Source organism: Chiloscyllium punctatum, chromosome 39, assembly GCF_047496795.1.
Source record: "Chiloscyllium punctatum isolate Juve2018m chromosome 39, sChiPun1.3, whole genome shotgun sequence".
Lineage (NCBI taxonomy): Eukaryota > Metazoa > Chordata > Chondrichthyes > Orectolobiformes > Hemiscylliidae > Chiloscyllium > Chiloscyllium punctatum.
The window spans coordinates 47,740,034-47,812,122 of record NC_092777.1 but is presented as its reverse complement, the minus strand read 5'-3'; the positions used below and the strand labels follow the sequence as shown (position 1 = coordinate 47,812,122).

The 72,089-nt window shown below is 41.3% G+C and overlaps 2 protein-coding genes across 3 annotated transcripts; both read right to left on the bottom strand.

The window, feature by feature from the left end:
- Window positions 1–4,050: 4,050 nt before the first annotated feature.
- On the bottom strand, window positions 4,051–14,743 carry LOC140464031 (uncharacterized). 2 transcript variants are annotated; one of them, XM_072558656.1, is made up of 5 exons: window positions 14,650–14,743; window positions 9,862–9,984; window positions 7,990–8,066; window positions 6,432–6,811; window positions 4,051–4,756 (listed from the first exon to the last, which is right to left on the bottom strand). In XM_072558656.1, the coding sequence occupies exons 2-5, from the start codon at window positions 9,918–9,920 to the stop codon at window positions 4,631–4,633; spliced, it is 642 nt and encodes a 213-aa protein (XP_072414757.1). In that variant the 5' UTR covers window positions 9,921–9,984; window positions 14,650–14,743; the 3' UTR covers window positions 4,051–4,630. The 2 variants fall into 2 exon arrangements, with proteins under 2 accessions (XP_072414757.1, XP_072414756.1); XM_072558655.1 differs by lacking the exon at window positions 14,650–14,743 and adding an exon at window positions 13,362–13,489.
- Window positions 14,744–50,898: 36,155 nt separating this feature from the next.
- LOC140464030 (fatty acid-binding protein 1, liver-like) lies at window positions 50,899–68,212 on the bottom strand. Its single transcript, XM_072558654.1, has 4 exons — window positions 68,010–68,212; window positions 62,818–62,990; window positions 54,975–55,067; window positions 50,899–51,377 (listed from the first exon to the last, which is right to left on the bottom strand). The coding sequence occupies exons 1-4, from the start codon at window positions 68,074–68,076 to the stop codon at window positions 51,327–51,329; spliced, it is 384 nt and encodes a 127-aa protein (XP_072414755.1). The 5' UTR covers window positions 68,077–68,212; the 3' UTR covers window positions 50,899–51,326.
- Between the last annotated feature and the right edge of the window lie 3,877 nt (window positions 68,213–72,089).

Here is a 72,089-nt window from a genome sequence, read left to right as displayed (position 1 = left end):
TGGCCTCCCCTCTTGTCGGCCCTTCGACACACTGTGTCAGGAAACCCTCCTGTACACATTGGACAAAAACTGATCCATCCGACATACTGGAGCTATAACATTTCCAGTCAATATTGGGGAAGTTAAAGTCCCCCATAATGACCACCCTGTTCCTTTCACTCCTACTCTGAATAATTTTACTAATCCTTTCTTCCACTTTCCTGGAACTCTGCGGAGGCCTATAAAAAACTCTAAGCAGTGTGATCTCTCCTGACCTGTTTCTAACCTCAGCCCATACGATCTCAGTAGACGAGTCCTCATCAAAAGTTCTCTCAGCCACTGTTATACTATCTTTGACTAACAAGGCCACGCCTCCCCCTCTTTTACTGCCTTGCCTGTTTTTAAAGAAAGATCGAAACCCTGGAACCTGCAACATCCATTCCTCACTCTGCTCTATCCATGTCTCCAAAATAGCCACAACATCGAACTCCCAGGTACCTATTCATACTGCAAGTTCACCTACCTTATTTTGGATACTTCTGGCGTTGATGTAGACACACTTCAAACCAGTTTGCTGTCTGCCAGCACATTCCTGTGACCCTGAAATCCTGTCCCTGTCCTTCCTCCTCTCATCCTCCTGTACACTGCAGCTACACCTCCGGTTCCCATCTCCCTGCTGAGCTAGTTTAAACCCACCCGAATAGCACCAGCAAATTTGCCACGCAGGATATTAGTACCCCTTTGGTTCAAGTGAAGACCATCCCTGTTTGTACCAGTCCCACCTTCCCCAGAATGAGCCCCAATTATCCAAAATTGAAACCCTCCCTCCTGCATCATCCTTGCAGCCATGTGGTCAGGTGATATCTCTCCCTATTCCTTGCCTCGCTATCACATGGCACGGGTAACAATCTAGAGATAACAACTCTGTTTGTTCTAGCTCTCAGCGTCCACTCTAGTTCCCTGAAATCCTGCCTTACATCCCTATCCCTCTTTCTATCTATGTCGTTGGTATCGACATGGACAACAACTTGAGGCTGGTCACCCTCTCCCTTCAGGACCCCAAAGATACGGTCTGAGACATCACGGACCCTGGCACCTGGGAGGAAATACACCAACCACTCTCTGCATGAAAAGGTTGCCCCTTAGGTCTCTTTTATATTTTCCCCTCTCACCCTAAACCTACGCACTCTTATGCATGCCCCTTATGATTTTATAAACCTCTATAAAGTCACCCCTCAGCCTCTATGCTCCAGGGAAAACAGCCCTAGCCTATTCAGCCTCTCCCTGTAGCTCAAATCCTCCGACCCTGGCAACATCCTTATAAATCATTTCTAATCTCTTTCATGTTTCACAGCATCTTTCCGATAGGAAGGAGACCAGAACTGCACGCAATATTCCAACAGTGGCATAACTAATGTCCTGTACAGCTGCAACATGACCTCCCAACTCCTGTACTCACTATGTTAGAAATGTGAGCTACGATACATTGAGTATGACTTCAAACTGTTTCTTAAGAGGTCTATGTGTCACTGCCAGATGTCTGCAAGGTCTTAGACTGTGAACGGTAAGTTGCGCTGTCATTTCCAGGAGCTAGGTCAAGAGTAAATAGTTAATACTGTTTTTATTTAATATTTTTACTATCAAAGTGACCTGGAAAAGTTATTTGTCAGTATCGACAGGAAAAATCAAATGCATAGCAGAAAGGGCAGATTTTGTTTTCCACTTCAGTACATTATTCAGCCAAATTAAAAAGAAGATGCTGGAAATGTTTAGGTGAGGACATAGTGGAGGAAAGAAGTGGTTAACAACTAAGCAAATACAGAGGGGACTGGAGTTTAATTATAACAAAATGAAAGGCCTGAAAGGGGTGAAAGGGATAAAAGATTAAATTGCAAATGCTTTCACAATAAAAATCCAAAGAGTGGGAAATAAAGGAGCAAAAGCCATGCCTAGAGGCATGAATGATAACATTCCGACAACTGGATACAGAGGAATAAAACGATAATGAAATCATCAAGTTGAAAAGGGGAATTATTTATGGATTGGCAGGTTGAACTCACATGATGTCCAGAGGCAGTAAAATGGAGCTAAAGGATGAGATGCCATCTCTTAGCTTGCTTTGAATTCAGTCTTTCAACTCGTTCAGATCATGACCACTATTCTCAATTTCCCTTTCCTGGTTCGGCTGCAACTCACTTTTTTCCTTCATATTGTACCTATCCTTGGTTTTTAGATCATGAAATGTTGGCTGTTCAGATTCATCATGCTAATCAAATTGTTTCCCTATTATAAACCTTCCTCACTCTCACCACGATTCACTGGCTGAAAGGCTATTTGTTATTTCTCATTATGAAAGGTCAATGGCCAGAAACATTATCATAGAATCTCTACAGTGTGGATGTAGGCCAGTTGGTCCATCAAGTCTACACTGACCCTCCAAAGAGCATCGCATCGAGACTGACCCTTTACTCTATCCCTGTAACCCTGCACTCTCCATGGTTAATCCATCTCATTCACACATCCTTGGACAGTATGGGCAATTTATCATGGCCAAACCACCTGACCTGCACATCTTTGGAGTGTTGGAGGAACCCAGCACATTTTTTAGGTATCAGTAATCTGAGCAAGCTAGCTGGGGTCAAGCTTTATTACAAAAGGAATCGATTAAATAATGGCGAAAAACAGGTACTTGATGTTTGACATAACCGAACTGACTAGACAGTGTCAAATATTTGATTACAGAAAGGTGTAAGAAAGTTCAATTCAAAGCAATAGCTAGCTCTGGGTGGGTGGGGGTTGTTTGATCAATGGCCAGAAGTTGAGATGGAGCAGGCTGATCTTTGGACAAGTTCACGTAAGCCAGTTCGATTATGACTCAGCACTGAATGTTAAGGAGCTTTTTGCACTACTTGTGTGCATTTTGGGACATTGATATCCAGAGTAAACCAAGTGGACAAGGGAAAGAATGAATAAAACCTATACCACTAGAGAACTCTTCACTTCAAAGTGTCAGAAGTATTCATTTTTACCCTGCCAATAACCTTTGAGGCAAGCCAGAAGCATAAACTCAAGACAACCCCTTACCCATCATTATCTCCCCACGTAGTTTGTAAGTCACTGAGGTTTTCTGTGAAGTTGGAATTGTTACTAAATTAAATATGCAGGGTCTTGGAATGGGTATTAAAAGCAGTTATGCATTACCAGTTCAAACCTGCTCCCCACCTGTGACACTATGGAATCTATGGATTTAATGGTAGGAGGAAGAGTACTTTTACTAAATTCATTTGAAGGAATGATTGGCTGCCCAGCATTTATGGCTCAGCCCTAGCTGCCATTGAGAAGGTGGTGGTGATGAATCACTGCAGTTCTTCTGCTATAGGTTGACCCACAATGCCATTTGAGGGAATGCCAGGATTTTGACCCACTGACAGTGAAGGAATGATATCATACACCCAAATTAGGCGGGAGAGAAACTTGCAGGTCCCCATGTATCAGCGACCCTTGTCCTTCTATAGGAAAGTGGACATGAGTTTGGCAGGTGCTGTCTGAGGACCTGCTACCGAGCACCCACTGGAGGAATAAGTGAATGAATGTTCATGGATGTGATGCTGATGAAGCAGGCTGCTTTGCCCTGGAAAGTGTCAAGCTTCTTCAGTAGTTGCAAGTAGCACATATCCAGGCAAATGGGGAGCCTTCTATAACCTTCCTGACATCTGCCTTGTGGATGATGGACAGGCTTTAGGGAATGATGAAGTGAACTATCACAATATGTTTAGCTTCTGAACTGCTCTTATAATCATTACATTTATGTGTCTAGTCCACTTGACATTCAATGATATTGCCATTGACCAGAAACTCAAAGGGCAGTAGTTATATTCACGATTTGTTAGCCATCCTGAATGTGGGGGCATTTCACAGGGCATATGTTTGTTCCTTACCTGTTTATGTATTTCTATTCCCATGTTAGGACCACCTTGTATTATGATGCCTGAACAACAGGGTACCAAATGGTCTGTGAGTAATAGAAGTTGTGTTTTTCTTTAAATATAAAAAAATTGTAGAACTCCGTGCTAGGTGATTCTGTTTATTCTATCATTTTCACTTCAAAAGAGAATTATCCAAATTGGAAGAAGTCATTTGCTCCACTTAAACAGAAATGACAGGTCCTCACTGTCATCACAACCATGCCGTACACTTTGTGCATACACCATAGTTCTTATAGATTCACATTTTAATTTTATTTCCTATTCCTAATAGAAGCGTTTAGGAATAGTATTTAACATAGAGCTATAGTTTTCTCCTATTAGAAAAAACACTTTATTATGTAGAGATACATCAGGGCTTGAAGGAAAGTGCCAGTACCGAAACACTGAACAAAGTTTCAGGCTGGCTTAGAAAAGAAAAATCAGAAGCTCACATCAAATTGCAGTACAACACAGCTGAAGGATAATCAAACTAGGATCTACCTTATTTAAAAATGTGCAATTAGCTGCAAAGTAATATTTGTTTAGTTACAGTGTAACTTAGACAGCATTGCCTTTCAATTCATAAAAAAACAAACAGAATGTTGCTCGAATTCAGACACACTTTGAAATGAGATGTTGCATCACACAGTCTCAGTCATTTCAGAGCCGTGAGGAAATCATCTTTCTTAAACTTCCAAGCCATCAATCAGCTTCTTCATTTCAGCTGCATTTTTACTGATGAAATCCTTCGTACCTTGGGAGATCTTTTCCAACTTTGCTTCTTTGAGGGCTTTCATATATTCTTCATGACTCTGAAACAGAACAGCACTTTTAGAACAAACAAGAGAGATATAGCACATGAACAGGCCCTTTGGTTCTCCAAGCCTGTGCATCATGCCCTAACTAAACTAACAAACAAACCTTCTGCCTTATTTGGTCCATAATCCCTCTCTTTCCTCCCTATTCATGCAGCCATCCAGATGCTTCTTAAATATCACCAACATGTCTGCTTCCACCAACTCTTCTGGCAGTGTGTACCAGGCTCCTACCACACTTGTGCGAGGGAGATTTTCACGCAATCTCCCTTAAACTATCCACCTCTTATCTTGAACCTGTGGCCCCGTGTAATTGAAACTCCAAGCCTGGGAAAAAAAAAACCTCTGACTATCCCCCATATCTATGCCTCCCCATTTTGTAGATCTCTATCAAGCTTCTTCTCAGCCACAGTCTTTCCAGTCAAAGCAATCCTCGTCTTTTTAACCTTTCTCATAGCCAATGTCCTCAACATCCTGGTGAACCGCCTCTACACATTCTGCAAAGCTTCCGTGTCTTTCTGGTAGTGTGGTGACCAAAACTGCACACAATACTCCAAATGAGGACTAACAGGGGTTTTAATATAGCTGCAACACTGTTGCCAGCTCTTGTACTCTATGTGCTAAACAATGAAGGCAAGCATTAATCACCTTGGCCACCTGTGTTGCCACTTTTATACAACTGTGGACCTGCACACCCAGATCTGTCTGTATGCTAATGTTCTTAAGGGTTTGGTCACTTACAATATAATTCACACCTAAATTTGATCCTCTAAAATGCATCACCTTACATTTGTTTGGATGATACTCTCTAGCTGACATTTTGAAGCCCTAAGTCACGTTTCGTATCCTTTCACAATCAAGAGCACTATCAGCAACTTCACCAATCTTGGTGTCATCTGCAAACTTACGAATCAAACCACTCTCATTTTCCTCCAGGTCATTCATACATACTACAAACAGAGGACCCAAAACTGATCCCTGTGGAATACCACTAGTTACTGGTCTCCATTTTGAAAAACACCCTTCCACCAACCTTATGACCAAGCCAGTTTTGTATCCTTCTAGCCACGAAAAAGTGAGGACTGCAGGTGCTGGAGACCAGAGTTGAAAAATGTGGTGCTGGAAAAACACAACAGGCCAGGCAGCATCTGAGGAGCAGGGGAATCGACGTTTCGGGCATAAGCCCTTCTTCAGGAATGAGTCATCCTTCTAGCCAGCCTACCCCAAATCCCATGTGATTTTAGTTTTTGTACCAATCTGCCATGTGAGACTTTATCAAATGCCTCACTCAAGTCCAGAAAAATTACATCCACAGCCCTTCCCCCCCCATTATCTTTGTCACCACTTCAAAAACCAAAAAAAAAATGCACTAATCAAGTTGGTGAGACATTAACTTCCCTATACAAAAACATGCTACTTGTTACTAACTAGCCCATTTTCCTTCAAATGTCCATACATCTTGTCCCTCAGTATCTTCGCCAAGAGCCTTATCCCCCAGTCATCAAGCAACTAAAACTTTGCATTGTGCTCAAGTAACAAGTCCAGTTGCTGACCAATTAGCACACTCTCGTGCAGTAGAAATTGCTCCTCTAGAAATTTGGTATTCATGTGATTGTGCCCTTGATGCAAGGGGAAAAGAAAAGTCCACATGGAATTTTAGCGAAGCTCTTACCTTTGGTCTGAAATCTTTTCCATATTCATACGTATCAGTTCCAGGAAACACTGGACCTTCGCAAAACAGCTTTTCCAAATTGATGGCAACTTTGTGCAACATTTCATCTTCATAGGCAAATACTGGACCATCATTTCCAGCGAGAATGACAAGCTGAAGCCCTGGTGCCAGGCATGGGTAACTTTCAATCACACCCAGGACCACCATATCCATTCTTTGGGGCAAGTAGAACTCTTGCCAGCCTTTAAGCAGGTCATGCCTTCCCCAATAAATTGTATAATCCAGGTCCCCAATTGTCATTAGGACATTCTTTTGCAATTTCACAATTTTTCCACTGTGAAGTTGCACTTTCTCTGTTACCAGTTTTAAATAGTTTTCACCTAAAATGAGAAGTTTAATATTTGTGAAATCTAATACCTTCCTAGTGCAACTATTCAGACTATGATAAAGGCATGCAACTTAGAAATATTTCACACTATGCATTGAGCTCTCCAAAATTAGATAGAGCAGCCATTGAATAACTACAGCTGGTTGGAGGTGAGGAAAGGACCACAGACAGCAGGCCTCACCTGACACTACGTAAAATGAAGGATGTAAAAGTCCTTGTAAAAGTCTACAAAGCCATCATTTTACAAAAAAAAGCTGTTGAGACCCCCCCAGTAGATTTAAACAGGCAGCACAACATTAAAGAATCAAGAAAGGACATGAAAGAGCTGCACTATGAATAATGAAGTACATTCACTGGTTCTAAGAGAGAAACATGACTGAGAAAACCAGCCAGGTATGTTAACTTAAACTAAAGCCCCATTAAAAACAGGGACGTAATCTGACTCATTACTGATGACTCAGATTGCACTGAAACATGAACAAGGAAAAAAAACATGGTATGAAAGGATTATTAAAATCTTTAAATTATGTACTTTCACAATTTTCTACTATTTCAGGGTTAAAATTGCATTAACAATAGCTTCCTCAAAATACAGTGCCTAAAGACTGAGCTCAGCTTTAAAAATACACCAAGGTATCTTCATGACTGGCTCATCTTGTAGTGCTTGAATTTATAACCTACCAAAGATAATAGAGTAAATCTTTTTCTACACTATTTCCCACCGTTATCAGCATCGTGAATGAGTTTCTGCAAGCTGTTGAACATAAAAATCTACGCGAGTCTTGCAAACTTTCAGTGGGTGGCACGGTGGCTCAGTGGTTAGCACTGCTATCTCATAGCACCAAAGACCTGGGTTCAATTCCTGCCTCAAGCAGCCATCTGTGTGGAGTTTGCACATTCTCCCTGCATCTGCGTGGGTTTCCTCCGGATGTTCCGGTTTCCTCCCACTGTCCAAAAACATGCAGGTGAGGTGAACTGGCCATGCTAAATTGCCCATAGAGTTAGGTGAAGGGGTAAATGTAGAGGAATGGGTCTGGGTGGGTTGCTCTTCGGAGGGTCGGTGTGGACTTGTTGGGCTGAAGGGCCTGTTTCCACACTAAGTAACCTAATCTAAAAACTTTTAAGACAACCCTACTTTACGTGCACAATCATATAATGGAAGTATTTTACCTGGTTTCAGTCTGCAGAAATCACTACAACATTCGTTATCCACTTCCAGCTCTGTGTCACATTCAATGTCGTCCACCCTAATAAAGAAATTGCAACTTGATTGAGTTTTGTGAAGAGGTGACAAAAATGACTGAAGAACAGAGCACCAGACATTGTCTATATGGAGCTTAAAAATGTGTTGCTGGAAAAACGCAGCAGGTCAGGCAGCATCGAAGGAGAAGGAGAATCGACGTTTCGGGCATAAGCCCTTCTTCAGGACTGTCTACAAGGACTTCAGCAAACCATTCAATAGGCTTCTGCATGGTGGGCTGGCTATGAAAGTTAGATCACTTGGGATCCAGGTAAAGCTAGCCAATTGGATACTAAATTGGCTTCAAAGGTAGGAGACAGAGTCTGGTTGTGGAGGGTTGTAACTCACACTAGACACCTCTGACCAGCAATGTGCTACAAGGATTAGTGCTGGGTGCACTGTTTTTGTCATTTATACAAATATTTGTATGTGAATAGATGTGGTATGATTAGTAAGTTTGCAAAGGACAAAGTAGTTGGTTATCTCCAAGTAAAAATGGATCTTGATCAAACAGGTCAGTGAGCCAAGGAGTGCAGATGGAGTTTAATCTGGATAAATGCATGGTGTTGCATTTTGGTAAGGCAAACCAGGGTAGGTCTTGTACACTTAGTGGCAGGGCTCTGAGGAGTGTTTCTGAACAAACGGACATGGGGGTCCAGGTGCAGAGTCTCTTGAAAGTGAAGTTGCAGGTAGACAAGGTGGTAGTTGGCACATGCTCCTTCATTGGTCAGTGCACTGAATATGAGGTTGAGATGTCACCTTACAGCTCTACAGGATATAGATGAGGCCTCGCCTGGAATACTGTGTTCAATTCTGATCTCCCTCCTTGAGGGAAGATGTTAAGCTGGAAAGGGTGCAGAAATTATTTACAAGGACTGTTGCCAGGATCGGAAAGTTTGAGCTATAGGGAGAGGCCTGAATAGACTGGGCATTCAACCCTGGAGGAGAGGCTGATGTGCGACCTTATAGAGATCAAGATCTGAGGGTCTTGGATCAGGTGAACAGCCAAGGTCTTTTTCCCTAAGGTAGAGGCCAAAACTATAGGGAATGGGTTTAAAGGTGAGAGGGGCAAGATTTGAAAATGGAATCTGAGGGGCAACTTTTTCCACAAAGGGTAGTGTATGGAATGAGTTCCAGAGGTGGAGGAGACAGGTACAATTACAGCATTTAAAAGAAATATGAATGGATACATGAATTGGAAGGGTTTGGAGGGGGGGCGGGGGGGGGAGCGGTGGGGCTACAGGCCAAATGCTGACAAAAGGGACTAAATCAGTTTTGTACATCTGGTCAACAAGGACAAGTTAGACCAAGGGATGTATTGTCATGCTGTATGACTGACCTACTGCTATATACCCTGGGATTGAGTGTGATCAGAAAGTTAGACAACTAAAGAAAAACAACCACAACCAAACATAGAATGAGCTGCCAGAGAAAGTGGTGGAGATTGGTACAACTGCAATATTTAAAAGGTATCTGGATGGGTACATGAATAGGAAGGGTGGTGGGGGATATGGGCCAAGTGCTGGCAAATGGGACTAGATTAGGTTGGGATATCCAGTCGGCATGGATAACTTGGACTGAAGGGTCTATTTTTGTGCTTTACATCTCTATGACTTGATGATGCTCTGTCACCTTGCCAGATACATGCCAGGGTTCAGCTGCAAGAACATAAATCATCCACTCACTGAAAGATTGCAACACAAGTGTTTTTAACAGATAGCCCAGTGGACAAAACGTTCCTTTGAGTATTGTTGTGCTACATGCCACTTCATTTGAAATTGAAAAAAAAACAGAACATTTACCATTGTGTTGTTTCACACAACTTTACATCAACTGGCCTCACCGCAGCAGCAACACTCATTTTCAAAGTCACACGAACTAAAGAAAGTTGCAAGAAAATTCAGAGTAGAGATGTTTACTCAATCCTGCATAGAAAAGAACAAATGAGAATTCACAAGTTTAGTATGGTTCCACATGCAAGGGCATCAAGTACAATTAAGCGAAAAATTAATTTTCCTGATTTTAAGGCAATTAATTGAAACACCAAAAAAAAATCCAAAGCAAAGAATGATTACAATGATTAAAGATGAAGATAAAAGTTCTAAACAAATTGATAATTGGGGCAATTATAATTTAACAAATTGTTTGGTGCATGAACTAATTAAACTATTTCAGTCATTCTGGGGAAAAAAAAATCTTGTCAAACTATTTCTGCAAATTTTAACCTGGATTTATCAAACTTCACTTGGAATGCTCCATAACAGGCTAATAGGGTCAAATAACTTGACCTTTCGGTTTGACCCCAATTATGGTACTTGCATGCACTTAGTGCAATAGTTATGCTGGACAATATTCAAGTTACTTCAAGACCACATCAGCACAGGTGGTGGTTATTTGGCTCCTCTCAACCCTGTTCCACCAATCAATGGGATCATTGCTGCTCCGACATGCTGTATATGCATTCACTTTCCAATTCCACCACTGACCAAGAATCTCAGCCTTAAACATAGACAAGGACTTAGTCCCCACAACCTTTTGTGGCAAAGAACTCCAACCCCAAAGAAATTCCTCTGCATCTCAGTCTTAACTTGGCATGCATTGACTCAGACTACGCTCTCATGGTTTTGAACTTCTAAGTAGCTGATATTTTGGATTTAGAAAAAAGGTAATCTGAAACAGCAAACTGTTTTTCCGTTTCCCTGTTCTGGCAACTCACTTGCAAAAAAAATTAAGTACAAAACAGGAATCTGTGATATCAAAAGATTGGTCAAATTCATCTTACCAAAGGTCTGCATCACTGCTTACATTAAGGAAATTTTGAAAGCAAACTAACTTTCAAAACTTTGTGGGCGGAACGGTGGCACAGTGGTTAGCACTGCTGCCTCGCAGCGCCGGAGACCCGGGTTCAATTCCCGCCTCAGGCGACCGACTGTGTGGAGTTTGTACGTTCTCCCCGTGTCTGTGTGGGTTTCCTCCGGGTGCTCCGGTTTCCTCCCACAGTCCAAAGATGTGCAGGTCAGGTGAATTGGCCATGAAAAATTGCCCGTAGTGTTAGGTAAGGGGTATATGTAGATGTAGATGTAGGGGTATGGGTGGGTTACGCTTCGGCGGGGCGGTGTGGACTTGTTGGGCCGGAGGGCCTGTTTCCACACTGTAAGTAATCTAATCTAACTTTCATAAAAACCGATATGTTTTCTAGGCAATTGCTTGTTTCAAGGTCACACCTAAAAGACCACTTATCCTCTTCCCTAGAGAAGGATAAATTGCTCAGAGGAGAGGCTGGAAGTGAAAAGACAAAAAGAAAGTGTTCCAGCAAAAAAATTCACCTGCCTCATGACCATCCTTAGCCCTGGCCAATGACAGAGTTCCAAAAGCAAACCTGAGAGCAATCCTCAAAAAGAGTCCTTTTGATAGTGATTTCTTTAAAAATCACAAAAACACTTGAATTTATAATTTTATTCATTCTCCTGTTCTTCTTAACTTCTCACTAGTAGTTATTCACAGGCGTCGCTATCGCGATATTGTTAAAATGGATTTCAGAATTCTTAAAGTTTCAACAACACTTGAAATGAAAGACACTTTTATGTAGTCTGAGTCATACATTGCTACAAATGGGGACAATACAGCACCTGGTATTCCTAAACCGTCAAATGGTGGTCAACATGAAAAGAAAACTAGACAAATTGGAACAATTTAGGTTCACTGAGGTATCATTAGTATCAAAACAAAACGCTACAAGTCAAAGAAAATCCCATATCTGCTCATATGAATATGACAGTTGGAAAAATGTCCTATTTGTCATTCCCACACTTTGCAATCAGATGCTTTCAGCTTCGTACTTATTCAAGTAGTCTTCTTCATGACTAGATTGTAACCCCTCAGCATTTAAGAACTCCAGCAATTTCTGATTTAAATTCATCTCATTTGCTACGCCTCTGATTTGAACCCTAAAACTGCAATCACAAGCATCTTAACACATGAAAGAGGTTCACAGAATGATAATAAAATCCTTGAGGTACCTGAGTAAAAAGCCCAGGTTCAATGCCTATATACTCAGGGTGCGTTTAAAAAAGAAACATCTGAACAGATCCGTTCAAAAATGTAAATCCTTTTACAGAGCATCAAGCTCAGCAAATACATTCCAGAATGAGCACAGTTAAATTTGAAAAAATGTAGAAAACAGACATTGGAATATACAGTTAAGACTGCAACTTAAGTGACAACATAATCCCTTCCATTTCTAATGCCCAAGAATCAATGACAAGTGGTTAATGCTATTTGCCCAAGAAGACAATTCAGTAGGATAAGGAAAGCTAGTGCAAAATGCTGGGCAAATTAAAATGTAAAATATTGCAACCATCACCTCAACTAGCTATTAAAAGGGAACAAACATTACCACATCAGCTGACAGTGATCAAGAACATTTTGTGTCACAAATTCCTCTCTTGTAGGGGCTGGAAGGGGAAATCATACCCAGTCATGTGTTGTTCAACAGTGCTTCCTCATTTTACTAGTTACTACAGCCCAAATGAAGTGAAAATTACTCAAATCAATTCATAATTTGTGGTACCAATCCTGAAACAAATGGAGCTTGCACAAAATTTGATTTAACCAACTAACTGTACATTCCATTTTGCAAAAAATAGAAAGTAAATAAAGGTGAAGACCAACTGAATAAAGTCAGCTTCCAGGATCCAATAATCAGGCAAGTCTTCCTTTAGTTTGTGATTAAAGTGGTGCTGGAAAAGCACGGCAGTTCAGGCAGCATCCGAGGAGTAGTAAAATCGACGTTTCAACAGGCTTTAGCCCGAAACGTCGATTTTCCTGCTCCTCGGATGCTGCCTGACCTGCTGTGTTTTTCCAGCACCACTCTAATCTAGACTCTGGTTTCCAACATCTGCAGTTATTGTTTTTACCTTCCTTTAGATTGTGTCACCTATCAAACTGGATCAGTTACACTCTGTAAACTCAGTAAGCTATCGCCCAAGGGCAGTATCTCGACCCACAGCCTGCACTCAGAGTGGATCACTCCCCAGGGAGTGGGGAGCAGCGCCCTCCCGACCCACACTGTGTGACTCTGAGCAGCTTGTTGGCTGCTGCTTGTCTCCTCGGTTTGAGACCTCACGCTCACGTCTCCCCACTCCGCACACAAAACGAACAAGTGTTTTAAAACAAAATCATTTAAGTGAGAAGTGAAAACGAAATACACTCAAGAAGTACTACGCAAGCACACGGGGGTCACCGATTGTCCCAGAAATTAAGAGATAATGTTTAAAAGATTTTTTTAAATGAATCATACTACCTGAAAGGTATAGTAAACAAATACCACGAGATTCAGGAGGAGTTCCCTTGTTTCTCTCAGACACACTCACACTCTCTGTGTGCTTCGCGAATCAACAGCGACTTCCCTCAAATACCAGAACTACCGGAAACAGCCCCACATCATGGGACTGCCCTAACTCTCACACTGTAACAACATCTTATATACACCATCTCACACTCCAAATCCTCACATTGTAACACCACCTCATACTCAACACTGCAAATCTACACATTGTATAGCCTTACACATTAACTTATTGCAAATCCTCACAGTGTAACAATCCATATATATATATAGAAACTCGCACACTGCAAATCCGCAGTGTAACACCAATTCACACTGCAATTCCTCACATTATACCATCCTATATACACCGACTGACTCCAAATCATCACATTGTAACACCCCATATTCACACTGCGAATCCTCACAAGGTAATGCATCTTATACATGAACACTGCCAGTCTTCGTTCTACCAGCTCACATTCAACCCCCTCACATTACAATCCAACTTACAACCTCGACATTTTCAACTTGTTTGTTATGACGCTGATGCGTGTATTATTTTCACTTTAAGTTCTGAACTCTGTCAACGAACCGTGGAACTAATTTGCTTAAAATAAAGCAAAGAAGTGCGGATGCTGGAGATGTGTAGCAAACATTTACAGAAACAACGAAAAGCAGAGTTCTGAAGGAGGGTCACTGAACTCGAAATGGTATCTGCTTTCGCCCCACAGGTGCTGCCAAACCAGCTGAGTTTCTCCATCAATTTCTGTTTGAGTTTGTTGAAGGAATGCACGGATTGTAATGATCGATTCTCAGAGGCGCCGACTCCGCATTCACATCGAGAGTGATCTTGTTCACACACATGGGACACATGGAAAGGAGTAACATTAATGTGAACTGAGAATGTTGATAACTTTCAGGCAGGCCCAGAGGGAAACGGGGAGAAAACTTTAACCTTTTCCATAAAGTTTCAGTCCAGAGCTGCTGAACTTTCTGAAGGGGTCCCGCAGTTTCGGTTTTGTAACTCCAAGACGATTGAAAGTGGAGCCAACAATGGTACGTGTATTTAATCATTAAATAATAGTGAAGAACAATAATTATGAATATACATAGATATGAAATGAATAAAGTGAATGACTGATCTGACAGCGAATCATTATGTGAATATGTCACTGAATATGCGCCCGGTTCAATTTAACAAGTTGATGTGCTGAAAGGTCTCACTACGAATCTGTCACAGTCACAATTCTGAATTGCAAACCTTTTTTTTTCGGACGATGAACTGTTCAGATCGAGTGAATGTTCCGAGTCGGTGTTTATTGCTGTCTCAGCAGTTAACAAGAACGCGGGCGAGGTGAAGCCAGTCCCCGTTATTAAATAAAGCCGCTGACTTGGCCTTGACTGACTCGCTCAGGCCAGTGCAGAGCTGATGCACACACTTAACGCGGGCTCTAGGCAAATCTCAACCCGTTCAGGGTTCCAGAGTCGAGTTACCCTTTGGAAGCGCTAACACCAATTTTCAAATAAAATATCTCAAATTTAACGCTTGTCTCCAAACACCCGAAAGGGGAACCGTATTGTCATATGGTGCCGTCACTCATTTGGGAAGTTACAAACTTCCCAGTAATGTCCTGGTGTCTCCAGAAATTAACTTTTAATCTTCCAGCAGGACTAGAAACAAGGTAAAATGGTTTCTTCATTTCGTTGCTCTGTTCCTTTTTAACTTTCTGACGTTATTGGGAACGGGGACAGTCGAGAATCAAGTACTTAACAATTAGGTGTTGATTTTCACTTTGGGTGGGGGAGTAAAGTTGTGCCTGGATAGCTACTGTGGATCCCCAAAGGTTCAAGTGTGGAATGGCATAGATGTGAGGCAATGTGACAAAAGCGAAAACGTATCTAGCCAGAAAATCTTGCTGGTAAAGTGTGGTTCAAAGTCTACTCCAACATTTGAGCAAATGTTTATATTTACTTATTCATTTTGTGGGATATGGGCGTTGCTGGCTGGCCAGCACTTATTGCCCATCCCTAGTTGCCCGAGGGAAGGTGGTAGTGAGCTGCCTTCTTGAACTCTGCAATTGTGCACACAGTTTTGTTCTCCTTGCCCTGGTCAGTGCAGGAACAATGCAGACTCACTTGATAGATTCCTGGGATGCATTGTCATAGTGGGATTGACCAGGCCTATATTCTTGAAGAAGAGCCACATTGGACTGAAAACATTAATGCTGTTTCTCTGTCCACAGAAGCTGCCAGAGCTGCTGAGCTTTTCCAACATTTTCTATTTTATACTTCAGATTTCCAATATTTGCAGTATTTTGCTTTCACAGTCTCCCTGAGTTTAGCAGAAGGGGAGGTGCTGGATTAGTGGTGCTGGAAGAGCAGAGCAGTTCAGGCAGCATCCAAGGAGCAGTGAAATCGACGTTTCGGGCAAAAGCCCTCGAATGGGAGGTGGTCTAATTAAACATGTAAAAGGAGATTGGCAGGAAAGTTAGAACTAAACATAGCCTGAGAACAGAATGTCCAGCCTCTTAGGACTAAGATGACAAGAAGATCTCTCCTGAGAGGCAAGAAAATCTTTTGGAATCTCTATTCCTGGAGAACTACAGATGTTCAGTTTTTAGGTATACCCAAAAAGAGTTTGATATATATTTGTATTCTAAAGGTTTCATGGGATTGTAAAGGGTAGTGCAGGAACATGAAGATGAGATAGGGCAGCTATGACTTTATTCAGTTGTTGCACAGACTCACATAGCCAAATGGCCAACCGCAGTTCCTGTTTGTTGGTAATTATGACTACGTTTAGAGTACTCTGCACAGTTCTGGTTTCCATTTTCTTGTCATGGCCAGAGGGCATGAGGACAAATCCCAAAGAAAACTGTAATCTTATCTATAATTTCCTGTTTAACTTATGCTCTTTTCAAACATGAGCAAACTTGCTGGACTCAATAATCACATGATTGTATTTCCAGAAGCTTCTGTATCACTTACCTCCTATCTGTCCTCCATAATTTCCTGAGGACTTGTTTGTGTGGAAGCAGCAAAGTAATTTCTCCATGTTTTGACCCTAACTTTGTTTCCATCTTAAAGTTCATCTTAAAAGGAAAATTGGAATCCCAAAACCAAGGTATGAGGAACACGCTTCACCCAGTAATGGGCAGGACTAAAGCAGAAAGGGATAAATCAAACAATACCTTGCTGTTTTGGACTTAAGAGGGAAAATCTCTGAAATAAATCCCTTATTCTCTCATTTCCTCTTTTGTCCATAACAATATAAAGACACTCAAAATGATATAAAAACGATTTAGTGAAAAATTAACAGAACTAAAATACTTTCCTTATCAGGAAAGATGGACAGAATGTAGAGAGGCGATCACTAAGGAATAACTTGATGACAAATCTTCAAACTTATGAAAGAATTTGACAGATGTAGAGAAGTTAGTTCTACTTGTGTGAGAAACCAATGTAAGATAGTTGGTAGTCTAATCAATCATTCAGGCAATTCAGGAGAAATGCATTTCACTAGAGAGTGATAAGGAAGGGCATTTACTATCAGAAGTAGATGAGACAAATGACATAAATGTATTCAAGGAGAAACTAAATAGACAACAGGAAGAAAAGAATGGGATGGGGTTAAATTAGGAAATTCAAGTCAAGTATCAACATTTTCATTGGATAGTTGGGCTGAATGGCCTGTTTCAGTCCTCTGCATTCTATGTAGCTCTCTGTAATGATTCAAGTCCACAAGCTGCTTGCAGGCTCAGGCCAGTACTGGTGTGGTCGACCTGCAAAATCCTGACGAACAGGAACAAGCTGTTACATATCTGATCTGTCACATGTCAATTCATTGTGGTTCAAAAATATATCGGCCTGCAATGAAAAGATTACTGAGAAAACAACCCATGTGGCACAATCTCATCCTAATCAACACCATCAGAAAATTTCCCCAACTTCTCATGAAAAGTTTTTGTCATTTAACTTTCTTCCCCATTCTCTGCTTTTGCTCCTTTCCTCAGAATATACAAGATGTAGGAAGTTAGGTGATTCTGTTGCTTGGCCTCTGCTGATATTATATAAATACACTAATTTGGAACATGGGCAGGCCACACAGCCCTTCATTTCAAAAGATCACGACTGATCTGATTACTCCACATTCCTGCCTTTCTCCAATAATTCTTCACCTTACTTATCAGGAGTCTATCTACCTCTCCTGAAATATATTCAAAGACTTTGCTTCCACCATCTTGAGGGTGAGAATTCCAAAAACTCTTGACTTTTGGAAAAAAAACACATTCCTCCTCATCTCCATCTTAAAGGGGCAATGCCTTGTTTTGAAAGAGTTCTGCATTCTTCCAAAAAAGGAAGCATGCAGTCTGTCACGATTCCTCAGGACAGTCTATGTCTCAATCACTGCTCTTATAAACTCCAGCTGCTCAGGTTTACCTTATCCAATCTTTCCTTATAAGACAAAATGTTGAATAATTAGTTTCTACACAGTATTGTGTGTAAATATTTCTTTTGTTTTACCTGTCTACTTAAATATGATCAACTGATTCAAAAATGCAACTCCAGTCAGCTGGAATTCTGCACTGAGTCCATTTTAATTCTTCTGTGCAACAGTCCACAACTTTTGTACACAGAGTTTTGCAATTTGAAACTCTTTGAATGTGAGAATATGCTGCATTCTTCCACAGAAAAGCATTAATCATACCTAATGGTATCTCAGTAGCTACTGGAAGGTCTTTGGATTAAAGTTAAGCTTTTCCAGGAACTGAGTTTCTGAAGAAGAGTCATACCAGACTGGACCAGGGTTCGGGGAACACACTTCAGCTTACCCCAGTAAGGGACAGGAATAAAAAGAGAGAAAGGAGTCAATCAAGCAATCTGGGATCATGAGAGGAAAAACTCTGAATTTAAATCCCCTTGTTATCGCAGTTTCTCTTCCCACAGGTGCTGCCAGACCTGTTGAGTTTCCCCAGCATTCTCTGTGTTTGTTTGGGTCAGTCGGCTGCTTGACATGTACAGAAACCTATCAGCCTGCCTTCTTCTCAATCACTCACAAAACATCAGCTCCTTCCCAAACCTGTCTTTTTCCATCTTTTCACCACACTATCCAAGACATCAAACACTTCTTTAAAGTGAAGCATTTCCATGTATTTCTTCCCATTTGAATCATGTAGGCACTGCTCACAATTGGTTCTTGACGAGGGGGCGATCAAATACATTTTAGATGACTGCTTTCTGCAACATGAGACTGGTCCACAATATGACCTGTGTTTCAGGTGTCCTGGCATTTGAATTCTCCACCTTGTTCTCATGCTAGACCATTCTCTAATTGAAATACTCACAAACTTCATTGAATTTTTTGAAGAAGTAACAAAGAGGGCTGATGAGGGAAGAGCAGTAGATGTGAATCTGTATGGACTTCAGTAAAGCATTCGAAAAGGTTCCTATGAGAAACTGATTAGCAAGGTTAGATCTCATGGAATACAGGGAGAACTAGCCATTTGGATACAGAACTGGCTCAAAGGTACAAGACAGAGGGTGGTAGTGGATGGTTGTTTTTCAGACTGGAGGCTTGTGACCAGTCGAGTGCCACAAGGATCGGTGTTGGGCCCTCTACGTTTTGGCATTTATATAAATGATTTGGATGTGTGCATAAGAGGTATGGTTAGTAAGTTTACAGATGACATCAAAATTGGAGGTGTGGTGGACAGTGAAGAAGGTTACCTCAGATTACAACAGGATCTTGATCAGATGGGCCAATGGACTGGGAACTGGCAGATGGAGTTTAATTCAGTTAAATGCAAGGTGCTGCATTTTGGGAAAACAAATCTTAGCAGGACTTATACACTTAATGGTAAGGTCCTAGGGAGTGTTGCTGAACAGAGACCTTGAAGTGCAGGTTCATAGCTTCTTGAAAGTGGAGTCGCAGGTAGATGGGATAGTGAAGAAGGTGTTTGGTATGCTTTCCTTTATTGGTCAGAGTATTGAGTACAGGAGTTGGGAGGTCATGTTGCGGCTGTACAGGACATTGGTTAGACCACAGTTGGAATATTGCATGCAATTCTGGTCTCCTTCCAATCGGAAAGGTGTTGTGAAACTTGAAAGGGTTCAGAAAAGATTTACAAGGATGTTGCCAGGGTTGGAGGATTTGAGCTATAGGGAGAGTCTGAACAGGTTGGTGCTGTTTTCCCGGGAGCGCGGAGGCTGAGGGGTGACCTTATAGAGGTTTATAAAATTATGAGGGGCATGGATAGGATAAATAGACAAAGTCTTTTCCCTAAGATCGGGGAGTCCAGAACTAGAGGACATAGATTTAGGGTAAGAGGGGAAAGATGTAAAAGAGACCTAAGGGGCAACTTTTTCATGCAAAAGGTGGTACATGTATGGAATGAGCTACCAGAGGATGTGGTGGAGGCTGGTACAATTGCAACATTTAAGAGGCATCTGGATGGGTATATGACTAGGAAGGGTTTGGAGGGATATGGACCGGGTGCTGGCAGGTGGGACTAGATTGGGTTGGGATATCTGGTCGGCATGGACGGGTTGGACTGAAGGGTCTGTTTCCATGCTGTACATCTCTATGACTCTATGACTGAATGCTCTATAACATTTACATATTTTTATTGTGTGAAAGTCCATGACATGGAGTTACAATCACAGCTGTGGATTTGGAGAGGGAATAGACTTAATATTGCACTTCAAACTTTACTTCTTCACCATTTGTAGCATAATATTAAAAACGTTTTTTTATTTTTGAACCTTTTTCAGGACAATCCAATAACAAGTGATCATTGGTCAGCATGTTTTCATGTGCTTGTAATTGGAGGAAACAGGAATAGTCCAAATATATTTTCTGTGACAAATGAACAATGATTTCTGAATCATTTCACTTGATCATAGGCTAAAGAGTTCCTTGGAATTTAATACAGGAACTTACTGTCTGTCTTCAGAGGGGGCAGAAGCCACTCCAGGGTCTCTGGGATATGAGACTGAAAGCACACATCAAACTCTTTATTTATTATAGCAATAACTCAAATTGGAAAGAATGAGATTCCTCACATATAAATCTTAGCCTTCAGTGATACTGCAATATGTGTGATCTACCATAATAATAAAATTTTCTTCGACTGGTTTGAACAAGATCTAAGTATTTCTGACCATTTGACTGGGTATGTATCACATGAGTAAAGCAAACCTTATCGTATTCCATATATTTCAATGCCCATCTCACTGGGAAGTAACTTCACAGCAAATTTCTGGAGGGACAGGGAAATGTCCTAATTTCCATATTTAATTCGACTTGCGCAGATTATGGAAGTTGCTACATAATTTATACACTTGAATAATCATGAGCACCAACAACCTCACTATGATTCTGCACCAAAACTAACTCAACAGAATAATTAAACGTGTCCTTTGTTTAACAAAGTCATGAAAATTGTTCTTGACTGTTCTCTCAAAAGATAGTGAGCCAGTTTGGATTCCACCAGAGCCACTCATCTATAATCTTCATGAAAGCCTTAGTCCAAACATGTAAGGAAATGATCAATTCCAGAGGCAAGGGGAGAGTGACAATCCCTGTCATCAAGGCAGCAGTTGACTGAATGCAGCTTCAAGGTGCCCCATCAAAATTGAATTCAATGGAATCAAAGGGAAACTCCACTTAGAGACGTAATAGGGGAAGTCTGACCATTTCAGCTTCAGAACCACACTGCAGGGGTTCCCCAGGGTAATACCCCAGGCCCCAGTCATCTTCAGCTGCTTTACCAATGACCTATCCCTGAAAACAAGTTCAGAAGTGGGATATTGGCTGACATATGAACAATGTTGAGTCTCACTCACAGCTTCTCAGATATTACAGAAAGCCTGTGACCACATGCAACAAGACCCGATCAATGGTCAGGGTTGGACTGATAAACAGCACTCCACGGAGTGCAGTGGAAGCCGGGACACTAAATGTCTTCAAGGTCGAGATTGATAGGTTCTTGTTGTCTAGAGGAATTAAGGGCTACGTGGAGCTGAAATGCGCATCAGCCATGATTGAATGGCGGAGTGGACTCGATGGGCCGAATGGCCTTACTTCCACTCCTATGTCTTATGGTCTTATGGTCTTAAAAGGAATTCCAAAAGTGCCAGACATTGACCTTCTCTGAAAAAAAAACTCATTATCAAACCATTATATTCTGTTACATTATAACCTTGTTACATTCCCCTCAGAAAGTGGTACGAGTCACTGCTGGGGCCTCCTGGGTCCCTGAATTCGGCTCCATCTTTAAAGGCCAGCCGTGCTCCTGTGAAACACTGGCAGCTCACAGCTCCCTTGCGCGGATGCAGACACAGAGATTGACACCATGCCATAGCCGACAGGGACCTGGGGGTCCTTGTGGAGGGGGTATATGGATCTTAACCTTCTTATTGCTGATGTCATGTGAATCTCCCAACATTTCCAGCATTGCCCACATTATTCAGTGACTGGGCAGATACTGGGCCTTACCCTAATTGGTATGCAGAACAGTATTGAGGGACTGAGTGGCCTACAGCATTTATAACATGTTTTTATGCTGTGGAAATCCATGACACAGAGTGACAATAGCAGCTGTCAATTTGGAGAGGGAATAGATGAGCATGGCGAGGGAAACACTGGAGGTAATGTAGAGAACTGGCACTGGCTGATCCCGAGCGTGAAAAGGTGATTTATGTGGAAACATGATCGGCCGATTTTGTTATAATATCACAGTGAAGAGAGCAGTTTGAATTTAGTATGAGACCCTTCAGTGAGGTTGTAATAAACGTGACCGGGTGGTGCAGGGAGACTGAGGAGTGGGTTCGATGTCAGACTGTACTGAAAGGGAGGGTCTGTCCGGCTGGAGTGAGGGTTTCTCTTGCCTCATGGTACAATTATGTTAGCAGAACTCAGTGTCCCAATATCAACCCTGACCCCAATCAGAGGGAAACAGCCTGTGCTGAGCTTGGACAGATAAACCAGATGGTTATCATCATAAACAAAAAGAGGAAACAAACTCATCGGTGATGTGAATAATAAGATGCCGCAATTTGTATAATTCTGCGGAAAAATACAAATGTTCGGAATAGAGGTGTTGGTGTAATTTGTGGAGAGGCATAAGCACCGGCCACACACAGCCCACTTCCACCAACATTGGCATCGACATGTGCTCCCCCCCCCCCCCATGAACCCTCACAGCTCATCATGGACCCACTTACAGGACCTTCTGTCCTTCAATGCTGAACTTTGGGCTGCACCAGCAACTATCATTGTAATACTGCAGCAAGGACACTGTGTGCTCAGGGACTTCACACTGCTCAGAAACGGGGACAGGCTCTAACTCTGGGCTCTTCGGTTACTGTCATAACACACTCTCTCCCTGAACCTACCTGTACACACTCACAGCATCCCTGCTTTACATTGTCTTGTCTTTGGTGCTTTACCCCCTCAACAATGGCCACTAAGGGCCATGCTGCTGCTGCCAGGCCATTTAGCACAATCACAAATCCAGGGGTGGCCAATCAAGTCAAGAGCCATAGCCTTCACTTAGGGGTTCCCAGCACATTCAGTGAAGGGCAGCCTCCAATACCAGTCCGTGCCCTGACTGAGCAGTTTCAGAATTCAGTCCTCATAAGAAGGGAGGAGCCAAATGACTGGCAGGACATCGTCCATCTTGACTCTTTCTGCCCGATTGTGGGCTGTTTCCCTCAGCGAATGAGAGGGGGATAGGTAGTATGGGATATTGAATTGGGTGGGACAGCTGGTACTGTTGGTACAGATGGTGAGGTGCCCTGAGAGAATGAGTAGGCAGAGCAGAGGAATGCAGGGTTGGTGAGATTGGGAGTTAGCGTGGCTGAGAGGGAGTGAGGAAGATGTTGCAGGTAATAGTGAGACTGATAGAGCAGGAGCTTTGGTGGGAGGTAATGTAATAGTGATAGAGTGGGTGCACAGTATCGGAGAGAAGACAATGGGCCTTACCCTGGAAGACGAGAAAAGGTTATTGACCTTCTTCCTTCACCTCTGGGCATTCTCACCAACTGGCAGAGACTGCGACAATACACATGGGAACCCTGGGTCAGGCTGGCACAGTCTGGTGTTGTGGTTTGCACTGTTGCTTCTGGAAGAGGAGGTCTCTGCATCATTCCGATATGGTAACTGCAGATCCCTGCCAGCTGAGTGCCGCATCAATTTCCTGCTTTCTACAATGTCTGGGACAAACCCTGTCAGGATCTGGGAAGGGCAGCTCCAGACTGACAGTGCTTGTCTGAGTACACAACGGGTTTTAAAAGGTGGTGCGGTTACAAAGGATTCTGGTGAATTCCGGAATATCCGCTGAATGGTAAGTTATTCTAGGAACAGTGTGTGGTCATTGTCATACTGGACAAATCCCATATGGCATGCTGGGTAATTATTGTGGCAGTTTAGTAAGATACACCAAGAGAATTCACTGGGCCTTGTGGAAGCTAACCCTGCAACAAACAGGCAGATTCAACGAAATGTATCAAAGCGATCTCCTGACTTCAGAATGTCGATTTTCTTCCTGCTCAAATGGTGTTTCAATTGCTCACATCAGTTTGCTATATTTGATAACCAGGACAAAAAAATGAGATGAAATTATTAGACCCAGTTTTACTGGCTTTGGAACACTGCTATTCCACAAGCTGTATTGATGAGCTCACTCAGAAACAGTAACAATTTCTGCTCATTTACAGCTAGTTTGTGTTCTTGCTTCACCCCCTATAAGAACTGGGGAGAGAGTGTCCAAATACAATTCAGTGAAAGAAGATTTAATGGCCCACTCAAACCCAATCTCTCAAGGTAAAACTGTGTTAGCGCCACTCAAACTTTACCTCGTCATCATTTGTATTATTGCATTAATAACTTAGACATGTATGAATCTTTTGCAGGACAATTCAATGAATAAAAAATCTCTATGTAGTGTGTTTTCATGTGTCTGTAGTTAGAAGAGACAATAATTGTCCAAATTTGGATTGACTGGCGATTGAACAATAATTGTTGAATCATTACCCTTGACCATTGACTAAAGAGTTTCTTAGAACTTAACACAGGAACTTACTGCTAATTCAGCAACCTCGATAGGGTACCTGTGATATGAGACAGAAAGCACACATCAAATTGTTATTCGCAATAATTCATATTGGAAGGAATGAGAATCTGCCCATTTAAAACTTTGATGCCACTACAGAATGTGAGATCATGTAATAATAAAACTTTTTTTTTGACTAGAATGAACACGATCTACATTTTTCTCAGCAGTTGATGAAGTCTGTAAGACATGAGTAAAGTTACCTTACTGTATGGCATATATTTCAATGCTCGGCTCACCAGAAGATAACACACAGGCTGCTCCTTTATTGAGGTATTTTAGGTGTTGGAGGTGATTTCCTCAAATTCCAGGAGCAACAATTACTGTTTTATATGCTGTTCCATTGTTTTGGAATTTTGGGTGGAAAAAAAGTCAAAACAAAGGCACTTTTAAAAGGGAGAGGGACAGACAAAGGCAACACATGGTCAGTGCAGGAGAGAGAGAGAAAGAAACCCACACTGCTAACTGACACAACAGTGAACCTGCGCAGTTACTGCCTTTGCTGTTGAATTCCTGCATCGCTGGACATTGGAGTGCGGCCGGGAAAATTAACAAACAGTGACATTCAAAACTAACTTTGGAGGAAACTATTTGGGAAAGGTCACAGCACAGAAACAGATAAGTGGATAGTTTTAAGTATAGCCTTGCTGTAAATCTACAATAGTGAGTAGAGTGGGTTCTTTATTGATTATATGTTTTATTGAGATATGTCTCTTGATTAAACTTAAAAATATAAGCCAGAAATACTAAGTTAGCCTGGACCAGTGTTTTGTAGAGGAATAAGATGGGTCTATAGATTGGAAGAAGCAAAGATGGCCTTTAGTAGAGTGATATGCTCTTCTTATCATTTGTGGTAGTTTAGGGAGAGTTTAAGTGTTACTGAGGATCATATTTGCAATAAATGATGTTGGTTACGAATCCTATCAGATCAAATGGATCAGTTGGAGCACCAGTTAGAGGCAATGAGAAATTTACAAGACAAAAGGGGTGTGATGGAAGGCAGTTATAGGAAGGGAGAAAAGTCACAGATACAGTCACATAGTTGGGTTAACTCCAGGAAAAGTAAGAGAGGTAGGCAGGTCGTGTAGGAGTCTTCTGTGGCTATCCCCATTTCAAACAAGTATGCTGTTTTAGAAAATGTAGGGGGTGATGGATTCTTAGGGGAATGTAGCAAGAACAGCCAAGTTTCTGGTATTGCAAGTGGATCTAATGCAATGAGGGGTACATTGGGTTCCAAGAGATCAATTGTGTTAGGGGACACTTTAGACTGAGGTGCAGGTAGACGTTTCTGTGGCCAGCAGCGAAAAATCAGAATGGCGTGTTACCTCCCTGATGCCAGGATAAAGGATGTCTTAGGGAAGATGCAGAATGATCTCAAGGGGGAGAGGGCCGAGTAGGAGGTCATTGTACACATTGGAACTAATGACACAGGAAGGGAAACGGATGAGATTCTGAAGGGAGAATATAGGCAGGAATTTAAAAAGGAGGTCCGAGGGTAGTAATATCTGGATTATTCCTGGGGCTACGAGCTAGTGAGGGTAGGAATAGGAGGCTAGAGCAGATGAATGCATGGCTGAGGAGCTGGTGTACAGGAGAAGGATTCACATTTTTGGATCATTGGAATCTCTTCTGGGGTAGAAGTGACCTGTACAAGAAGGATGCATTGCACCTGAATTGGAAGGGGACTAATATACTGGCAGGGAAATTTGCTTTGAGCTGCTCGGGAGGAGTTAAACTAGAAAGATGGTGTGTGGGACCCAGGGAGATAGTAAGGAAAGAGATCAATCTGAGACTGGGACAGTTGAGTACAGAAGCAAATCATACAGTAAGGGCAAGCAGGGACAAAGCAGAGAATAAAGTAGGATTGATAAATTAAACTGCATTTATTTCAATGCAAGAAGCCTAATAGGGAAGGCAGATAAAAACAATGACTGCAGATGCTGGAAACCAGATTCGGGATTAGAGGTGCTGGAAAAGCACAGCAGTTCAGGCAGCATCCAAGGAGCAGTAAAATCGACATTTCGGGCAAAAGTCCTTCATCAGGAATACAGGAAGAGTGCCTGAAGGGTGGAGAAATATATCCCTGGTGGTGGGGTCTATTCGGAGGTGGCGGAAATGCTGGCGGATGAGTTGGTTTCTGCAAAGGTTGGTAGGGTGGAAGGTGAGCACCAGGGGCATTCTGTCCTTGTTACGGTTGGAGGGGTGGGGTCTGAGGGCAAGGGATAGCCATGGGCACCCGTATGGGCCCCAGCTATGCCTGTCTCTTTGTTGGCTATGTAGAACAGTCCATCTTCCGTAATTACACCGGCACCACTCCCCACCTCTTTCTCCGCTACATTGATGACTGTATTGGCGCCACCTCGTGCTCCCGCGAGGAGGTTGAGCAATTCATCAACTTCACCAACACATTCCACCCTGACCTTAAGTTTACCTGGACCATCTCTGACACCTCCCTCCCCTTCCTGGAACTCTCCATCTCCATTAATGACGACCGACTTGACACCGACATTTTTTACAAACCCACCGACTCCCACAGCTACCTGGATTACACCTCTTCCCACCCTACCTCCTGCAAAAATGTCATCCCGTATTCCCAATTCCTCCACCTCCGCCATATCTGCTCCCAGGAAGACCAGTTCCACCACAGAACACATCAAATGGCCTCCTTCTTTAGAGACCGCAATTTCCCTTCCCACATGGTTAAAAATGCCCTCCAACACATCTCGTCCACATCCCGCACCTCCGCCCTCAGACCCCACCCCTCCGACCGTAACAAGGACAGAACGCCCGTGGTACTCACCTTCCACCCTACCAACCTTCACACAAAACCAAATCATCCTCCGACATTTCCGCCACCTCCAAACGGACCCCACCACCAGGGATATATTTCCCTCCCCACCCCTTTCTGCCTTCCGCAAAGACTGTTCCCTCTGTGACTACCTGGTCAGGTCCACGCCCCTCTACAACCCACCCTCCCATCCTGGCACCTTCCCCTACTACCACAGGAATTGCAAAACCTGTGCTCACACCTCCTCCCTCACCTCCATCAAAGGCCCTAAAGGAGGCTTCCACATCCATCAAAGTTTTACCTGCACATCCACCAATATCATTTATTGTATCTGTTGCTCCCGATGTGGTCTCCTCTACATTGGGGAGACTGGACGCATCCTAGCAGAGCTCTTTAGGGAACACCTCCGGGACACCCGCACCAATCAACCACACCGCCCTGTGGCCCAACATTTCAACTCCCCCTCCCACTCTGCTGAGGACATGGAGGTCCTGGGCCTCTTTCACCGCCGCTCCCTCACCACCAGACGCTTGGAGGAAGAACGCTTCATCTTCCGCCTCGGAATACTTCAACCCCAGGGCATCAATGTGGACTTCAACAGTTTCCTCAGTTCCCCTTTCCCCCCACCTCACCCTAGTTCCAAACTTCCAGCTCAGCATTGTCCCCATGACTTGTCCTACCTGCCTATCTTATTTTCCACCTATCCACTCCACCCCCCCCGACCTATCACCTTCATCCCCTCCCCCACTCACCTATTGTACTCTATGCTACTTTCTCCCCACCCCCACTCTCCTCTCATTTATCTCTCCACCCTTCAGGCACTCTGCCTGTATTCCTGATGAAGGGCTTTTATTGCTCCTCGGATGCTGCCTGAACTGCTGTGCTTTTCCAGCACCTCTAATCCAAAAGATGAACCCAGGGCATGGCTAGGAACATGGGACTGGGATATCATAGCAATTATAGAGACATGGCTCAAGGATGGACAGGACTGGCAGCTTAACGTTCCAGGATGCAAATGCTACGGGAGGGACAGAAAGAGAGGCAAGAGAGGAGGGGGAGTGGTTTTTTGATAAGGGATAGCATTTCAGTTGTACTGAGGGAGGATATTCCTGGAAATACATCCAGGGAAGTTATTTGAGTGGAACTGAGAAATAAGAAAGGAATGATCACCTTACTGGGATTGTATTATGGACCCCTAATACTCAGCGGGAAATTTAAAAACAAATTTGTCAGGAGAACTCAGTTATCTGTAAGAACAATAGGGTGGTTATGGTAGGGGATTTTAACTTTCCAAACATTGACTGGGACTGCCATAGTGTCAAGAGTTTAGATGGAGAGGGATTTGTTAAGTGTGTACAGGAAAATGTTCTGATTCAGTATGTGAAAGTACCCACTAGAGGTGGTGCAAAACTTGACCTACTCTTGGGAAATAAGGCTAGGCAGGTGACTGAGGTGTCAGTGGGGGAGAACTTTGAGGCCAGCAACCATAATTCTATTTGTTTTAAAATAGTGATGGAAAAGGATAGACCAGATCTAAAAGTTGAAGTTCTAAATTGGAGGAAGGTCAATTTTGACAGTATTAGGCAAGAACTTTCGAAAGCTGATTGGGGGCACATGTTCATAGGTAAAGGGATGGCTGGAAAATGGGAAGCCTTCAGAAATGAGATAACATGGGTCCAGAGACAGTGTATTCTGAGTAGGGTGAAGGAAAAGGCTGGTAGCTGTAGGGAATGCTGAATGACTAAAGAAATTGAGGGTTTGGTTAAGAAAAAGAAGGAAGCATATATCAGGTATAGACAGGATAGATTGAGTGAATTCTTAGAAGAGTATAAAGGTAGTTGGAGTATAATTAGTTTAGATTAGATTCCCTACAGTGTGGAAACAGGCCCTTCAGGCCACACCAACCCTCTGAAGAATAACGCACCACCCAGATCCACTCACTAATGCACCAATCGCTATGTGCAATTTAGTATGGACAATTCACCTGACCTGCACATTTTGGATTGTGGGAGGAAACCGGAGGAAACCCAAGCAGACACAGGGAGAATGTGCAAACTCCACACAGACGGTTGCCCGAGGCTAGAATCGAACCTGGGACTCTGGTGCTGTGAGGCAGCAGTGTTAACTACTGTGCCACCATGCTGCCCAGGGACTTAAGAGGGAAATCAGGAGGGCAGAAAGGGGACATGAGATAGCTTTGGCAAATAGAGTTAAGGAGAATCCAAAGCATTTTTACAAATATATTAAACAATATATTAGGACAAAAGGATAACTAGGGAGAGAATAGGGACCCTCAGAGATCAGCAAGGCAACCTTTCTGTCGAGCCACAGGAGATGGGGAAGATACTAAATGAGTAATTTGCATCAGTGTTTACTGTGGAAAAGGATATGGAAGATATAGAATGTAAAGAAATAGATGGTGACATCTTGAAAAATGTCCATATTATAGGAGGAGGTGCTGGATGTCTTGAAATGCATATAAGTGGATAGTCCCCAGGACCTGATCAGGTGTACCCTAGAACTCTGTGGAATGCTAGAGAAGTGATTGCTGGGCCTCTTATTGAGATATTTGTATCTCGATAGTCACATGTAAGGTACCAGAAGACTGGAGGTTGGCTAATGTGGTGCCATTATTTAAGAAAGGTGGTAAGGACAAGCCAGGGAACCATAGACCAGTGAGCCTGACATTGGTGGTGGGCAAGTTGTTGGAGGGAATACTGAGGGACAGGATGTACATGTATTTGGAAAGGCAAGGACTGATTAGGGATAGTCAACATGGCTTTGTGCGTGGGAAATCATATCTCACAAACTTGATTGAGATTTTTGAAGAAGTAACAAAGAGGATTCTTGAGGGCAGACTGGTAGGCGTGATCTATATGGACTTCAGTAAGGCATTTGACAACGTTTCCTATGAGATACTGGTAAGCAAGGTTAGTTCCAATGAAATACAGGGAGAACTAGCCATTTTGATACAGAACTGGCTCAAAGGTAGAAGACAGAGAGTGGTAGTGGAGGGTTGTTTTTCAGACTGGACGCCTGTGACCAGTGGAGTGCCACAAGGATTGGTGCTGGGTCCTCTACTTTTCATTGTTCATATTAATGATTTGGATGTGAACATAGGAGGTATAGTTGACAAGTTTGCAGATGACACCAAAATTGGAGGTGTAATGGACAGTGAAGAAGGTTACTTCAGCTTATAATGGGATCTTGATCAGATGGGCCAATGGGTTGAGGAGTGGCAGATGGTGTTTAATTTAGATAAATGCAAAGTGCTGCATTTTGGGAAAGCAAATCCTTGCAGGACTTACACAGTTAATGGTAAGGTGTAGGGAGTGTTGCTGAACAAAGAGACCTTGGAGTGCAGGCTCACAGCTCTTTGAAAGTGGAGTTGCAGGTAGATAAGATAAGAAGGCGTTTGGTAAGATTTCCTTTATTGGTCAGAGTACTGAGTTCAGGAGTTGGGAGGTCGTGTTGCGGCTGTACAGGACAACAGTTCGGCTACTTTTGTAATATTGTGTGCAATTTTAGTCTCCTTCCTATCGGAAGAATGTTGTGAAACTTGAAAGGATTCAAAAAAGATTTACAAGGATGTTGCCAGGGTTGGAGGATTTGAGCTATAAGGAGAGGCTGAACAGGCTGGGGCTGTTTTCCCTGGAGCATCGGAGGCTGAGGGGTGACCTTAGAGAGGTTTATAAAATTATGAGGGGCATGGATAGGATAAATAGACAAAATCTTTTCTCTGGGGTAGGGAGTCCAGAAATGGCGGGCATAGGTTTAGGGTGAGAAGGGATAGATATGCTGAGGGAAAAACTGGAGGTAATGTAGAGAACAGGCACTCGGCTGATCCCGAGTGTGAAAAGGTGATTTATGTGAAAACAAGAGAAGGCAATTTTGTGCTTGGCGGCTTCACATCACAGTGCAGAAAACAATTCAATTTTAGTATGAGAGCCTTCAGTGAGGTTGTAATAAATGTGACCGGGTGATGCAGGGAGACTGAGGAGTGGGTACAATGTCAGACTGTACTGAAGGAAGGGTCTGTCTGGCTGGAGTGAGGGTTTCTCTTGCCTCATGGTGCAATAATGTTAGCAGAACTCAGAGTGTCCTAATATCAACCCCGACCCCAATCAGAGGGAAACAGCCTGTGCTGAACTTGGGCAGATAAACCAGATGGTTATCATCATAAACAAAAAGAGGAAACAAACTCATCGTTGATGACAAAAACAAAATGCTGCAATCTGTACAATTCTGCGGAAAAAATAAAAATGCTTGGAATACAGGTGTTGGTGTCTTTGGGGAGAGACATAAGTACCAGCCGCACACAGTCCACTTCCACCAACATTGGCATCGACATGTGCTCCCCCCCAATGAACCCTCACAGCTCATCATGGACCCACTTACAGGACCTTCTGTCCTTCAATGCTACACTTTGGGCTACACCAGCAACTATCATTGTAATACTGCAGCAAGGACACTGTGTGCTCAGGGACTTCACACTGCTCAGAAACGGGGACAGGCTCTAACTCTGGGCTCTTCGGTTACTGTCATAACACATCCTCACCCTGAACCTACCTCTACACTCACAGAATCCCTGCTTTACATTGTCTTGTCTTTTGGTGCTTTACCCCCTCAGCAATGGGCACCAGGGCCATGCTGCTGCTGCCAGGCCATTTAGCACAATCACAAATCCAGGGGTGGCCAATCAAGTCAAGAGCCATGGCCTTCACCCAGGGGTTCCCAGCACAGAGACCGAAGGGCAGCTTTCACCAGTCCATGCCCTGATTGGGCAGATTCAGAATCCCATCCTCATAAGAAGGAGGAGCCAAATGACTGACTGGACATTGTCCATCCTGACTCTTTCTGCCCGATTGTGGGCTGCTTCCTCAGTGAATGAGAGGGGGAGGGGTGGTATGGGACATGAAATTGTGTGGCACTGCTGGTACTGTTGGTGCAGATGGTGAGGTGTCCTGAGAGAATGAATAGGCAGAGCAGAGGGCATGCAGGGTCGGTGAGGTTGGAGTTTAGCTTGGCTGAGAGGGAGTGAGGAAGATGTTGCAGGCGATAGTGAGAGTGATAGAGCAGGAGCCTTGGTGAGAGGTGGGTACAGTAACAGGGATAGAGTGGGTGCATAGTATCTAAGAGAAGATAATGGGCCTTACCCTGGCAGACTGGCAAAGGTATTGACCTTCTTCCTTCACCTCTGGGCATTCTCACCAGAACGGCAGAAACGGCTACAATACATATGGGAATCCTGGAGCAGGCTGGTACAGCCCAATGTTGTGGTTTCCATGTTGATCCTGGGAGAGGAGGCATCTGCATCATCCCAATACAGTAACTGCAGATCCCTGCCAGCAGCACACAGCATCAATTCCCTGCTGTCTACCATATCTGGGACAAACCCTGTCAGGATCTTCTTCTTCTTCATATACCAATCCTGATGCCTTTTAAATGTTGCAATTGTACCAGCCTCCAACATTTTCTCATTACTTCCGCACACCACCCCCTTCATGACAAATTTGCCCCATAGGTCACTTTGAAATTTTATCCCTCTGATTTTACACCTTTGCTCTATGGAGTTCGACACCGACACCCTGGGAGAAAGACCTTGTTTAATCACCCTATCCATGCCCCTTATGATTTTACAAACTCCTGGTTAGGTCACCCCTCAGCCTTCAATGCTCCTGGAGAAATAACCCCAGCCTATTAATCCTCTCCCCATAGCTCAAACACTCCAACCCTGGCAACATCCTTGTAATTTTTTTCTGAACTCCTTCAATGTTCACAACATCTTTCCTATAGCAGTGTGACCAGAATTGTACATAATACTCAAGGAGTGACCTAACTGATGTTCTGTGCAGTGGCAACATGATCTCCCAACTCCTGTACTCAATGCGCTGTCCAATAAAGGTAAGCATACTAAACCACTTCTTCATAATCCTGACTAACTGAGACTCAACTTTCAAGGAACAATGAATTTGCACTCCATGATCTTTGTTCAGCAACACTGCCCTAGACCTTACTGTTAAGTGTATATGTCCTGCCCTAGTTTGTCTTTCCAAAATGCAACACCTCACATTTATCAAAACTAAACTCCCTCTGCCACTTGTTGGCCGATTGCCCCATCTGATCAAGATCCCATTACACTCTGAGTAAATGTCTTTGCTGCCCATAACACCTCCAATTTTGGTGTCATCTGCAAACTTACTAACCATACCTCTTATGTTCACATTCAAATAAATGATAAAAGACAGTGCACCCAAACACCTCTCCTTGTAGCACTCCAATCGTCACAGGCCTCCAGTCTGAAAAGCAACATTCCACTACCACCCTCTGTCTTCTACCTTAGAGCCAGTTTTGTATCAAAATGGTTAGTTCTCCCTGTATTCCAGACGATCTAACCTTGTCAACCAGTTTACCATGAGGAATCTTGTTGAACGCCTTACTGAAGTCCATTTAGATCACATACACCACTCTGCCTTCATCAATCCTCTTTGTTACTTCTTCAAAAAACTCAATCAAGTTCGTGAGACATGATGTCCTACATGCAAAGCCACGTTGACTCCCCAAATACATGTAAAACCTGTCCCTCAGGATTCTGTTCAACAACATTCCCACCACCGATGTCTGGCTTACCGGTTTATAGTTCCATGGCTTTTCCTTATCTCCTTTCTTAAACAGTGGCACCATGTTAGCCAACCTCCAGTCTTCCAGCACCTCACCTGTGACTGTCAATGATACAATTATCTCAGCAAGGAGTCCAACAATCACCTCCATAGCCGCCCACAGCTTTTTAGGGTACACCTGATCAGGACCTGGGGATTTATCCATCTTTATTTGTCTTATGACGTCCAGCATCTCCTCCTCTGTAATATGGACATTTTTTTCAAAATGGGGCTCTTGATCTCTCAACATTTTCTATCTTCCATCTACTTCTCCCCAGCAAATACTGATGGACAATCACGTTTAGTATCTCCCCCATTGCAGCCGTCCCTCATGTACATGGCCTTGCTGGTCTTTATGGGGCCCTACTCTCTCCCTTGTTACAATTGAAATTAAAATATTGGAAACCACATTTCAATATTTTGAAACACTACTATCACACAAGCTATATTTATGAGCTCATTCAGAAACAGTGCCCATTTCTGCCAAATTACTGTTTGTTTGTTTTCTTACTTCAACCCCTTGAGCAACTGGGTAAAGAATGTCCAAATTCAATTCAGAGAGAGAAGATGTAACAGCCCACTCAGTCCCAATCGCTGAAGTTCAAACTGTGGTATCACACTTCCATCTTTACCTCTTCATCATTTGTAATATTCCAATAACATCTTTATTATTTTTGAAACTTTTGCAGGTCAATCCAATGATGAGTGATCATTGGGCAGCACGTTTTCATGTGTCTCTAATTCAAGGAGACAATAATTATCCAAATTTGGATTTAGAGGCAAATGAACAATGCTGAGTCATTATATTTGACCAGTGGCAAAAGCGTTTCTTGGAACTTATCACAGAATTTGCTGTGAATTCAGAGGGTGCAGCACCCAGCACCCGGCTATCTGGAACATGAGACAGAAAGCACACACCAAACTGTTATTCGCAATAATTCAAATTGGAAGGAATGAGAATCCTCACGTATAAAACATAGCCTTCAGTGTCACTGTAGTATGTGTAATACACCGCAATAATAAAAATTGTTATTACTGGAATAAACAATATCTCAGTTTTTATGGCCATCTGATGAGGTCAATATCACATGAGAAAAGTAACCTTATTGTGCGGTATATATGTCAATGCTCAGCTCACTGGGAAGTAACTTTACAGCAAATTTCTGGAGGAACAGGGCAATCTCCTGATGCCCACATTTAATTCAGCCTGTGCAGATGCTAGAAGGTGCTACCTAATTTACACACTTGAATAATAGTTAGCACCAATAACTTCACTTTGATTTTCCACCAAAACACATCAATAGAATAATTAAAAGTGTCCTTTGTTTTACAAAGTCATGAAAATTGGTCTTTTCCATGAGACCATGTGAAAATGACTCAGTTTGGGTTCCACCAGAGCCACTCGTCAACAATCCTCATTAAAGCCTTGGTCCAAAGATGGAGGAAGACGCTCAATTCCAGTGGCAAGGGGAGAGTGACTATCCATGTCATCAAGGCAGCAGGTGACTGAATGCAGCATCAAGGACCCCCATCAAAACTGAATTCAACGGAATCAGAGGAAAGCTCTCCACTCCTTGTGAGTCACACCTCACAAAAAAGGAAGGTGGTAGTAGTTGGGGAAGTCCAACCATCTCGGCTCCATGGCTACACTGCGGGGTTCCCCAGAATAATGTCTCAAGCTCCAACCATCTTCAGCCATTTCATCAATGCATTGTTCCTGAAAACAAGCTCAGAAGTGACTGGTGTGTGAACAATGCTGTGTCTCACTCAAAAGTAACCGCTCTGACTTTCATGTTGGAAATTGCTGCTGCCTGGTTTTTATCCAATGATTGGCAGAATAAGAACCTGCAGAACAATGAATCATATAGGCCTCTTGCTGTTCATGAATGAGAATCTCATTGTTCAATTTTTACTGGAAAATAGGACTTTCTGCTCTTCATGTTTAGAATCTGATAATTGATAATGTCATGTGAATCTCCCAACTTTCCCAGCATTGCTCACATTGTTCAGTGACTGGGCAGATACAGGTCCTAACTCTCTTTGAAATATAGTACAGGATCGAGGGATTGAGTGGCCTACAGTGTCGATATCATGTTTGCATGATGTGGAAATCGATGAAATGGAGTGACAATGGCAGCTGTGAATTTGGAGAGGGAATAGATGATCATGGCGAGGGAAACACTGGAGATAATGGAGAGAACAGACACTGGCTGATCTCGAGTGTGAAAAGGTGATTTATGTGGAAACACGATCGGCCGATTTTGTTATAATCAAATTCATGTCACAGTGAAGGAAACAGTTTGAGTTTAGTATGAGAGCCTTCAGTGAGGTCGTAATAAACGACCGGGTGGTGCAGGGAGACTGAGGAGTGGGTTCAATGCCAGACTGTACTGAAGGGAGGGTCTGTCCGGCTGGAGTGAGGGTTTCTCTTGCCTCATGGTGCAATAATGTTAGCAGAACTCAGAGTGTCCCAATATCAACCCTGACCCCAATCAGAGGGAAACAGCCTGTGCTGAGCTTGGACAGATAAACCAGATGGTTATCATTATAAACCAAAAAGAGCAAACAAACTCATCATTGATGTCAAAAACAAAATGCTGCAATTTGTAAAAATTGTGCAAAAAAAAGGAATGCAGATGTTGGTGTCTTTGGGGTGAGACATAAGCACCAGCCACACATAGCCCACTTCCACTGACATTGGCATCGACATGTGCTCCCCACCTCCCCACCCCCTCAATGAACCCTCACAGCTCATCACGGACCCACTTACAGGACCTTCTGTCCTTCAATGTTTCACTTTGGGCTGCACCAGCGACTATCATTGTAATACTGCAGCAAGGACACTGTGTGCTCAGGGACTTGACCCTGCTCAGAAACTGGGACAGGCTCAAACTCCGGGCTCTTCGGTTACTGTCATACCACATCCTCACCCTAATCCTACCTCTACACTCACAGCATCCCTGCTTTACATTGTCTTGTCTTTTGGTGCTTTACCCCCTCAGCAATGGGCACCAGGGCCATGCTGCTGCTGCCAGGCCATTTAGCACAATCACAAATCCAGGGGTGGCCAATCAGGTCAAGAGCCATAGCCCACAGAGAGTGATGGGCAGCCTCTAATACCAATCCATGCCCTGATTGGGCAAATTCAGAATCCAGTCCTCATAAGAAGGGAGGAGCCAAATGACTGGCTGGACATTGTCCATCCTGACTCTTTCTGCCCGATTGTGGACTGTTTCCTCAGTGAATGAGAGGGGGAGGGGTAGTCTGGGACATGAAATTGTGTGGCACTGCTGGTACTGTTGGTGCAGATGGTGAGGTGTCCTGAGAGAATGAATAGGCAGAGCAGAGGGCATGCAAGGTTGGTGAGGTTGGGGGTTAGCTTGGCTGAGAGGGAGTGAGGAAGATGTTGCAGGTAATAGTGAGAGTGATAGAGCAGGAGCCTTGGTGGGAGTTGGGTACAGTAACAGGGATAGAGTGAGTGTACAGTCTTGGAGAGAAGACGATGGGCCTTCCCCTGGCAGACTGGAGAAGGTTATTAACCTTCTTCCTTCACCTCTGGGCTTTTTCACCAGATGGCACAGACTGCGACAATACACATGGGAACCCCAGGTCAGGCTGGCACAGTCTGCTGTTGTGGTTTCCACTGTTGGACCTGGTTGAGGAGGCCTCTGCATCACCCTGATAAAGTAACTGCAGATCCCTGCCAGCAGAGCGCAGCATCGATTTCCTGCTGTCTGGGCCTGTCCAGGACAAACCCTGTCAGGGTCTGTGCAAGGCAGAACTAGACTGACAGTGCTTGTCTGGGTACACAACGGGTTTTAACAACTTGCTGAATGGCGAGTCATTCCAGGAATGTTTTGTGGTAATGGGTCAATATCAGAGTTACTGAACAATAAGAGAGAGCAAGAGAAGCCACCGGGCCTCATAGCAACTAACCCTGTAACAAATGGTCAGATTCAACGAAATGTATAAAAGCAATCTCCTGCCTTCAGAATGTTGATTTTCTTTCTGCTCAAATGGTGCTTCAATTGGTCACGTCAGTTTGCTGTTCGTAAAATGACTGCTCGATTTCATAAGTACTACAATAGACAATAGACAATAGGTGCAGGAGTAGGCCATTCTGCCCTTCGAGCCTGCACCACCATTCAATATGATCATGGCTGATCATCCTTAATCAGTATCCTGTTCCTGCCTTATCTTCATAATTCTTGATTCCACTATCCTTGAGAGCTCTAGCCAACTCTTTCTTAAATGAATCCAGAGACTGGGCCTCCACTGCCCTCTGGGGCAGAGCATTCCACACAGCCACCACTCTCTGTGTGAAGATATTTCTCCTCATCTGTGTCCTAAATGGTCTACCCCGTATTTCTAAGCTGTGTCCTCTGGTTCAGCACACACCTATCAGCGGAAACATGTTTCCTGCCTGCAGAGTGTCCAATCCTTTAATAATCTTATATGTCTCAATCAGATCCCCTCTCAGTCTTCTAAACTCAAGGGTATACAAGCCAAGTCACTCCAGTCTTTCAGCATAAGGTAGTCCCGCCATTCCAGGAATTGACCTCGTGAATCTACGCCACACTCCCTCAAACACCAGAATGTCTTTCCTCAAATTTGGAGACCAGAACTGCACACAATTTTAGTCTTAACCATTTTTTTTTGCCTTTCACATACCTAAAAATGCTTTTACAATCCTTCTTTATATTTTTGGCCAATTTACCTTCGTACCTCATTTTTTCTCTGCATATTTCCTTCTTAGTAATCCTCTGTTGTTCTTTAAAAGCTTCCCAGTCCTCCGTTTTCTCACTTATCTTTGGTATGTTATACTTTTTCTCTTAACTTTATATGTTTCTTAACTTCCCTCGTCAGCCACAGCCACCCATGCCTCCTCCTAGGATCTTTCTTCCTTTTTGGAATGAACTGATCCTGCATCTTCTGCATTATACACAGAAATATCTGCCATTGTTCCTCCATTGTCATCCCTGCTAAGGTATTGCACCATTGAACTTTGGCCAGTTCGTCTCTCATAGCTCTATATTTCCCTTTATTCAACTGAAATATTGTCACTTCCGATTGCACCCTCTCCCTCTCAAATTGCAGATTGAAGCTATTTGTATTATGGTCACTACTTCCCAATGGCTCCTTCACTTCGAGGTGCCTGATCAATTCTGGTTCATTGCACAGCACCAGATCCAGAATTGTCTTCTCCCTGGTAGGCTCCAGCACCAGCTGTTCTAAGAATCCATCTCGGAGACACTCCACAAAGTCTCTTTCTTGAGGTCCAATACCATCCTGATTCTCCCAGTCTACCTGCATGTTGAAATCCCCTAAAACAACTGTAGTAACATCTTTGCGGCAGGCCAATTTCAGCTCCTGATTCAACTTACATCCAACATCCAGACTACTGTTTGGGGGCCTGTAGACAACTCCCAAGAGGGTCTTTTTACCCTTAGAATTTCTCAGCTCTATCCATACTGACTCTACATCCCCTGAATCTAGGTCAACCTGCGCAAGGGACTGAATATCATCCCTTACCAACAGGGCCACTGCACCCCCTCTGCCCATCAGTCTATCCTTGCGATAGCATGTGTAGCCTTGAATATTCATTTCCCACTTGAAGCCACATCTCAGTTATCCCCACAATATCGTATCTGCCAATTTCCAAAAGAGCCTCAAGCTCATCCATCTTATTTCTAATGCTTCGTGCATTCATGTATAGTTTTTTAATTTGTTACTTCCCTCACCCTTCCCATCAACTTCTATTTCACAATAAATGCAATGGAAATATTTGACCAATTTTACAGGCTTTGGAGCACTACCATCATAGAAGCTGTATTTTTGGGCTCACTCAGAAACACTGCCAATGTTTGCTTATTTACAGCTAGTTTGTGTTCTTGCTTATGCGACTTTAGAGCCTGTGTAAAGAGTATCCAAATAGAATTCAGAGAGACAATTTAATGTCCCCCTAATTCAAATTTTACCTCTTCAGCATTTGTAATATTCCACTAACAACTTGGTTATTTTTGAACATTTTACAGCACAATCCAATAAGTAAATTATTAGATTAGATTGGATTAATTTCAGCAAGGCACTCGATAAGGTTCCCCAGAGTAGGCTATTATACAAAATGTAGAGAAATGGGATAGTGGGAGACATAGCAGTTTGTGTCAGTAATTGGCTTGCTGAAAGAAAACAGAGGGTTGTAGTTGATGGAACATGTTCATCTTGGTGTCCAGTTACTAGCGGCGTACCGCAAGGGTCGGTGTTGGGTCCACTGCTGTTCAGCATTTTTATAAATGACCTGGATGAGAGCTTAGAAGGGTGGGTTAGTAAATTTGCGGACGACACTAAGGTCGGTGGTGTTGTGGATAGTGATGGTGGATGTAGTAGGTTGCAGAGAGACATAGATAGGATGCAGAGCTGGGCCGAGAGGTGGCAAATGGAGTTTAATGTGGACAAGTGTGAGATGATACACTTTGGACGAAGTAATCGGAATGTAAAGTACTGGGCTAATGGTAAGATTCTTGGGAGCGCAGATGAGCAGAGAGATCTCAGTATCCATGTACACTGATCCCTGAAAGTTGCCACCCAGGTTGACAGGGTTGTTTAGAAGGCATACAGTGTTTTGGCCTTTATTAGTAGAGGGATTGAGTTCTGGAACCAGGAGGTTATGCTACAGTTGTACAAAGCTCTGGTACGGCCGCACTTGGAGTATTGTGTACAGCTCTGGTCACCGCTTTATAAGAAGGATGTGGAAGCTTTGGAAAGGGTGCAGAGGAGATTTATTAGGATGTTGCCTGGTATGGAAGGAATGTCTTATGAGGAAAGGCTGAGGGCCTTGAGGCTGTTCTCATTAGAGAGAAGAAGTTTGAGAGGTGACTTAATAGAGACATACAAGATAATCAGAGGGTTAGATAGGGTGGACAGGGAGAGCCTTTTTCCAAGTATGGGAATGGCAAACACGAGGGGACACAACTTTAAATTGAGGGGTGACAAATATAAGACAGATGTCAGAAGAAGTTTCTTTACTCAGAGAGTAGTAAGGGTATGGAATGCTTTGCCTGCAACGGTAGTAGATTCGCCAAGTTTAAGTGCATTTAAGTCGTCATTGGATAGGCATATAGACGTACATGGAATAGTGTAGGTGGGATGGGCTTCAGATTAGTATGACAGGGCAATGCAACATTGAAGGCCAAAGGACTTGTACTGTGCTGTAATGTTCTATGTACTTACAGTGTGGAAACATGCCCTTCGGCCCAACAAGTCCACACCGACCCTCCAAAGAGCAACCCACCCAGACCCATTTCCCTTTGACTAATGCACCCAACACTACGGGGCAATTTAGCATGGCCAATTCACTTAACCTGCACATTTTTGGACTATGGGAGGAAACTGGAGCACCTGGAGGAAACCCACGCAGTCACGGGCTGAATGTGCAAACTCCACACAGTCACCTGAGGTGGGAGTTCAACCCGGGTCTCTGGCGCTGTGAGGCAGCAGTGCTAGCCACTGTGCTGCCCAATTTTTCTTTTTAGATTCCCTACAGTGTGGAAACAGGCCCTTCGGCCCAACCCTCCAAAGAGTAACCCACCCAGACCCATTTCCCCTCTGACTAATGCACCTAACACTATGGGCAATTTAGCATGGCAAATTTACCCAACTTGCACATCTTTAGACTGTGGGAGGAAACTGGAGCACCCGGAGGAAACCCACGCAGACACAGAGAGAATGTACAAATTCCACACAGTCACCTGAGGCTGGAATTGAACCTGGGGCCCTGGTGCTGTGAGGCAGCAGTGCTAACCACTAAGCCACTGTTTTCAGCATGTTTTCAGTTTTAGTAAATACAGGAGACAATAATTGTCCACATTTGGATTCAGTGCCAAATGAATATTGGTACATTTTACCAATGGCTAAAGAATTTCTTTGAATTCAAAGCAGGAATGTACTGTGTCTTCAGAGGCTGGAGCACCCTCTACAGGGTATCTGGGATATGAGGCAGAAAACACACAGCAAACAAATTGGTTTCAGAATAATTCAAAGTTGACAGGAATGAGAATCCTCACTTGTAAAATGTACCTTTTAGGGCCACTGCAGTAGTGTGAAAGTATGCAGCAGATCTCACAGCCATAAAAATTGCTTTCACTGGAATGAACAAGGTCTAAGCTTCTCTTGTCATTTGACTGGATAAATATCGCATGTGTAAAGCAACTTCATCATGTTCCATATATTTCAATTTTCAGTTGGAAGGTACAATTACAGCAAATTTCTGGTGGAACAGGGAAATCTCCTATTTTCCACATTTAATTGGACATGTGCCGATGGTGGAATTGTTAAGGAATTTAGAGCCTTGTATACTATATGACTCAATATGAATCCGCACCAAAAACAGCTCAATAGAATAATTATAGATGCCCTTAAAGATTCTTGTAAAACAAAATCATGAAAATTGTTGTTGAACCTGCTACCAAGTTGCAATGTCTCATTGTTGCTCAAATTGGGTTCCACCAGAGGCACTCATCTACAATCCTCATTAAAGCCTTGATCCAAACATGGATGGAAATGATCAATTCCAGAGACAAGGGGAGAGTGACTCGTCATCAAGGCAGCAGTTGACTGAACGCAGCACCTAGAACCTCCATCAAAATTGCATTCAATGGAATTAGTGGGAAACTCTCCACTTGTTGGAGTCATATCTCACACAAAAGGTCTCAGTCACAACTCTTCAGATATTTGAGCGTGCCTGTGCCCACATGCAGCAAAATCTTAACAATGGTCAGGTTTGGGCTGATAAACACCAAGCAACAGTAGTTCCAAAAGTCTCAGATAATAGCCATCTCCACAACACAATCTAACTGGTATATACGGTCCAGCAATAACTTCATTGCTGGTGTGTTTTCGGCATTAGCTATTAAAGGAATTATACCATGTACATTCATAATCAGCTTCTGTGACTATCCAGTTACCTTCAGTGGTCTATGGACATAGATTTTAACGTCTTTCTGCTCTTCTTTTTCTCACTATCCTGCCATCTATTGTCTATTCCCGTGCCTTGTTTGATTTCCCCAAATGTACTTCCTCATATTTCTATAAATTGTCTTATATTTGCCACTTTCCTGCCCACCTGATGAGCTCACGGATCCCTTCCTGCTGTGTTCAGCTTTCTCACCATCAATCCCACAACTGCTTTTCCTGTGACCTGCAAAAAGCTCAACCAATCCTTGCATATTTTAGTCCAAGTAACTGACATATCCGAAAATGCAATGAGCCCAGTATTGAGCCACATGCAGTTTATGGAAGCAACTTGATTCACAAAAAGGATGAGCCAATTTTGGATCACATTTGCCATCTAGCCTTGGATATCAAAGTCCTTTGCTTTTCATTGTCTGCCACAGGGGATGTCATCAACAACCTTACTAAGTTCGATGTAGATTACATATCACATGCTGGCCCTCCTTGTGACTCTCCAAAAATTGAATCAACTTGGTCAAAAGTGACCCACTCTTAACAGCTACATACTGACTGTCTTGGTGAATCCATTTCACTGTAATTGGTGATTGAGACACAGTGCAAAAGCATTTTCCAATAATTTTCCCATCAACCAGGTTTTGATGACTTTTGTATGTACTCAGCCTATTCTATTTTCTCTTTTTTAAAATAATGGATTCTTAACATTCTCTGAAATCCTACCACTTACAGCTGCAATTGCTTAAAGATCCTCATTGTAATGACAGGAACTATAACTAAGATTTAGGACACACAAAAACAATTTCCCCAAAGATTTAGCTTTGTTTCATTCAACCAACTTCTACACTATTTGATACTATTACTGATTATTTTTTCTTTTAAGAAGCTTCTTTTAAGTCACATTCTCAACATAACTTATGGTTTTATAAAAACAAAGATGACATTTCAGCCCAGACAATGCATTAAAGGTGTGAGGTTGTAACCTGTCTGTATCCCAATCTTGAGTCAGACTGGTTCTATTTCCAAAGTGGAATTTACCAAATATTACATGGATTGACTGTCTGCTGTGTACTTTTTGAGCAAAATAGAATGCATCTGCAAATACAAATTCACCCCATTGACCTATATGTATGTGTGTGTGCAAGAAAGAGAGAGAGAGAGTGTGAGCATGTGCATGTGAGTGTGCACATTTGTGTTTGCATGTGTGCACACTTGGTAAAGTGTGTGCATGACTGTGATGGGGTATAAGCTTGCGAGAGTGTGCGTGCGTGGGTGTGAGTGTTGGGGGTATATGTGTGTGTGTATGAGTATGTAAGAGTGTGTGTGTGTGTGTGTGTGTGTGTGTGTGTGTGTGTGTGTAGAGAGAGAGAGTGTATAGTGCAGTGGGTCACCTATAGTGTGACATGAACCCAAATTGTGGGGGCATCCATTTTTGGCGAATACATTGTATAGGTGTTCTTCTTCCTCTTTTGCAGTTCTGGTGTACTGCAGTGTGTTGTGGCCCTTTTGAAGTGTCTTGATGCAACTTATTTTGTGTGTGTTGGGGTGGTTGCTTTCGTAGTTCAGGACTTGGTCTGTGTGTGTGGCTTTCCTGTGTGTGGACATCCCTGCAATTTCATCAACAGATGCCTAAGGGAAAGACAACGGAATGAGGACATGCCACAACCCAAAGGACTAGCCACTTTACCATACATCAAGGACATTTCTGAACTGACAGCCAGACTACTATGACCACTAGGACTCATAACAGCACACAAACCAACAGCCACGCTCAAGACAACAACTCACCAGTACAAAGGTCCCGATACCCAGCATGAGCAAAACCAACATAGTATCCAAAATGGAGAATGTGAGGACTGCAGATGTTGGAGGTCAGAGCTGAAAAATGTGTTGCTGGAAAAGCGCAGCAGGTCAGGCAGCATCAAAGGAGCAGGAGAATTGACGTTTCGGGCATAAGCCCTTCTCCAGGAATGAAGAGGGTGTACCAAGCAGGCTAAGATAAAAAGGTAGGGAGGTGGGACTTGGGGGAGGGGCGTTGGGAATGCGATAGGTGGAAGGAGGTTAAGGTGTGGGTGAAAGGCTGGAGAGGGGGTGGGGGCGGAGAGGTCGGGAAGAAGATTGCAGGTCAAGAAGGCGGTGCTGAGTCTGAGGGTTGGGACTGAGAAAAGGTGGGAGAGAGGGGAAATTAGGAAGCTGGAGAAATCTGCATTCATCCCTTGCAAGGGCTGCATAAAACACTACATAGGACAAACAAGAAGACAGCTAATGAGCACCGGAGCTACAAATCTTCTCACAAACAGTAGAGTTTGGTTTAAGACCACAATCTTCTGACTCATTGTTAACACCAAGTCAAATCTGCCTTAAGGTTCTAGAAAATTGCTTTGATTTTGATACTTCTCTTGTATATTTTACATCTCTATTTCCCTTTTCTGTCAGTTAATGATTAACTTGAAGTCCATTCATATACATTGTAGAAAAGGTCAATTAAGTGTGACAGGAGTCATACTGAAGGTGAATCCTGGGAGCTTAGCTACACCTTTCATGTAATTTCGCATGGCACAAATGAAACAATATTTGTAATCTAGAAATGACAATACTTTAGAATTCAACCACTTTATCCTTGTTAACTTTATGCATGTTTCCTGGCTAGTTCCCTGGAATTAAGTTTTTACAAACAGCTGAAACTTGCAATACAATGCTAAACAGTTAAAACAACAACTAGGAAAGTCTCAACTGCATACTGTCTCCAAGCATATTGCCTGTCTCCAAGAACTGCATATTTGTTTGTGCTTCATGCAGTTGTCCTGCAAAGTTGCTCTGTAACTCATGATCTTCAATTATAACATCGGCACCTTGTGCCTCTGTTCTGGAGAAAACTGAAAACCAACAGAATGACTTAACTGATGGCTCTTCTACTATTTTCTTCCCTTTACAGCACAGTACGTCATCATCTTCAGAATCAACTTTTAATATCAAGTAGTCAGCATGATCCAGTAAAAGTTACTCTTCCTTGTTGCTACTATAAAGAAACTTCAATTATATGCATTAAAGGCCAATTTAGACAGAACCACAATGACGATGTAAAAGGTAACATCTTTAACAATTCTGGTGAGTTTAACATGGAAGGCATACAGCAAGTGTAAATGTAAAACATGAAAATAAATTAAGAACCATTTCAATTGCTTCATAGTTCTTTTTAGCTATTTTTCAAAAGGCACTTGCCTTTTTCCTCGGTAGGGAACATATTTTAAGGTCTACAGATTTTCTCAGATTTTTTATGTCTCTACCAATCTGGACAATTAAAAATTCCTGGAGTAATCCTGCCCCATACGATGTAAAATAGGGTATCTGAAGTGGTTATCAAATGCTCCAAAAGAAAATGTATTGGGATTTCATTTCACATACTTTGAATATTTTATAAATTATATGAAAACCTTGTGAACTCTGGGGAATCTTTACCAAATTCATTCCCATGTATAATTTCCAATCTGGCGACTCAGCAAGATGGCGGCAATTCTTCAGAACTGCTGTGGACAGCTTTGCCTAACAGCCAAGGCACACTGGTGTTTTTTTGCCATCCCTGGCCAACTTACGTGGTGGAATTATTAGTTTAAAACCTTACAGAACACATATTTGTTAATAATTTCCAATCTTCAGAACCAGATGGTGCGCACCCCATGCACTGTTTAGTGAACTATATATTATTAAAGCTTGAGTGGCTAACCCAGATGAGGTCATCTGCACCTCACTGCAAATCAAAAGCAGGAACTGGTGGAATTACTCAGAAGTTCAGGCAGCATCTGTGAACCACCTGCAATGTTTATGTCCTCAGTGGATTTGTATTACACAATTTTGATCAGCATGAGAGATTGCAGACAATTTTCCAAGGGAGCTTTTTCCTTACATTCTGACTCCATTTCAACGCCATGCCCCAGAACTTCAGCGCATAGACCTGAACCAAAAATAGAAAGTCCTGGAGAAACAAACTGGTTTTGGCATTATATGTGAAGAGGCAAAAAAAAACTTAATACAGTTTTGAGTCCAGTGACCCTTCATCAGAACTGAGGAAATGACACTAGACATGAAATATTCACTCTGTTAGCTTTGCTTCACAGATGCTGCCAAACATGGTGAATTTCTCCAGCACTGTACTTTTATTTTCTTTCACAAAACTTTGCTCAATTGCTCTGATTGCTTGATTTTTTTTTCTCAGTGCTCACCTACATCGTTTTAAATAATAGAGTCTAACATTTTCCCCAAGATAGATGTCATGCTAATTGGTCTGAAGTTTCTCATTAGCCTTTTCTTTTAAGATCCTTGGATGAAGTCCATCAAAACCCTGGGATTTTTCCATCCCACAGCTCTATTGGCTTACTCAGTACCGCTTCCCTTGTGTTACTTTTGTAAAATTTAGTGTTCACTGTCTGTGTAATGTTAGCTTTATTCTTTGTCTCATCCCATAATTTTCAACTTAATTTGCTTTATTATTAACTTGCTGTCCAATTTCGACCCTACCCCTTGATTTTCTACATTTACTCAAGCTTGACCTCTCATCACCTTTGTTTTGTTTAAAAGCCGTCTCTACCTCTCTAGTTATACGGCTCACTAGAGCACCAATTTCAGCAAGCTTCAGGTGTATACTGTACCTAGAGACACAGAAAATAGGAGCCAGAGTAGGCCATTTGACCCTTTGACCCTGCTCCACCATCCAATATCATCATGGCTGATCATCCAACTCCATACCCTGTTCCCACTTTCTCCCTTCGGTCCCATTAGCCTTGTGAACTGTATATAACCTTTTGAAAACATTCAATACTTGGGAATCAACTGCTTTCTGTGGCAGAGCCTTCCACAGGCTTACTTCTTTGTGAGAAGAAATTCTCCTAAATTGTTAGTATACTTAGTCTAGACACCCTGATCATTGGGAACATCCATACTATCCCAACAATTATAGATTCCACCTTCCTAGCACTAGAGCCATTCTCCCACTCATAATATACTGGATATACACTCAAACAATATACAGTATTAAAATAGAGTGTCAGCGGATACCTAAGGATATAGAGATATGTACGGGATTATAGGGTATGGGGAGCATAGACATCACATAAACAAACAAAGAAAGGTTGAATTTACACAAGTCTAGTTAGTTTACATTTGGAATATGGTGCACTATTGAGCACCCAAATGCAAAATAATTTGGCAAAGTTTCACCAGAATGATATTGAAAACTATATTTCGTTAAAAAAAAATCAGAAATGGATTTCAGTGAAGTTTAAATAAAAGTTTCCAACATTATCAAAAATATCATGAGGACAACATAAAGTTGGTTTGTTTGCTGGAAAATAGGTAGCAGGTAAAGGATATGGACTGAAGTAGATTAAAAAAGGGGAAGAAGGAGAATTTTTTTTCATAGAGGTGGTGTTAGGGAACAGAATACTTTACCATGAACAGACATTAAGGCAAAAACCATAATGTTATTAAAAAGGGTCAGTTTAAAAATAATACATATACATGGAATTAAAATAGACATTTTCAGTTGAAGAGCTGGCACATGTGCAGTGTATCAACTTGGTTGTGAATTCATTTGATTCAATTAAATGATTGCAGATACACCATCCAAAAAGGATTGACACAATCAGATTAGTTTCACAATCTTGCATACATAATGAACTGCTTTTGGACACAGTTCCATAGCCTCTAATGTGCAATCTTCAAATCCAACCCACAAAATCCCCTAGTTTTTGTAAAAACAAGGAGTTATTGTATTTTTCGGATTGTCCCTTGAATTGGAGGGAAGTTACAAATCAAGGTTATTTTTGTCTCACTTTAAAATAAAACTTTTTTTAAAAATGGAGGCTGTATGCAGCAGTAACTGCTCTGCACGACTGTGGGGAATGAAAAGAAGCTTTTCAATCAGTGACCTAGAAAGGAAAGGGGCTGGTCATCTTACTGTCAACTCATTGCATTCTAAACTTGCGGATAATGTCAGCTAATTATCAGACACATTCTAAACTATCAGCCCCTCTTAGGAACACCGGAAATATGAAGTACTAAAGAGAAGAAAACTACATATTAAATATACTTTCCTTTATCGGCAGCTCATCTCCCACTTTCAGAAAATATATAAAACAGTACAAATAGACTTTTTCTGTAGCAGGTTTAAGTATTAGCATTTCTGTTTCCTTTGTGACTCTCCAGTTTACAATCACTTATATTTGTTACAACACAAGAGTGAAATATCTCAGATTACAACTTGAATAGTTCTCATTGACTGAAGTTAAATGTATCTTTATATCTTTGGAGATGATATTTACAAAAATCAGAGTTTGTTCAGCAGCACTTCAAATCCTTGTAATTTTGTCTCCCTGATCTTCAGCTGGAGAAATGAGCACAATTGCAAAGCTATGGAAGATACCATTGACCACTATGCTGCCTGAGGAATGCAATGTGAAAGGTGACAATCTTGCTGCTCCATTCAAACTATTCAACTTATTTTATTCGGCTTATTGATAGCAGAATCATAATGTCTGTTGTTAACTTCTTTATTTGTTTAATTATGAATAATTATGAAAAATGAATAATCATGGTAACTTGCATAAACAAGTCAAATCCAAGTTAAGTACTCTTTCTTCATGGTCAACTGTAACTTCTTTAATGACTATATTTATATGAAAATCCTTTAATTTAATTGACACCATGTAATGCTTTGCCTTCCTCTCAGATAAGCAAAGCCAATCTCTCCCCCTCTTAAGTCACCTTTCAAACGAGCACATGCCAGAAATCAACCGGGGATTTTGTGTCGCTTCAGGGCTCAGTGGTTTAATGATTTAATTATTTGCTTGCTTGAATGGTTTGACACACAGCACAGCATCTGCAGATTCAAGCAAATAGAATATTTTAGTTTTTATTTTTGGCATTTGGAAAGGTGTGACTAGATAATTTATAATAGCAATTGAATTTCTCATAGAAAAATAGAATTACTTTTATTTGTACACTTAAAGAATTGCCTGCTCAGAGTATAAATCAGTGGTAAAAATGTACAATTTAAATTTATGAGTTAATTCAAATGTTATGATATTTCAAAGATTTCCACTTCATTATGCTTTTTCAAATATTGCTTCAAATTGATTCATATCATTTGGTAATTCAAATTAGTTTTGGTGCTCCAAAAGTCAAATGTAAAACATCAAAAGTAGAGCTTTATGAAGAAAAGTGCTATTTGGCTTAACTTTCAAAATACCAGCATAATTCAACACTTGATTGCTGAAAATTGTCTTTTTTATAAATAGGATTTTTAAAACCTTATTGTTATCAATGTCTACTAAAATAAACATTTAATGTGTTAACTTTAATTCAGATTTCTCCTCAATGAGCATCTGGCCTCCAGGTGGCAGAGTTGGCTTTGCCATTGTCCAGGTTCCTCAGCACTATTGACAACAAACAAATCGGGAGGATGAGTCTTTTTATTGGCAGTAGTCATGATTAAAACAAAGTCATTTATTTTATGAATATTAAGTAACTTTATGTATGGAATATTGCTTTACTTTTGTCAATATAATTTTTCTGAAAGGGAATGTCAGCTTTCTATGTTATTTTCTGAACATGAATTAAATCCTATAAGAATCACTTTAAAATCTACCTCGACTCACTAAGTTACTCTAAATAAGCTGGGCTACAGCAGAATAGGTTTTATGCTTTTAGTCTAGGATTGATGTCAGTGTTAAATGCAACAAGGTCTCTGAATTTGTAAAGGAGGAACTCAAATCAGATGATTGACCATAGACTAATATTAAGCCTTCACAAACCTTGAATTAAACGGTTAACTGAGTTTTTAAAAATTCGATCTGTAATGAAACGTATAATTAATTAATGATTTGTCATTCATGGGTTACCTGATCTATTTTAGTGTTATAATAAAACTGTATTATTTATATGTAGAAAAATCACATAAGCATACTTTCATAAGTAAACAAGAACAGTTTAGCAAGAAAATGCCCTTGACTATTTCAATCAAGTGAAACTAGAATGTGTAAAGGCAGATTCTGGCTAAATGCATTACACAAACACCACCCCTTTACAATATTCAGTTTACACAAAAATAAACCTTTTTCATAAACCTGATGTCCATCTTTCTAAGCAAATGTTACAATTGTTTCAAATGCCAATATTTTATCCCAGAATCCCTACAATTTAATCACAACCAAGAGACAAGGGATTTTCATCCTTTAACTGTAAATATTTATTCCAAACTTCATCTAGATAGACAATGAAAAAATATTACTACTATAAAGAAAATGTAAGTAATAATTCATTCACAGCTATTAATCCAATTACATTGCTTCCATTTCAGTTATACAAATTGACACAGTGTCGTACAGGCTTCATTGTGTTCAAGTCCATTTTGTATACTTCAAATTCTTTTCCAAATTTTCTTTGCAGTAATTTCTCCATTGCTCATAGTCTAAAAGAAATGAGACAAAGAACAGAAGTGAATCTTTTCAAATGCAAGTCTTACATTCACCTTAAGAAAGTATCCTAATTTAGGCTAATCAAGGGAAAAAGACAATCAGCTGGCTTTGTCATTAGTTTGCAACATCCAAAAAGAGGAAAAAACTGGATGAATATTTCAGTGTATGCTCTTCAGTAGGTTTACTTATTGAACTATAAAAATGAATGCGAGAGAAAATGAGAACAGTTTCAAACCAAACAGTGAGGTTCTGTAATATCTAAGAATAAAAGAATCCAGTGACTTGTTTCTATTGATATGTAGAAGTTATTGAGGCTTCATAATCACATTGCATAGTCAATGCCCTTTGGCCAATTTCCATCCATGTTATTTTTATTGACATTATTTCACATTCTGCAATATGTAAAGTTATTGTAAAGTTAATGCAAAAAGGATTTGTATAGAAATGCTTAAAATAAAACTTTTAAATAAAGAAAAGTAGATGCCTTGCATTAGGTAGCATTTTGATTTTGTTGTTTATTCAGTTCGTGAGGACAAATTGAAAGGGAGCATTTTATTACGATTAAAGAATCTCAGAAGACACGCGATAAATCATGACATTGCATGAGCCCATTTACACTATACACTACCTGGTTAAAATTATAAATCCTGTAATATTTAATAGTTCCTCTGAAGCAATATTAAAACTGTTATAAATGTGTGTAATCTTGAAGACTAAGAGTTATGGGAAATAGCAACAGCTTGTATTTATACAGCATAGTTAATCTAGCAAAACCTCCCAGAGAATGCAAGATGAGCTGACGATTCGACATTGAGGGATGTAAAGGGATTTTCAAATTGGTGGAAAAAGGTTTTAGTGGAGCTGATCATTTCAAGGACTGTGGTAAAAGAGAGAGAAAAGGTAGAATGGAGTAGTTTCAGGATCGAAATGTAAATTATATATAAAATTTAAATATTTTTAAAATGCATTCATTTTTGTGGGATGTGGGCATCACTGGCTGGGCAGTATTTATTCCTGTTCCTAGTTTCCCTTGAGAAGGTGGTAGTGAGCTGGAAATAATGGGAAAAAAAAATAAAGACGCACAACAGCGATCCATTTTTGTTTCGAAAGGATTTTGGTTGCTGACATGTAAAATTCATGGGAGGTTGGTTCGTTTTAAGGACTGGACCTTGACAGCATTGGACTAAAAGGATGTTTCCAGAAATTAAACTCCCCCCCCAGGCAGCCTGTCAGCTCATGCCCGCTGCAAAATCAAATTGTCTGGCCAAACACTGGATTGGAAATAACGTTCCAAGGAAACCCTAACCTCTGGAGTATGTGGTGGAGGGGACGGAAGAGATAAATGTGGTGCAAGGTTTGTGAAGGTTTGTAGCTCAGGTTGAGGTTTAGGGTGTAGGTTTGCTTGCTGAGCTGTAGGTTTGACATCCAGACGTTTCATTACCTGGCTAGGTAACATCATCAGTGGCGACCTCCAAGTGAAGTGAAGCTGTTGTCTCCTGCTTTCTATTTATATGTTTTCCTGGATGGGGTTCCTGGGGTTTGTGGTGATGTAATTTCCTATTCATTTTCTGAGGGGTTGATAGATGGCATCTCGATCTATGTGTTTGTTTATGGCGTTGTGGTTGGAGTGCCAGACCTCTAGGAATTCTCTGGCATGTCTTTGCTTATCCTGTCACAGGATAGATGTGTTGTCCCAGTTGAATTGGTGTTTTTTTTCATCCGTGTGTAGGGCTACGAGGGAGAGAGAGGGTCGTGTTTTTTTGTGGCTAGCTGGTGTTCGCGTATCCTGGAGGCTAACTTTCTTCCTGTTTGTCCTACGTAATGTTTGTGGCAGTCCTTGCACAGAATTTTATAGATGAAGTTGGTTTTGTCCATGGATCTTTTGTATTGGATCTTTTAAGTTTGTTAGTTTTTGTTTGAGAGTGTTGGTGGGTTTGTGTGCTACTAGGAGTCCGAGGGGTCTTAGTAGTCTGGCTGTCATTTCTGAAACTTCTTTGATGTATGGTAAGGTGGTTAGGGTTTCTGGTGACGGTGACTCCACTCCCAGCTTTCCTAGACTGACAAAGTTAAAATCAAACTTCCTTTTCATCTCTCCAGCTAATACCAGACAGAGTGATGCATCAAGATTAGAGTGGAAAAGCACAGCAGGTCAGGCAGCATCCGAGGAACAGGAAAATCAACGTTTCGGACAAAAGCCTTTCATTAGGGCTTTTGCCCAAAATGTTGATTATCCTGCTCCTCGGACGCTGCCTGATCTGTTGTGCTTTTCCAGCACCACTCTAATCTTGACTCTAATCGCCAGCATCTGCAGTACATATTTCCACCGCGAGTGATACATTGTGCAACCTCTACCAGACAGACCCCAGGGAGTGCCAATGGTCAGTGCAGTGATGGCAGTTGCACAGCAAACATTTTTTGTTCATGGCATGTGGCAATTGCTGGCAAGACCAGCAATTTTTGTCCATGCTTAATTACCCTTGAACTGACTGGCTTGCTTAAACATTTTGGAAGAAAGTTAACAGTCAACCAGATTACTGTGGACATGGAGTTACATGGGGACCAGATCAGGTAAGGATGTCAGATTTCTTTCCTTAAGAGACAATAGTGAACCAGACGGTTTTTATGACAATTGATGATAATTTAATTGTAATTCCTGATTTTTATTAGGTGAATTTAAGTTTTATTAACTGTGATGATGGGATTTGAACCTATGTCTCAAAAGCATTAACTGAAGCTTCTGGCTTACTAAACAATCTACTCCTATTGTTTTACTTTCCCTGCACTGGAGGCATGAAGACTCAACTCAACTCAATTCAAGACAGCTTTGTGCACATAGCTTTGGAATAGATATTGCAGAATAACAGCATGTAGTTGCTCTTTCATGGCCAACAAAACAAGAAAGGGTACAAGACCAGTATTGATCTGGATCTTGTCAATTTTCAAAGAGACAAGACTGCCCCATTAAATCGGAAGAACTTCCCTACATGTGGCATCTTCTCTAATATTTATACATCAACTAAAGTGAAGGCAGAAGCTCTTTCACTAATTAGGCATCTGTTTGTGTACAGATATCCATTTAATAGGCTGCTCATATCGTCTGTAACCTTTAATTTAGAAGTATATTGTGGCTTAGCCAGTTAGGGAATTCAAACATGCTAACATCAAGGTTTACAACCTTGGATCCTACGCTAATGCATTGCCTTATTTGAACTAACCTGAGACATTCATCATGATATTTTGCTGATTTGAGTAGCTTTTATATAATTTGTGTTCTGGTTCAGTAACTAGAATAACAGCATCTCCTATTTAGTCTAAAATCACAGAGTGAGCTCAATTGGTATTTTATTCTATTTTGGTTTTTAAGACACATGGATTGATTATATGCACAAGTACTCACTTAAAACATCAATACAGGAAATAACTAAATTATACTTAAGAACTGAATATTTGAGTCTGTGATTTTGAAAGAGGTTTCCAGAAAGCTAATGTAATCAGATTTCCTGGCACTCATAGAATTGTGCCATTGATAAGTCTTTGAGCAATCCCAAAAAGCGGCTTCAATGGCAATGCCAATAACAACAGTAACTTACTTCAATTATTTTGTCTCCACTCAAGTCCATGGTTGCAGTCAGTCCATCCATAGTGATAACAAGCTTATTCTCACCTTCCAGTTTTGCCAAAGCCTAAAAACAAACAGCAGGATAATATCTGGTTTCTTCAAAAGATTAGGTTTTTAAAAAAGCATTCAATGTTGTCAATCGTCTACAAGGAATTACTAAACTAATCACTAGTGCTGATAGTCCTCTGGCAAACTCAGGCAGATGGATTTCTGTGCAGACAAATGTGAGTTGATGGACTTAGGATCTAAAAAGGATAGAACAGGGTATGGTCTAAATGGTGAAAAGCTAAACAGCAGGGGTCCAAACAGCTTTCAAAGTCAATGTACATATATCAGTATGTATATAGATAAATACACAAAATAATCCAAAATATTAATGGAAGAGTAGCTTTTAAATTGAGAGGGTCAGACTACTAGAAGGTTGAAGTTGTGCTACAGTTATACAATGTCATGGTTCCACTGGAACACTCTGCTCTGTGCAATTCCAGGCACAACACAATCAGAAGGATGTATCAGTTTTGGGAGGAGATTTACCAAAATGATACCTGAACACCAAAACTTAAATCATGTGCAGAGAAACTAGTATTTATTTTTGGAAGCTAGGAGGTTAAGGCATGACTTGATCAAGTTTTTCAAGGTAACCAAGGGAACTCTTGGAGTAATTATTGCAATTAGTTGGCAAGTCTAAGGCTAGGAGCTACAGCTTAAAAATCAGATCCAGGCCTCAGCAGTTAAGAAACATTTGTGCATGCCAAGAGCAGCCAACGTATAGAACTCTCTTTCACAAACAGAAATTGATGGCAGGTCAATAATTAATTTTAACGCAGAGATTGATAGATTATTGTTAACCAAGGGTGGCTAAGGAATATTATGCAGAGGTTGAATTAGAAGGTCAAGGATGATAGAGCAGCCATGATCTCAAAGAGTTCAGAACAACCTCAAGAGGCTGAGTGAACTTCTGCTGTTCCTATGTTCCTCCCCATGAGGGCAGTATTGCCTGATGCTGCTGAGTATACTTTTAAACTCAAACTTGATGGTACATGTTAACCCTTGCATTTAGGATACAGCTCGACTTGGTTTGATGCCTGAATCATAGGTGCACAGCATTTGCTCTGGTCTAAGACTGATTCCGAAGATTTCAGATTAAAGACTAAAATGTTTTCCAGACCCGGTAATTTTCCAGTATGTTGTAGCATTCTGACACTTTTCTGAATAAGCAGCCCCTACAACAATGTTGATTTGTTTTTGAAAAAGGAAAATGCTTCATTTCACAACCAGTGACGTGACAATCTGTTGCTCTAGCAAAGATTTTTTAAATATCTGGACAGTGAAGGGGGTCAGGTGACAGACTCTGCTCAGTAGCTGAGGATACGAAAAAGTGAAATGAGAGGAGATGAAAAAAATGTTGTCTTTTATAATGTCTATCCATTAGGGATTTTAATTCAGCAAGATGAGTCATGTTGCTATTCTGCCTTTCAGATCTAACTATATTTAATGTTGTCTACTCAACGGGAGGCTGGCTGGATATTTCTATTGAGGAACATAGGCTGATATGACCACTGGTCAATACATTGGGAGTGTGGGGGAGGGAGATATTTTTTGATCTATAAGTGTGCATGGATGTTTGGAAAATGTAACACACAGTGTTCGCTACATTCAATTTCAATATTTCCTTCAGACTTATGGTCAGTTTCAGTACATTAGACCATACAGTACAGGAAAAGCTCCTTTCGCCCACCATGTCTGTGTTGACCATGATGTAATTCTAAACTAATCCCATCAGCCTGCACATGGTCTGTATCTCTCTATTTCCTGTTTGTTCACACGCTTGTCTCAATGCCTCTTAAAATTTTATTAATGTATCTGCTTCTACCACCCCCCCCGGCAGCATCTACCACCCTCTGTGTAAAAAATGTGCCTAGCACATCTCCTTTAAACTTTCTCCCTCTCACCTTAAATCTATGGCCCTTAGTGGTTGAAATTTCCACCTTGGCAGAAAGACTCCAATTATTCACCCTATCTATATCCTTCAACTTTACATACTTCTATCAGGTCGCTCCTCAGCCTCTGACACTCTCACAAAAACAATCCAAGTTTGTCCAACTTCTCGTTGAAGCTAATTTATTCCAATCGAGGCAACATCCTGGTAAACCTCTTCTCCAGCCTCTGTAAAGTCTCCACAGCCTTCCTATAGTGTGGTGACCAGAACTCCACTTAATACTTCAAATGTGGCCAAACTAAACGTAACTTGCCAACCTTTATAATTAATGCCCGATCAATTAAGTCAAACATATTGTAAGCCTTCTTTATCATCTTATCCACCCATCTTGCCATTTTCACTTATGGTCTTGATCCCAAGACCCCTCTGTATATCAATGTTCCTAAGGGTCCTGCTATTAACTGTATACTTTCCTCTTGCATTTAACCTTTCAAAATGTATCACTTCACACTTATCTGGATTAGACTCCATCTGCCAGTTCTCACTCAGCTTACCAACTGATTTATATCCTGCTGCATCCTTTGATACTCGTTCTCAATATCCACAACTCCACCAATTTTCATGTTGTCTCTAACCAGACCAGCGCTGAAAATGTGTTGCTGGTAAAGCGCAGCAGGTCAGGCAGCATCCAAGGAACAGGAGAATCGACGTTTCGGGCATCAGCCCTTCTTCAGCCCGAAACGTCGATTCTCCTGTTCCTTGGATGCTGCCTGACCTGCTGCACTTTACCAGCAACACATTTTCAGCTCTGATACTCCAGCATCTGCAGTCCTCACTTTCTCCTCTAACCAGACCAGCTATATTTTCATTTATATATACTGCAAACAACAGATGTCCCAACACTGATCCTTGTGGAACACAGAACTCCAGTTAGAAAAACAGCACTGCACATCTACCCTCTGTCTTCTATGACCAAATCAATTTTGTATTCAATTTACCAACTTACCATGGATCCCATGTGAATTAATCTACTGGACCAGCCTATCACGAGGGACCTTGTCAAATGCTTTAGTAAAATTCTTTTAGATGACATCAGCTGCCCTATCCTCATCAATCTTCCTCGTCACTCCCTCAAAAATGCTTGAGAGACAAGACCTCCACCGCACAAGCCATGCTGATTATCTGTTAAAAGTCCAATTTTTTTTACCAAATGCAGTAAAGCCTGTCCCTAAACTCCTGTTCAATAATTTCCCTGGTACTTGTGTCAAGTTCACCAGCCTATAATTTCCTGGATTATCCCTGTCGCGCTTAGAATCATAGAGTCATAGAGATGTACAGCATGGAAACAGACCCTTCAGTCCAACCCGTCCATGCCGACCAGATATCCCAACCCAATCTAGTCCCAGCTGCTAGCATCCAGCCCATATCCCTCCAAATCCTTCCTATTCATATACCCATCCAAATGCCTTTTAAATGTTACAATTGTACTAGCCTCCACCACCTCCTCTGGCAGCTCATTCCACACACAACATGTGAAAACGTTGTCTCTTAGGTCCCTTTTATATCTTTCCCCTCTCACCTTAAACCTATGCCCTCTAGTTCTGGACTCCCCCACCCTAGGGAAAAGACTTGGTCTATTTACCCTATCCATGTCCCTCATGATTTTATAAACCTCTATAAAGTCACCCCTCAACCTCCGATGTTCCAGGGAAAACAGATCTAGCCGGTTCAGCCTCTCCCTATAGCTCAAATCCTCCAATCCTGGCAACATCCCTGTAAATCTTTTCTGAACCCTTTCAAGTTTCACAATATCTTTCCGATAGGAAGGAAACCAGAACTGCACGCAATATTCCAACAGTGGCCTAACCAATGTCCTGTACAGTCGCAACATGGCCTCCCAATTCCTGTACTCAATACTCTGATCAATAAAAGAAAGCATACCAAACGCCTTCTTCACTATCCTATCTACCTGCGACTTCACTTTAAAAAGAAACAACTTTGGCTATTCTCCAGTCTTCTGGGAACTCATCTGTGGTTAAAGAGGATACAAAGATCTCTGTCAAGGCCCCAGGGATCTCCTCTCTTGCTTCTCTCAGATCCTGGGTTAGATCCTATTAGGCCCTGGGAACTTATCCATCTTAATGATTTTCAAGACAGTCAATACCTCCTCCCTACATCTGACAAAGAATTGTGATAAGCCTGTTAAATTATTTGAATAAATCTTTATGGTAAATATGGTCAAGAGCCTCATTCTCTGGTAAAGTTATTTTTCAAATATTTGTATGGTAAATCAGAGAATCTACAAGTATAATTTTCCTTTCAGAAAGGGGTACTTCAGTACTATTGAGGATGCAGTTTGAGACTGTCACATTATATTTATGATTTGGAGGGGCTAGTGTTGGACTGGGGTGGACAAAGTTAAAAATCACACAACATCAGGTTATAGTCCAACAGGTTTATTTGGAATCACTAGTTTTCAAAGCGCTGTCTTTGAAGACCTGATGAAGAAGGAGCACTTAAAAAGCTAGTGATTCCAAATAAATCTGTTGGACTATAACCTGATGTTGTGTGATTAATAACATCACATTTGATGCTCCTTCATTGTAATCAGTTGATCACATCACATTTAAACACACACATTGTCTCACAAAAATATTTCCACCTTAAGTGTGGAAGTATGCATAAAAAACAGGAAAGTCTTCCTTTCTGACGTGAGTCAGGTTTTTTCCATGTGATTATGTTGTTCTCAGCTCATTTCACTTTCAATGCACAGGTATAACATTAAATTATATGCAGGAAGCTCTAGAGCCTGATGGGATCTTCCAGAGCTCAACATACAGACACCAAATTTAAAGGGCACCTCACTTTTTGCAACCCCTGACCCATCACTCAATTTCTGCTCATCCCCTGATCTGTCACTGGAGATGTCAGATACCAGGCAAAAAGCAGCACTCTGCTTTAACAATGTTTTCCTCCAGGCTTTCCATAACAAGCTCCTTTCCCTACAGATGGCAGCAGAGTCCACCCTGATTAATAATAGTAAAAATCACACAACACCATGTTATAGTCCAACAGGTTTATTTGGAAGCACTAGCTTTTGGAGCGCTGCTCCTTCATCAGGTAGATGTGGAGCAGGACGACAAGACACAGAATTTAACACAAAGAGTTACAGTGTCATGTGGCTGAAATATATTAAACAAACTTAGATTAACTCTTTCATCTTTTAGAATGGTTTTGCTAGTTTTAGTTCATTAATATGTAAATCCCAGAGCACCTTTTAAGTCAGCATTCTCAAGATAACTTCAGGTTTTCTAACAAAATGTGTCATCGCAGCTCAGTCAATGCATTAAAGATGTGAGGTTAAAGTTTGCCTGAGTCCCAGTCCTGAGTCAGACTGGTTCTATTTCTAAAGTGGGATTTACAGAATCTTACATGGACTGACTGTAGGTTATGCATTTTTTGAGCAAGCTAAAATATAATTCTGCAAATACATATTCACCCCATGAATTTACATGTGTGTGCATGCAGGAGAGAAGAGTGAGTGTGTGTATGTGAGTGTGTGCGTATGGGTGTGACAGCGAGTGTGTAAGCTTGGTGAAGTATGTCTGTGGGTGTAATGGGGTATAAGGTTGTGAGAGGGTGCGTGTGGGGGGTGTATGTGTATGCATATTAGAGAGAGCTTGTGTCTGAGAGAGGGTGTGTGTGTCTGTGCGTGTCTGTGTCTTTGCGTGTGCATGGTTGTGTGTGTTTTAGTGTGGAGTGCAGTGGAGTCACCTGTAGTGTGACATGAATCCAAGTCCCAGTTGAGGCCACCCTGACTGACAAAGATAGACTGGATGGAGCTGGTTGCAGAGGACAGTGTCCTTGTGTGGCTCAAGAGAACTTAGAATCAAATCCATGCAGTGTGGAAACAGACCATTCGGACCAACACGTTCACATTAACCCTCTCATCCCACTCAGACCCATTCCCCTACCCTAGCCCTTTAACCCCGTATTTCCCACGGCTAATGCCCCTGAACTACACATCCCTGAGCACTATGGACAACTTATGGCCAATCTATCTAATGTGCACATCTTTAAACCTGGGTCCAGTGCCACTGTCTACTGATGGCCGAGTGAGTTAGCTTTGTAAGGTACCCACTGCAGAGAACTTCCACCCAGGAGGCTGGGTCTCCATCAGGCAACTTGTGTTCGGTCAATGTCTGTCACTTCAAAATAGCACTACTGGCTCACAGTGGTACAGTACTCCATCTCAAAATCTGCCAGTGCAGCACATTGGGAGAGCTACATGACAACAGCGACTTTAATAAGTGCTTTATCAGCTGTGAAAAGCTTCGAGACAACAAGTAAAACTAATGTCATTTACAAAATACTGTGCAAAAACTGTAACAAACACTGCATTGGACAAACAGGCAGAAAAGTAGCCACCAGGATACATGAACATCAACTTGCCACAAAACGACATGACCCCCTCTCACTCGTATCCTTACATACAGATAAGGAAGGACTTCACTTCGACTGGGACAACACATCCACCCTCAGACAAGCCAAACAGAGACACGCACGAGAATTCCTAGAAACATGGAATGCCAACCAGAACTCTATCAACAAACACATCGAGTTAGACCCCATCTACCACCCCTTGACATCACCGCCGGAAATGACATCACCAACCTAAAGAAACACAAACATATAAATAGAAAGCAGAGGTCATCAGCAGTGCTTCGCCCAGAGGCCCCCTGAAGATGTTACCTAGTAACGTGACGAAACATCTGGAAATGAACCTTCCAGTTCAACAAGCAAACTTACATCCAGAACCTCAACCTGAGCTATAAATCTTCTCAAAACCTTTGAGACAGTTTATCATTGGTTTGTCTGTTCGGATAAGCTCATGCCAGACCATAAGTATATTTCACCAAACAGTATTTATTGATATTACATACATTATGATCATAATCACTGCTTTAAGCTAATCTCTGTCACTGCTGAAGATGTCATCTTTCTGATGAGAATTTAACCAAACCCAACATCCAGTTGCATCCCAGGTGCCTGTAAATCAATCTAATTTATCCTATTTTGAGGATGATCAAGGAAGTTTTTCCCAGGGTCTTGGCCAACATTTCTCTCTTAACCAACATCGCTTAAAAACAATTATCTGGTCATTACTACATTGATGTTTGTGGAAATGTACTGTGTGTAAATTGGCTGCTGCACTTCCTACAATAAATCAGGGGTTACACATCATTAGCTGTGCTGTTCATAAATCATGAAAATGGCACATAACCCCAAATGTTTCCTCACTAATTGTAAACATTGTGGATCATTGTGAAAGTTTGTCAAATTACAAAGTAGCATCGTCCTCAAAAAGGTTATGGTTCCTTTACTTATACTTAATGTAAATTTTAAGCAGAAGCTGTTCAATAAAATTCAATGAATTTCATAATACATTTTCAGGTCTTCTAATTGTACCAAAAATTGCAGAGGAGAAATTATATACCAAAGGACTGCTGTGTATGATAGAGAGAGATCACACAAAAACAAATAGAAATACTTACTCAAGAACAAGTGAAATACATAGTTTCAGAAGTGGATGATCAAATGCAATTCAGAATTCTTGCTCCAGATTTGTTTGGATCATTGGACTATCACTCATGAAATTCAGCTGAACAGTGTGAAATAACGTTGCACCACAGTTCACTCAATTATTAAAGAGGTTGGTGGAAACAAAGTCAACATGCACTTTTAGAAATGTTGAGTGGTTTTGAACCTTTTTGAGAGTCTCACATGGAAATTTGCACCTGGTTCATTGAAAGGGGAACACTAAAAGCTCATTTTAAAAAATTCTTACACTTCTACAAAAACTGAGCAATCTTACCTTGACTCTGTGCCCTGTGAATGACAAAAACTCACTTTCTTGTCCAATGGTGAAATCATTGGTAATTGCTTTGCTGCCATAATTGTAAGTAGCTTGAAATGAATTCCCATTTTGGGTAAGTTCAATAACATTGCTGAGGTCTTTATATTTCTCAATTATATTATCTGAGAGTCCTAGCAAATAAAAACAAATGCACAAAAAAAAATCAGTTTTTATCTGAGGGAAAAGGAAAGCCTTTTCAGATCTCCTAATTATTGTACTCAAGTAAAGGTCTAAACAGAATTTGCAACATGAATATTTAGCTCTATGATTTACCACTACCATTGGATAATTTTCTATTTTTTGTTAAATCACATGAGATATACATTTGAAAACATGGAGGCACATGTCACTCTACAATGCTTCAGCACAGCTGAACATAAGAAATAGGAATAGAAGTAGGCCGTTCAGCCCCTTAAGTCTGTTCAACGTGATCATGGGTGATCTGCCCCAAGCCTAAACTATTCTTTCTTGACAGCTCAGCATAGTTGTCAATTCCCTGATATTTCAAACATCTATCTTCTCGTTAAATGCTTTCAGAGATTTGGCCTCCACAACTCTCTGTCTAAAGAATTCCAAACATGCACAACCCTCTGGGAGAATTCCTGTCTGTCTCAATTTTAAATGTATGTTCCATTATCCTAAACCATGACCCCTGGTTCAAGATTTCCCCCAGAAGTGGAAACATCCTTCCAACACGTACTCTGTCAACCTCCCTCAGACTATTGTATATAAAGCATATGAATTTTTGAAAAAAATCACCTTTCATTCATCTAAATCTTGATGAAGAAAGGCCTAACCTGTTTAACTTGATATGTCAACTCCTTCATCTCAGGAACTGGCCTAACAAATCCCTTTGAACTATCTCCAATGCCATAATATCCTATCATAACTATGGAGTCAAAAACTGAACACAATACTCCAGGGGCAGCCGAGAGTTGAAACAGCACTTCTCTAATGTTGAACTCCATACTCATTGCAATAAAGACCAAAATTCCATATGTTTCTTAATTAGTTGCTACACCTGGATACCAACATTTGTATTTCATGTACAAGAATACACAGGCCCCTCTGCATCGCAATTTATTGGAGTATTTCTTTATTTAAATAATAGTCTGGTTTGTGATTCTTCCCACCAAAGTTTATGACTTCACATTCTGCTGTTAAACTCCATCTGCCAAATTCTTGTACACTTGCTCAACCCATTTATTTCCCCTTGTAGATTCTTTATGTCCCGACCACAACATACCCTCCCACCTATTTTACCAACAAATTTCAATGGATTACATTCTGTCCCTCCTCCCATTCAATAATATAGTTAGTAAATAATTAAGGCCTTTGTGGCAACCCATTAGATACACCATTCCAACGTGAAAAAGATCCATTAATCCTGACTCTGTCTTCTGTTTGTTAACCAATTCTCAATCCATGCTAACACATTACCATCAATACTTTGAGCAATAACCTTTTTATGTGGAACCTTATTGAATGCCTTTTGAAAATTTAAATATACTATAATCTATCAGTTCCCCTTTATCAATTCTGCTTGCAATATTCTCAAAGAACTCAAGCAAATTTGTCAAAATGACTTTCTTTCACAAACCATTTTTCTAAATGTTCCGCTATTTGTTTCTTTGTAATGGACTCTAGCATTTTCCCAATGGCATATGACAGGCTAAATGCCTATAGTTTTTTTGCTTTCTGTCTCCATCCCTTCTCAAATGCAGTTCCAATCTGCAGGAATGTTCACAAAATCCAATAAATTCTGGAATATCTTGACCAATACTACCAATACCTCTGCAATTACTTCCTTTAAATGCCTGGATTCAGGCCTTTAGGTCCTGGCAGTATGTCTGCCCTTGGTTCCATTAGTTTGTCAAATACTTTGACCTTCATAGTAAAGACTGTGGCAAGATCTTTCCTCTAATTAACACCTTGCTTATCTGTTAACATTGGGGTGTATTATTACTAAATGATCCTCCTCCATGAAGACAAATGCAAAATATTAGATTACTTATCATTTTTCTGCTTCCTATTACTAATTCCTCAACTGCATCTTCTACACTTTAGCTACTCACACTTGATGCACCCATACAAGCTCTTGCTGTTGTTTTTATGTTTTTTTTGTCAATTTACTTTCATGATCATTCAAATGTCTTTCTCTCTTAGCTTTTCAGTCACCTGCTGCTGATTGCTTAATAAAACCACAACCCTGTGGCCTGCAACTAGTTTTCTCTGCTTTATATGCCTGAGTTCCTGACAGAATATTCTTCTTGTCCACACATATTAACCACAGGTGGTTGATCCTCCCCCATTGAGTCCTTTTTAATCAGAGAAATTTTTCTTTTGCCAAACATTATGAAATATCTGCTTAAATGTCTGTCACTGGTCTTCCACAACCATTCCCCTTAATCCATTATCCCAGTGCTCATTAGACAACTCTTTCTTCATATATCTGCAATTGTCTTTCTATAGGTTTAAGACTCAAGTTGTTCTCCCTCAAACTGAATTTGAAATACTACCATGTTGTGATTGCTAGGAGTATTCTTAACCATGAGATCTCTTATTAACATTACCCCATTACATAGTATTCAATTTTATGCCTCTTCCTGGGGAGGTTCTGCAACATACTGCAATAAATGAACTTTGGAAATCCATCTTCCATGTTACCCTTGTCCATCTAACTTATCCAGTCAAAATACAAATGTGCACCAATGTGCATGTGTCTCAGCTAGTAATACAGAGATTATTACTTTCTTAGTTCGGCCTTTTGTTTAGCGCCAGTACGTTTGTAATCTCTCAGCAGAACCTCTTTCCTAGTCCCATCTGTTGATGGTACCTGGCTGGACTGCACTAGCTGGATCCTTTTACTTCCATTCCAAGTTCCTCTTCAGCCCAGGAGAGATGTCTTGAATCTTGGCAGCACACAGACACTGAGTATTGTATTGAAATGATTATAGATCATGTGCCTGGTGATGTGAAACTACCAATTTGTTTTACAAGTGCCAAATAGATTAATGTGGGTCACTTATTAAAAACAAACACAGCTGCAAACATTTAAATAGGTTTGAAATTTGAGTCAGTGTGTTTTGGCCACAGTTGTCACTCCTAATGGTTCCCTAATATTGACAGTCCCTGTGCATTATCCAAGAAGAATGAAAGGAAGAATAAGAAGCTCTTGTAAACATGGTGGGCACGCACACACTCCCCTGTTAAAGTTTACAATAAGATGCTTAATGGAAATTGAAATTTTTTTTTCTTCAGTTCTATACATCACTAAACTGGCACATTTCGGATAAGGTACAAAACTGTGTTTGTGATTGGATCAAATTTAATTCCTACACTATATTGCATATGTGCATATTACAACATACAAACACACACTGTTGACCTAAGACCAAGCTCAAGTTCTATTTCATCCCTATAATTCTAATAATTTAATTCATTTCCATTATAAGGATCTTTCACGATTCTATAGCCAGGAGGAAAACAGTCTGTTTGTGGCTGAGGAAAGGCAGAAAGTTGGGGAGGTGCACTAACATTCTTTGATTTGTCAACAACAACATAAAAGTCTATCATTCTTTGAAAGTTAATCACATGTAAATATATGTTGTTTGCGTTCCATCTCCCACAAGCCAACGTTTCCAATTTACCGGGCCCCCATCCCCCCTAACACCCCGATGAACATGACCCAAAGGTAGTGCTACTCCAGATATGCTGTTAGCAACTGCATGGCATTGACATCTTCCTCAAACTTCCCCACTCGTCAGAAAGTTTCTCTTCTGGGTTTGTTCTTAATAACATTACTTGTAAGCAGGTCCTTGACACTGAAGTAATTTATTTGGATCTGATCATTTTTATGCTGCACTGTCTTTCCACTGTAACATGCTAAACCATTGGTAAAATTGACATTTTTTAATGGTGGTTAAGTATTCTTATGATTTAACAATGGCATACTATAAGAGGGATACACTATTTGCAAACTATTGAGAAACAAAAAGAAATATCTGTGACCACTAATTTGGGAAAACAAACTTGTAACCAAGAATTAAAAGTTCTTCATTTTTATGGAAAATACAAAAAAAATTGAAATATGAAAAATAAATAGTAATGTGTTAAATTGCTATCATAAACTGACAGACACATCTAGCATTAAGTCAGATTGGCACACAGAATGTGAACTTGGATGGTTATTTACCTGAACGTCCAAGCAGTCAAAGACAAAGAAAGTAAGTAAATGTCATTGGAGAGGATTAAACAACAAACTGTAAGAAGGGATTGAAGAAGTGAGCTAAAAAATCAGGGTTCTGATCAGACGTCCCCTGCTTTTGGTCCTTTTAATCACAATCATGGAATGTCCTGCCAGTAGCAGTGGTGGACTCTCCTTCTTTATGGGCATTTAAACGGGCATTGGATAGGCATATGGAGGATAGTGGATTAGTGTAGGTTAGGTGGGCTTGGATCGGCACAACATCAAGGGCCAAAGGGCCTGTACTGCACTGTATTTTTTTATGTTCTATGTTATAATCCAAGGACCGTAATATAAAATGGGAAGGCACCAAAAAACTCATTGGGGTATAATTCATACTTAAGCCTTTGATAGATCATTTGGTGAGAAATCTTACAGAATCTTGAAGAAAATGAAGTAGGATGTTCAAATTCCCTTTCATTTTGTTTTTTGATAGGTGACCTTTTGCTTAAAACCCAAACTACACAGTTTAAGAATAGCACACACACTTCAACAAAAACAGAAATTGCTGGAGAAGCATCTGTAAACAGGAATCAGGGTTGATGTTTCAGTTCCAGTGACTCTTCCTCAGAAGATACATTTCAGCTTCTGGTTATCTTCATTTAATTATATTATTCTATGAATTAACATTTACACACATCGACTGAGTAATCTGGATCATTATGCCAATTGGAAAATGTACTTGCAAAGTAATAGTTTGGTTTCTGAGCTATTTTAATGAAAGTCACACCAAGATAAAATATGGCACAGATGTTTTACTGAGGTGAGTGAACTGTTGTTCAACCGCACAGCTTTACCCTAGCTGGGATTGATTTTAAGTAGGTAATGCCTTTGTATCAATTTATTGACACTGAGCTTAAAGTCATAAAAAAGCAAAAGAATAGCAGGTGCAGGTCAAACTTACCCAGAGCTTTCATGAGCGGCTCGAAGTTTTCCTGACTCTCCAATTCATACTTTCCATTGAATGCCATTTAGAATCTATCACGCCGACGTAGGTAAGAGTTGATTCTGGGGAATATTGAAAGCTTTTATGCCTGCCTTCAAACTAATTTTCTAAAAAGTACAACCGGCAACTCTGGAAAAGTAATATAGTCACATACTACCAACTACCAAGCACTTGAATCAGTAAATAAGGTGGTAATTTTCTGTTTACACAGGATTACCAGTGGTAACCCAGGGGACTGGCGATGGAAAAACAATGCAGCTGAGGCTTGTTTTTGAACAAAAGTTATGAAAGTGACATCACTATAATGTAGCCTATAATTATAATATGTTCTAGCTGATGATTATGCATCACCTGAACAATTGGGCTTTGAGGTTGAAATTAGGTAAAGGTCCATAGATGCTTTCAGAGCTAGTTACAAACAACCCAACGATTGCTTAGCTGCTTCTATGGAGTCTTAACATTGAATCTTCTATACGGTGCTTTAATAAGGTTACAACAAACAGCTTCCAAATGCCTATTGTTCCACATAGGAACTTTAAAAACTTGTATTTGTGCTAGACTGCAGCCCTGCTTCACTCAGTGCCAAATCAAAATGATGTGAAGCCATTTTCTAGTCGCACACTCACACCTTTTGTGCCATTGGGAACTTGGCTCCCAAATTAATTTTAAACTATTTGTGGTAGGGAGTCTAAAACTCCTCTTTAGTGACACATAGCCAATAATTTTAATAGACTTCTACCATAGTTCCATATTTTCCAGTAACAATGTCAAGGTATCACTTATATTTGAAATCTTGTTCTAATATGAAATCCTAATTATAGAATACTCATTTTACTTTCAAGTGTCAATAGCAACCGCATTGTAAAGTCTACTGCTCGTTTATGCTCTCTTGCTATGTTCAAGTACACAGCACAACAACATACTTAATGTGTGGTGTATTATATGTCATTTAGTGTAATCTCTAACTCTGTGATTATAAAGAATGCACTGGGAAGTAATTAGATTGATCGTTGCATGTACAAACTGAGAAACAGCATGCCATTGAGAGGTTCTAATGAGTAATTTTAAGTTAAACTTGGATAGGAATTCACAAAATGCAACATAAATTGCCCAGAGGATCTTAAGGTGCTGTGATGAGTAATGAGTTTAAGTTTCATTACAGACTTCAATATGGACTCTCCTCATTGGCTTTATGTAAGAAGAGTGTTCAACTTGATGAATATCTTCCCTTATGCAAAGACTAAGATTTCACAAGTGTACACAAGATTTCTAAAAACATTCACTGACAGAAAGTACAGCAAAAACATTTTTCTTTTAGAGCTTTGGTAACATTCAAAGTTTACATTATTAATGGCAAAAGAAATATGTGGTCTTAAGGCTAAAATAAAGGTTAATTGAAAAATGTTTTTAGTCTCAGTTTTGGAAGAACAACAAGTGCATCTTAGTCTGCAGGAAGTGAACACTCTAATTCCCATATGTAAACCTCCAGCACAAATATGTAGAAATATGAGAACTCCGTCTTCTCTGGCTGAATTGTCTCTCTCAAATCCAGACTGCATCACCGGAATTAAAAATAGAGAGTGTTGGAAAGACTCAGCAGGTCCTGGCAATGTCTGTCTTTGTGTCTACATCATGTGTACTCATTTGTGGTGCTGGTGGTGGGGATGAAGGTAGGCAAAAGATGCAAAACTGAGTCAGGCTCACTGCCTCTGGCTACAGCCACACAAGCTGCCAAGTGCCTAAATGAGCTGATTAATAGGGTGGCTGACATTCTCTGGGACCTTATCCCAGTTGTTCCCTTAGATTTTGGGCCTCTGACCTCACCCTTCACACAAACCATTCCACTGCCACCCACCCCAACCACACACTCCCCTCTGCCCTAACAGATGCTACCAACTCTGTTGAGTTTCTCTAGCACTTTGTTTTTGGTTAAGATTTTCAGACACACCCAAGGGGGAAAAAAAAATCATAATGGGAGCAGATTTCATGGTCTGAAATTATCAAGCTAAGTGTTGTGTACAGAGGACTGTGAAGTGCTCTGGAAGCTGGGTTGAGCTTCAACAGGTCATGGATAGAAATGAGAGTGAGAGGGCAAGGTGATGAATGAAAATACCAACCAACCAGAAGAGGCTTGCGTCATGCTTGCAGACCATGGGGTGGTGCTGTGCTGAGCGATCACCCAAATGCATTGTGGCTCCCTTTATATTGGACAGACAAATTGAGAGTGGGCATTTACAGTATACTAAATGGAAAGTGGCACATTGCTTCAAGTGGAAAGTGTGTTTGGGACCTTGGATGATGAGGAGAAAGGTGGTAAAAGGGTAGATGTTATACCTCCTGTGATTGCATGGGGAGGTGCTGAGCAAAGGGGATGAGATGTTCAGAGAGATTACAGAGTGGATCGGGATGTCACTGAGGAAACAATCCCTTTTTGATGACTGACAGGAGAAAGAGGCAAAAGGTTTGGGTAGGAGGCATGTTCAATGCTGGAAGTGAAAGATCATCAAGATTCCCGTTCAAGAGTCCTCTAGGAAATCCAAATACTGATGTGGAACTCCAGTCCATCAAGTTGCCCATTTCATATTTGAAATCAGGTTTCTTCTTTGGAATACTTCAGGTTTCCTGAACTATCCTACACACTGAACAATTTGAAACACCCAGGTGATGTTTTTTTAAATTTCCTGAATCCTAGTCATTCTAAAATGTTCAAGTTCAAAGAAATTCAGATTCAAAGAAACATTTTCCTTTCAGAAACACTAACCCAATATCTTTTTTGCTATTGATTTTACATCTAGGTCAGATAGGATCTCACTTTAGTACCTGAGCTTGTGCTAGAAAGAAATGAAGAGTGCAGGAGAGCATTTTAGGAACAGCATGATACATATCAAAAACAGTGTCAATCTGGTGAAGCAACAAAACAGGACAACTTGCATACCAAACAGCATAAGCAAGTAATAGACAGAGTTAAGTGTTTCTACAACTAAATGGATCAGATGTAAACTCTGCAATCCTGCTCCGTCTAATTGTGAATGATAGTGTACAACTTTGTAACTCACTGGAGAAGGAGGCTCCACAATTATTTCCATCCTCAATGATGGCGCAGGCCACCCATCAGGACAAGGGGTAAGGCTGAACCATTTACAATAATCTTCAGCCAGAAGTGTTAACTGGATGATCTCTCTCGGCCTCCTTCAGAGATAGCTGACACCATAGATGCCAGTCTTCAGCCAATTCAATTCACTCCATGTGATATCAACAATCAGGTGGAGGTACAGGAAACTGCAAAGCCTGTTGCTACTGAACAGCATTCAGCAATAGTCTTGAAGACTTCTGCTCCAGAACTTGGTGTCAAGCAGTACAGCTACAATACTGGTATCTACCCGATAATGTGAAAAATTGCCCAGATATGTCCTGTACACAAAAAGATAAATCTAACTCAGTGAAATACTGTCCCATGTACTCTTGATCACTAGTAAAGTGATGGAAGGTACCAACAACTGTACAATCAAGCAGCACTTACTTAGTAATAACCTGCCAGTTTGGGTTCTGCCAGGGCCACTCAAACAAAAGAGCTGAATTGCAGAAGTGAGGTGAAGGTGACAGTTCTTGGCATCAAGCTCTCATTTGACCAAGTATGGTATCAAGGTTACCATTAACTATCCATATAAATACTATGGCTTCAACAGGAGGTCAAAGGCTTGGAGTCCAGCAGCAAATAACTTAGCCCATGACTCCCTAAATCCTATCTACCATCTATAAGGCACAAGTCAGGAGCATGATGGAATACTCCCATTTGCCTGGAAGGGTGCAGCTCCAACAATAAAGGTGAACAAGACTTCACCTGACAAAGGAGCAGCACTCTGAAAACTTGTGATTTCAAATTAATCTGTTAGATGATAAACTGGTGTCATGTGACTTCTGACCTCATCCACCCAGTCCAACCTCAGCACCTCCATATCATGGCAACAATAATCAAGAAGCTTTGCACCATCCAGAATAATGGAGCCTGTTGGATTGGAACCACAACCATAAACATTC

Excerpts from the sequence above, each read along its gene's own strand:
- LOC140464030 (XM_072558654.1), bottom strand. The coding sequence starts at position 68,076 with ATGGCATTCAATGGAAAGTATGAATTGGAGAGTCAGGAAAACTTCGAG. Across the intron at positions 55,068-62,817 it reads TCACAGGGCACAGAGTCAAG|GCTTTGGCAAAACTGGAAGG; the intron begins GTAAGATTGCTC and ends GTTTGTTTTTAG. Across the intron at positions 51,378-54,974 it reads GTGGAGACAAAATAATTGAA|ACTATGAGCAATGGAGAAAT; the intron begins GTAAGTTACTGT and ends CATTTCTTTTAG.
- LOC140464031 (XM_072558656.1), bottom strand. The coding sequence starts at position 9,920 with ATGAGTGTTGCTGCTGCGGTGAGGCCAGTTGATGTAAAGTTGTGTGAA. Across the intron at positions 8,067-9,861 it reads TTGTGTGAAACAACACAATG|GGTGGACGACATTGAATGTG; the intron begins GTAAATGTTCTG and ends TTTCTTTATTAG. Across the intron at positions 4,757-6,431 it reads GAAAAGATTTCAGACCAAAG|AGTCATGAAGAATATATGAA; the intron begins GTAAGAGCTTCG and ends GTTCTGTTTCAG.